Raw genomic sequence first — 60,948 nt, forward strand, 5'->3', positions numbered from 1 at the left:
CAATATGCTGTTTATAGTTATAGTTCCTCTCTCTTGCTTGATCTAGGAACCGTTGAAGTCTCTCAAGTGCAGATGGTGGTCCAACAACTACCGTGACTGTAGAACTCTGACAGGGCTTTAAATGCATCCATAACTCTGGACAGATTAAATTGTGTCTAGCCTGTTCATCAATGCACTGAACTAACTTCCATATAGGACTGTCGCCCTGGAACTTTGAATATGACTGTTGTTTTAGCGTGATCAAGGAGCTTATAGTGATACATCACTATTCAAATTAAAACCAATCAATTCGAATGCATACCTGTTCTCTTTATTGGTGTAGCTAATGGGGTTGCCATAGAAACAGTCAAGAGACCACAAACTAAGGAGCTAACCTGGCAAAAAGTAATCTAGCATCCTAACCAATTGGGAGAGAACATTCTCGATAACATTCTGTTCCCACGTCTGCCAGTACATTCACCAGAACTCCATATGCACACCCTAACTCAAGAGAGATGGGGGGATATAAATTACTTTGTTTCACACTTACCTAGAGGATACAACAAAGTGAATTTTCATGATTTAAAACAGTGAACAAGAACATAGCAAAATCCTTACAAACTGAAAGCACATAACATCATTGGCCCTAGGTTATCATCAAAGTGCTATTACTCCTTTATACAATTGCAAAGGTGTGTTTTCAGTTTTTCAATTGCATGTTTCGCACAAACTACACATGCTGCTTTGTAATTTGCAGACTGATACGCCCACATAAGTAACTGTGTGGTTGAGATACAGAAAGTAGCAACTCAAAGTTTAAAACGGTTAACTACAAATACGATTTTAGATGCTTTACTTACCTAGGCTATTCGTAGAACCATCCATGACTGATTGCCCAGAAGTTATTTACTGTCTTCTAGGAGTGGAGTTTGTTTTGGGGTGTATTTTCCATGCTGCTGCTCGACCCCGGAGGGTGTCAGAAATCACACACGGGAGCTCGCGCTGAAGTTGTTTCTTTAGAAAAGAGAGGAGACACGCATGGCAACGTGCGCAGTTGCTAGAGAGGATTGTGTGAACCTCCCCCCCCCCAAAAAAAGAATGCACTCAAATACTTTACACAAATCCAGGAAATGAGCTGAACATTGGGGGGGACAAGTGCAAATTCACCCAATAGATTCACATAGACTCCGCACCAGAATTTCCTAAAGTATGCTCGTGGAGACAAGTATGGTATAACTATCCCCGCGTTTTGCGATGGCTATGTGTGTATGTAATAATAAAATGCTCCTTACTGAAACGTTGTAGTACTACCTTTTGAGTTATACCTCCTGTCATCCAAAAGTTCTGTTCAACTGATATTTTTAATTTCAAAGATATTTCCTGCCACCTGGTGGCGTGTTTTTGTACTTATCTTCATCTACACCATGGCGGAACTAAAGCTCGGCGTCCTTGTTTTTGTTATGATGGGGGAACAAAAACCCGGTTGAACCAGGAAATGCATCCGGGGGTTCTACATGGAGATGCCCATGGAGTGACATGTCTGAAGGAGACTTGATACAATGGAGATTAATCTCACCACACTTTTACCTCTACGTATAACTTGCGAGCTTCTAAGGTCACTCACAAGTTGAATTGTCACATAGTCATAAATTGAACATGGCTACTTATAGCTAGGTAAAAGATACAGTATGTTTTCCTGTGTTTATGTCTGTTTCATGCTTCCATTAAAACCACAGAGATTGATCTGCATGTATGTTTTGCAAGCTGTCACAATATATTAATATTAGTGCAGATTCATAGTGTCCCTGTACTATTTGTCCCATCTGCTTATCTTGTTAATCATGTCAGCTTCACTCTTCTCTTTTGTAGGAGCCACATGATGCATGAACCATGAACAGTGCCCGCTGTCTACTCCGGTTCCAGAGTGTGTTGTTCCTGGCCCCCTCTGTCAGAGCAGCTGTCCAACGTGCTCCCCTGTGTCAGACAGCCACAGCATTTCCCCTAATTACACTACACAACACCTGTGGCCAGGTATGTCACACCCTAAATCCATAGGAATTTCCCCAGGTAATCACATCGACATGGTAGTTAAATTTGAGTGGATAGCGATGGATGATCGTTATCCTCAATCGTAGGGTTAGGAGCACTATGGCAGGGCTCCAACCATGTTCCAGGTGAGCTATCCTGTAGGTTTTCACTCCAACCCCAGTTGTAACTAACCTGATTCATCTTATAAACCAATTCATTATTAGAAATAAATGCACTAGATTAGGGTTGGAATGAAAACCTACAGGATAGTAGCTCTCCAGGAACAAGGTTGGAGAGCCCTGCACTACGGTGTATCAAGTTACCCTTTTATGCATTTTGTTGAACTATGTTGACTGCTTGTATCTCCTCGTCAATACATTTCCTCGTCTTCAACAGGCACTGAGGCGTTTCCATGGCAGCCCTGGATGTTAAAAGAGCCAGCTCGTACCCACAGACCTAAGAGGACGAGGGTAGTATAAATGACAAGTCACTGATAACTCATGATGACCTGTTTGAGAGGGTGGCCAGGAAGGCAAAGACTAAAGCCACCTTCAACGGAGTGGTGGATGTCTTCAGGAAGAGGGGCATATGGCATCGATGTCACGTAGAGTTCATTTACGCAGCCTTGAAGAAGGTGCCAGAGTTCGGTGTGGAACGGGACCTTACAGTTTACAACAAGCTGTTGGATGTTTTCCCCAAGGAGGTGTTTGTGCCCAGGAACTTTATCCAGTGCATGTTCAACCACTACCCCCGACAGCAGGAGTGTGGGGTGCACCTGCTAGAACAGATGGAGAACTATGGTGGTTGGGGGGGAGACAGTGGTGTGTTTGTGTTGTGTGTTTACTGTTTCCCCTACGATTTGTTTCAGCAACGGTGGCAAAGTTAGCGTAGGGGCGTGCTAGTGGGCGTGGCCAATTGCGTGGTCTCCGACCAAATATTTTAATGACCCTCCTCTTGGCCACAGACACAGTTTTGCTATTTTAAAGCTAATTTCCTGCAATACTACACATTTTGCCATGGCTTATGCTATCTGAGTGACTGAAATGTAACAAAATCAATGGGGGACCCATGCCATGACACTTTTGGAATTTTAGATTCTCTCTGACTCTAGTTTTTAGTGGTGGTTGTTAGTTGTCAAAGATTATCTTATTTAAAAAATATATAGGTCGATTAACTTTTCTACATACTTTACATCTGGTTTTAGTCGTTTATATTTATACTGACAACATTTTACCAAACCCCGCATTTGTATTGTTTAAAAAATATATATATTTCGTGGCGGCAACAATTTAGCAGCGGTTGCCTGTCCCTGCTAAATGAATATAGGGGTAACACTGGTGTGTGTGAGAGAGAGCACGATTTGGCCCACAGTTTTCAGAACAGTGGCTCTCAAACCATTAAAATATGAAGCTAGAGATTTCATTGACAGACCCTTTTTTTGTCATTCATTCATGTTCTGTATCATCAGGTATCATGCCAAATGTCGAGACTTAAGGTCCAGATCTTCAGGGACAAGATTCACCCTATGAGGAAGTACCAGCGCATCTTCTGATGGTTCCCCAAGTTCAAGCACGCCAACCCCTTTCCCGTCCCCCTGCAGCTCCCTGGGGACCTTGTTGACTTGGTCCGCCTCAGTCTCAACCGCATCATTAACAACCTATATTTAATTGATCAGTTATCATTGGCTAGGTGCAACTCCAGATGATGCACTGCAAACATACGGTTCTCAATGTTGTTACCAGTCAAAAGCTTGGACACACCTACTCATTCCAGGGTTTTCTTTATTTTTCATATTTTCTACATTTTAGAATAATAGTGAAGACATCAACACTATAAAATAACACATGGAAACATGTAGTAACCAAAAAAGTGTTAAACAAATCAAAATATATTTTATATTTGAGATTCTTCAAAGTAGCCACCCTTGATGACAGCTTTGCACACTCTTGGCATTCTCTCAACCAGCTTCACCTGGAATGCTTTTCCAACAGTCTTGAAGGAGTAACCACAGATGCTGAGCACTTGTTGGCTGCTTTTCCTTCAATCTGCGGTCCAACTCATCCCAAACCATCTCAATTGGGTTGATGTCGGGTGATTGTGGAGGCCAGGTCATCTGATGCAGCACTCCATCACTCTCCTTCCTGGTCAAATACCCCTTACACAGCCTGGAGGTGTGTTGTTTCAAATTATAGTTCCACTAAGCTCAAACCAGATGGGATGGTGTATTGTTGCAGAATGCTGTGGTAGCCATGCTAGTTAAGTGTGCCTTGAATTCTAAATAAATCATTGACAGTGTCACCAGCAAAAGCAAGTCTCTTAATCTTATTGGTGTCCTTTAGTAGTGGTTTCTTTGCAGCAATTTGACCATGAAGGCCTGATTCATGCAGTGTTCTCTGAACAGTTGATGTTGAAATGTGTCTGTTACTTGAACTCTGTGAAGCATTTATTTGGGCTGCAATCTGAGGTGCAGTTAACTCTAATGAACTTATCCTCAACAGCAGAGGTAACTCTGGGTCTTCCTTTCCTGTGGCGGTCCTCATGAGAGACAGTTTCATCATAGTGGCTGATGGTTTTTGCAACTGCAGGTGAAGAAACTTTAAAAGTTCTTGAAATTTTCCGGATTGACTGACCTTCATGTCTTAAAGTAATGATGGACTGTCGTTTCTCTTCGCTTATTTGAGCTGTTCTTGCCATAATATGGACTTGGTCTTCTACAAAAAAGGCTATCTTCTGTATACCACCCCTACCTTGTCACAGCACAACTGATTGGCTCAAATGCATTAAGGAAAATACATTTCACAAATGAAGTTTTAGCAAGGCACACCTATTAATTGAAATGCATTCCAGGTGCCAAAAGGCACCTCGACCATGAGAAACAAGATTCTCTGGTCTGATGAAACCAAGATTGAACTCTTTGGCCTGAATGCCAAGTGTCACGTCTGGAGGAAAACCTGGCACCATCCCTAAGGTGAAGCATGGTGGAGACAGCGTCATGCTGTGGGGATGTTTTTCAGCAGCAGGGAGACTAGTCAGGATCCTATATATCAGGAGAGGAAGAGACGGACCCCTACATTGTGGAGGAGGAACATCGCCGTAGCGTTTGAGAGGGAAGCAGTAAACAGCTACAGGACTGTGACAGAGCCCATTTCTCTACCAGAGAGAGTATTAGCTGAGAGATTTTATCATAACTAACTCTTCCTTGTCAGGTCACTCCTTGCCCTCATAAAAATCTGGTAATAGGATTTCATTAAATAAGTGGATTTAATACCGAAGTATACTGTACCCACCTATTGTCAACTTGTAGGTTTCAAGAAACCAAGCTTAGGTACTTATTTAACCCAACGCCCTCTAAACTCATTTAATGTTGTCTTAAATGTCTTTGACAAGGCTCTTGCGCTTACTTTTAATTAGCACCGTGTCAAGATTCAAGAAAGCCTCAAATCAGGAAAAATATACGACTGATGTACATAATCTCTTATGCGTACCATACTGTTTTCATAGTATTTTCATTATATTTGTTACTTTGTACCTGAGTGAAGGGTGACAACCTAAATCAGTGTTGAAACTAGTGTGCATTGACATTAACTCAGTCAGTTGCCTTAAATATGTATCACCTTTTCAAAAAATTTGGACAGTTGAAGTGAATTGTGATGCACATTGACTTATCTTTAAGTATTGTTGACAATGGGGATACAGTTATGGCCTCATATACACCCTCCTTGATAGTGCCAGCTAGCAATAAATCAGAACCACTTTTAAAAGATAGAAAAAAGGGTTTATTAGTACCGAAAAGGCATTTGAACATTCCCTTTTAAAACAGACAAAGGTAGGAACCAATTCAAAGAGGTACATTCTCAACAGGTATAATCATACAGCTTGGTCAGTGTCCCCTGTACATTTACAGTTTGCTACAGCTGTACAAGAAAAAGTTAAATCACAGTACAATCTGTTTTCAATGCATTTTCAGTCTGTTAAGACAACAGAAGACTGACTTCCAAAGCTTTGTGCTCTATAGGACATTATTGTCAGCATATTGGTGAACCAAAAACAATACAAATGGATGTCCATTCCACACATTTTCTGTTACATATAGGAAGTATATAAACATCCAAGCAGCAGGCCAATGGATCAATATTTTTTTGTTTGTTTAAAAAGTAATAAAAAATACATATGCTGATAATTGATTGTTAAAATCAGGGATACAATTAAATAAAAATGTAATAATAATCTATATCTGTGCCACTGACTGATTGTTCAGACTAAATAAAGGCATGAAGAATAATGTATACAGTATAAATAGACAAGGAAATATGAATCAGATCAGAAACAAAACGTGAGCAACAATTAAGTGATAGGCAATCAAATAATACATTAAAAGGGTTTTGACATTTCACCACCCCTTTAAACATAACGATTTTGTGTTGTATTTACAGTGCAGAAATACATTTGTCAAATCAGCATTACAAAAACAATGTTTACATTTATTAAAAGGAAGAACATTTTTATATTCCAGAACAACGATTTATGAAAACAATGTTGTTTTGTGTGTCAAATAAGTATTTTGAAGAGTCAGTCTTGTAGATACAGTATGCTGCAAGAAAAATAATTATACCAGTACATTTTAGGACATATTTAGAATACCCTCATGCAAGGATGTCCCTTGTGAAAAGGGAAGAAATAAAACTGATGGTCTTGGACCTGAATAACAAATTGTTAATACAGTACAAAACTTTATACAAAACTGATAGTATTTGTGAGAAATATTAAATAAACTTATCATTAAGTAAAATTATAAAATGTACTGTATGTACAGACAAATATCAATCATTGAACAATTGATCACCTGTAGACCATTTCAATGGACGCATGGTCTCTAAGTCAAATTCACAGGTCTGCTATTTACCCTTAAAAACCTGGATCATATAGATCCTGATACATTGAAGAGTAAGGACACATTCATTCAGATTGAAGAACATCACTGACCTGTTTGTCATGGACACATAATAGGGAGGTTAAGTTAACCCAGTGCTGTGGACTGAGGGAGAGCCCTGACTGTGCTTTAGTATGTTATAAAGCACAACGACATTATAGAGCCCAGTGACATCCCTCATTGACATACACTGATCAAAAAAATAAAGGGAACACTAAAATAACACATCCTAGATCTGAATGAATGAACTATTCTTATTAAATACTTTTTTCTTTACATAGTTGAATGTGCTGACAACAAAATCACACAAAAATTATCAATGGAAATCAAATTTGTCAACCCATGGAGGTCTGGATTTGGAGTCACACTCAAAATTAAAGTGGAAAACCACACTACAGGCTGATCCAACTTTGATGTAATGTCCTTAAAACAAGTCAAAATGAGGCTCAGTAGTGTGTGTGGCCTCCACGTGCCTGTATGACCTCCCTACAACGCCTGGGCATGCTCCTGATGAGGTGGCGGATGGTCTCCTGAGGGATCTCCTCCCAGACCTGGACTAAAGCATCCGCCAACTCCTGGACAGTCTGTGGTGCAACGTGGCGTTGGTGGATGGAGCGAGACATGATGTCCCAGATGTGCTCAATTGGATTCAGGTCTGGGGAACGGGCGGGCCAGTCCATAGCATCAATGCCTTCCTCTTGCAGGAACTGCTGACACACTCCAGCCACATGAGGTCTAGCATTGTCTTGCATTAGGAGGAACCCAGGGCCAACCGCACCAGCATATGGTCTCACAAGGGGTCTGAGGATCTCATCTCGGTACCTAATGGCAGTCAGGCTACCTCTGGCAAGCCCATGGAGGGCTGTGCGGCCCCCCAAAGAAATGCCACCCCACACCATGACTGACCCACCGCCAAACCGGTCATGCTGGAGGATGTTGCAGGCAGCAGAACGTTCTCCACGGCGTCTCCAGACTGTCACATGTGCTCAGTGTGAACCTGCTTTCATCTGTGAAGAGCACAGGGCGCCAGTGGCGAATTTGCCAATCTTGGTGTTCTCTGGCAAATGCCAAACGTCCTGCACGGTGTTGGGCTGTAAGCACAACCCCCACCTGTGGACGTCGGGCCCTCATACCACCCTCATGGAGTCTGTTTCTGACCGTTTGAGCAGACACATGCACATTTGTGGCCTGCTGGAGGTCATTTTGCAGGGCTCTGGCAGTGCTCCTCCTGCTCAAAGGCGGAGGTAGCGGTCCTGCTGCTGGGTTGTTGCCCTCCTACGGTCTCCTCCACGTCTCCTGATGTACTGGCCTGTCTCCTGGTAGCGCCTCCATGCTCTGGACACTACGCTGACAGACACAGCAAACCTTCTTGCCACAGCTCGCATTGATGTGCCATCCTGGATGAGCTGCACTACCTGAGCCACTTGTGTGGGTTGTAGACTCCGTCTCATGCTACCACTAGAGTGAAAGCACCGCCAGCATTCAAAAGTGACCAGAACATCAGCCAGGAAGCATAGGAACTGAGAAGTGGTCTGTGGTCACCACCTGCAGAACCACTCCTTTATTGGGGGTGTCTTGCTAATTGCCTATAATTTCCACCTGTTGTCTATTCCATTTGCACAACAGCATGTGAAATTTATTGTCAATCAGTGTTGCTTCCTAAGTGGACAGTTTGATTTCACAGAAGTGTGATTGACTTGGAGTTACATTGTGTTGTTTAAGTGTTCCCTTTATTTTTTTGAGCAGTGTATTATTTTGGTTTAGAGCACAGGAGACATTGTGTAGTAGTAGTAGTGAATGATGATCGCTACAAAATGGCGCTAAAACATCAAGAAGGCCTCCCGAGTGGCGCAGTGGTCTAAAGCACTGCATCGCAGTGCTAGCTGTGCCACTAGAGATTCTGGGTTCGAGTCCAGGCTCTGTCGCAGCCGGCCGCAACCGGGAGACCCATGGGGCAGCGCACAATTGGCCCAGTGTCGTCCGGGTTAGGGGAGGATTTGGCCGGCAGGGATGTCCTTGTCCCATCGCGCACTAGCGACTCCTGTGGCGGACCGGGAACAGTGCACGCTGACACGGTCGCCAGGTGTACGGTGTTTCCTCCGACACATTGGTGCAACTGGCTTCCGGGTTAAGTGGGCATTGTGTCAAAGAAGCAGTGTGGCTTGGTTGGGTTGTGTTTCGGAGGACGCATGGCTCTCGACCGTCACCTCTCCCGAGTCCGTACAGGAGTTGCAGCGATGGGACAAGATTGTAACTACCAATTGGATACCACGAAATTGGGGAGAAAAAGGGGTAAAAAAAACCCAGCAAGAAGATACATTAGTGCGTGTGGGTGTGTGTATATGTGTGGGTCTATCCCAAAGTTAATGAGGTAAAGCTTGCCTCTTGTCGTTCCATGTCCCCTATACAGTTATACAGTTCCAAGTTTAGTTCATCCTTTGTAGAGGAACTGCTCCGGAAAAGATAATACACAAAAGAAAACAGCAGAAATGTTTTCACTTCCTCTATTGTTTTATGCTGTCTGGAATTGAGCTATTTGTGCTTCTGTAAATTAGGACAAGTAGGTAGGACGTACGAGTTTGTCAAACAATGTGTCGGAAAAACGTATTCCTACAGACAGATAAGAATACACCCCTTGGTATACAGACAGCTACGGTCAACATTATGATATACAGACATGGATGGTGTCTGTGCAATGTACAGTTATGAAGGCTCAAATGCTCACCTTAGCCCTCAGAGTCTTTTAATCGTTCTAGAGCTTTTGCTGTTCGTCGGGTATGACGAGTCCTCTGTATCAACCATTACTTCTGCTGGGTGGTTGGCACTGTCCCCTGAAACAAAATGTGCTTGGATATAACAGAAATACTCAATACCAAATTTCCCCATCGCCAGGAACAGGAAGAACTCTGGGCCCTCTAATATAATATAGCCTAATTACCTCCCATCGTCCCACTGTGTTGCTGCAGCTGGCTGGTGAAGAAGCGTTCTCTCCTGGACACCTGCTCGTCCCAGGCCTCTAGGATGCGAAGGTGCTCCGGGGACTCCAGGCTCAGGGTATCTGGGTGGGCCTCGTCGATGTGGGCCCTCACCCCCTCCAGGCTGTGGGAGTACTGGAGCTCCCCGCACACCATGCACACCAGCAGCTGGTTCAGCGGGTCGTAGTCCATGAGGTAGCGATTCCTCCATACAGCATCCGAGATGGCGCCGTCGTAGTTGTCGCCAAGATCGTCGTGTAGGAAAAGGAGCTCTGATTCGTCTAGAGGAAAGATAGTGGTATTGTGAGACATGGAACTTTAGGATTTTGGGAACTGGTCAGTCGGGCCAGTAGACTGCAATTTCTAGTAGTCCATGATGACTTTCTACTAGCCAGGGGTCCAACATATTTGAATAAATATTTGGGCTAGTTAGCCACATTTTCTACTAAGGCAACAAGGTTACTCTAAGAAAGGCCTATAGCTAGATTTAGGCTGAAAATATCTAGAAGTATCAAATGTATTACCTTCTAAAGGTTCAGTTTGGCCAAAGTCAGGAAAGTAGCACATGTCTGTCTCTGTGGAAGTACTATGGAAAAAAGGACATCAGTTATGATTACTACCAAAACACACACTGAGGTAACAGAAACGTCAGAGAGAAGTCTGAAATCTTGTCTCACCTCAGAAGTAGTTCAGAGTCCTCGGAGGTGTTGAACCACCGGTCAGGATCCTGTTCCTTTGGTTGAGAAAAAAACGAAAGGAGTTACAGTCAGCCCTAAAAAAAAATGAACTGACCAAGAGGAATGAAAGTTACCCAAGGCTGAATCCTCAACCCTTGGTATCAATGCATGATTTAAGCAAAGTTACGGTTCAGTCAATGGTTAAACATACAATTCTGACTTATTACAATATTATATGGCCTTTTCTTTGAAATGTTGACTATTGAAAATGTTACCTGTGTCTCCATCTCCTCAAGCAGCTGTTGAGGATGATGAGTGTTAGGAAGGATGGGCTGCCAGTTGACCGAGGGCCTCTTCTCTGTCATATCCCCATCTCTCATTGCTTTCCTGGCTCTCTGCTCCTTCTTCCTCACCCTCCAGTACTCCCTCTTCTTCCTCAGAGTCTCCTCTTCCGACTCCCCCGGCACTGGCTTGGGCGGACCCATTGGGCTTATGTAGATAGGGCTTTTGGTGAGCCCCTGCAATGTAGGCGATCGTACATTTTGTACATTCCCACTTTGAGAAATCTGAGCACCTTGATATTTGAAAGGAGTCTGTGTTGGGGTGAAAGAGGATGTTTGACTGGGATGCTGAATGGGTAAGAGTTTTATGCTAGTCAAAGGGTTGGGAGGAGGTGTGAGAGTAGCGATGGGTGAGGTATCGGTGTCTGAGGTTTCCTGCACTCGCAGTCTCCATTTTAGAACGTGGGGCGAGTCAGCGCTGGATCCTGGGGCCGCTTCCTGTTGGTTCTCCACCAATAGCAGCCCGTCTTTCTTCCCCTCACTCAATGGGGGGACAGTGACACCACCTCCTATAGGGAGAGACACGGTACTGAAGCTATGAGATGTCTGTGGGGACCCTGTGTGACCAATGGGTGAATTGGAGATGCTGGTACAGTTGACAGGAGGGTTGAGCTGTGTTGTATCATATGGCTGTCCCATGTTGGAGGTGGTGGGGTCTACAACCAGAAGTGTAGGGATGTTGGTGACCATGCTGAGGCTAGCCTTGGGTCCAGAAGCAGGGGGAGATATAGGCTGGAGAAGTGGGGGGGACTGCAGTTCGAGCAATGGTGCTGTGTGTAGACCGAAGCTTCCGCTTCTCTGCACTGGCCTCTGTGTGTGTGTCTTCACAATGAGGAGATTCGAAACCTGAAACACAAATCGATGAATACGTTTACATTAGTTTTATGTCACAATATACAGAAACATTAATAACCAAGGTTATTTGATCTATTTGTTGATCTTTACAAAAATGTACTTGTTTATGTTTGTCAAGTTCTCAGAATATATATCCCCCTCTTCCTCAAATAGACTGAACAAAAATATAAACGCAACATGTAAAAGTGTTGGTCCCATGTTTCATGAGCTGAAAGAAAAAATCCCAGAAATGTTTAATACGCACAAAAGCTTTTCTCAAATTTTGCGCACAAATTTGTTTACATCCCTGTTAGTTAACATTTATCCTTCGCCAAGATAATCCATCCACCTGACAGGTGTGGCAGGTGCACCTTGTGCTGCGGACAGTAAAAGGCCACACTAAACCGAATGGCGTGGTGTGGATGAGCGGTGTGCTGATGCCAACGTTGTGAACAGAGTGCCCCATGGTGGCGTGAGGTTTTCGTATGGGCAGGCATAAGCTACAAACAACAAATACAATTACATTTTATTGTTGGCAATTTGAATGCCCAGAGATACTGTGACAAGATCTTGGAGGCCCATTGTCGTGCCATTCATCCATTGCCATCACCTCATGTTTCAGCATGATAATGCACGGCACCATGTTGCAAGGATCTGTACAAAAATCCTGGAAGCTGAAAATGACCCAGTTCTTCCATGGCCTGCACACTCACCAGACATGTCACCCATTGAGCATGTGTGGGATGCTCTGGATCGATGTGTATAACAGCGTGTTCCAGTTCCCGCCAATATTCAGCAACTTTGCACAGCCATTGAAGAGTGGTACAACATTCAGCAGCCTGATCAATTCTATGCAAAGGCGATGTCGCGCTGCTTGAGGCGAATGGTGGTCACACCAGATACTGACTGGATTTCCGATCCACACCCCTACTTTTTATTTAAAGGTTGTCTGTGACCAACAGATGCGTATCTGTATACCCAGTGATGTGAAATCCATAGATTACGGCCTAAAGAATTTAACTCAGTAAAATCTATTAAATTATTGCATTTATATTTCTGTTCAGTATAGGTTCATGGTATTTCAGTTGGACTTGACAGTGGGCCTGACCAGAAGACAACTCTACAGTTTATTCTGTAAGCACCTACAATGCTTTGCAAACTACATATCAGTTCCACACTCCAACTGACATAACCCCAAAACATACTTTTGCCTCAAATTTAATTGAAATGATAGGTATAGGGCTACCATTGTGAATGACGAAATCTGCAGTGATGAAATGTAATATCAAGATTACAAATGACATCCACCCACCTGTGCTGCTTTGAGGGCCAGTCGTCTGCCGTAGTCCCCCCGTCTCAGCCCCCCTCCTCCCTGCCTGGCAGTCCTAGCTCTCTGCTGCCTCTTTATCATCCTCCAGTACTCCCTCTTCTTCTCCAGAGTCACATTCTGGCCTGTCACCTCTGGGGCGTGCTGATGTTGCTGAAGTTGTTGTTGATTTTGAGGTTGTTGATGAGGTGGTTGATGTCGATGTTGATTTTCATGTTGTTGATGAGGTGGTTGATGTCGATGTTGATTTTCATGTTGTTGATGAGGTGGTTGTTGTTGTTGTTGAGGCTGATGGTGTAGCTTTGGGGGTTCTGGGGAGCAGCAGTGGTGGTGTCCTGCTTTTTTGGCACGCAGCCTCTGGGCTCTGCGAGGGAGGGGTGGTCCTCTGGAAGCTGCCGTGTAGGACCAAGAGTGTGTGGGTGTGTGAGAGGGGGGTTCAGAGGGAGGGGGAGCTGGGAAAGACAGACTTTCAGTGCAAGGACTTGACAGGGGAGAGTCCTTAGGATGAGGGCTCAATGGGCAAATGGTTACCTGGCAGGATGGCAGGGCGTCAGCATCCACCTTCCATCCTTTGACCTCCAACGATAGGTCACCAGATAGGGAGACCTTCTCCTCGTCTTCCAGGGTGAGCAGAGGTAGATTTGGCTTGACCTCCATCTGGACGGAAGCATCCTTGTAAGAACATGTCTGAGGATCACTTTTACAAGGCAGCTGTTCTGTAATACAGTCTGGCTGTTCCGTTTTCCAGTCAGCCACAGTGCTGAGGGATTCCTCCAGCAGCTTCTTCATAGAAGCCACCACCAAGAGAGTGGTGGCCTGGCTGTCAGCACTCGAGGCTGGGTCTGGTGGCTCGGTCTGTGGTGGCGGTGAACACCGGGACGGTTTGATATCAACACAGAGGGGTTGTTCCAGTAGAGGACATGGAGTGTCTGTTGAGGTTGATCCTCTCTCTTGTTTGATTTGGTCTCCCTGTGGAGACGTGGACACACTGGTGTTTGAGAGAGGCTTGATAGTCAGTGTGTTGTTGACATTGGGAATGGCGACAGCTAATCGTGCTAACCTTTGGTTCCGCCTCTTCTGTGAGGCGGTCTTTCCCCTAGCTTGAACTCCTTGCCTTAGTCGGGTGGCGCGTGCCGCCCTCTGCTCTCGTTTCTTTACCCTCCAGTACTCTCTCTTCTTAGCCATCTTTTCCTCCTCTGTTAGCTTTGGGTCCAATTTGATTGCTGCTGATGCTGTAGAAGCTTTGACAGCCATCTGCATGACCCAGCTAGCCGGCTTCGGTATCGCTGTAGGCAAACCAGGAAAGGTGTTTTGAATGTTTTGAGGGTGTGTGAGGGTGATACGACTCTGGGGCTGGACGACTGTGTGTGGATTAGGGAGGTTTTTCGGGGGGCTGCCTGAAACTAACCTGGGAGGCTTTCTGATTGATAGGCCGATGGGAGGACAGGAGACATTAACTTGAGCAGGACGGATTAGAGGTGGTGGGTTGACCCGTATTTGATGTACCATATTACTATATGTATCACCAGTGTGTTTGGGAAGCAGTTGGTGTTGGCGCTGTATGTTAGTGTTCGTAAATGAATTATTAACAGGCATCCCACCGATGCCACCAATTTCATCCCCTGTCTCTTTTGCTTCTGTAATGAGATAAATTTGGGGAATGGTATTGGTCAATGTACCGTCCTCCTTGATGAACCCTCCGATGGTCTCTGAGGCGCTGGTGTGGGTAGGCCCATTTCCTGTTGGTTGTGGCAGTGTGTTGCAGCCCGCCGCTCTCGCCTTCCTCATATCCTCCAATATGCTCTGGTACCGGTTGACTCTTCGCATCAGAGCATCCTTCTCCTTCATCTTAGCTCGGACTTCCACTGACAGCTTAGCTCGCTGTTCCCGCTTCTTGACACGCCAGTATTCCCGCTTCCGGGACACCCTCTGCTCGGGTGTCTCCGTTGGGTCCTCTCGGAGTGCGTTGCAGGTTTTGAAGGCTGTAGCATGACAGGGGGACTTTCTCATGTTTCTCTGACCCAGGAAATTCCTTTGGATTTCAATGAACCTCTGTCTCGGAGTCCTACAACGGACCATACCTTGGCTAGTGTTGGCAAACTGCCCTGGACCAGGGAGCCTTCTGCTTGGTTCCCCTGCAGGTTTAAAACCAATGACATTCGATGCCATGCCAGTCTGCATTGTTGGTTCAGCGTCCTGCGGATTCTCTACTTTTACCTGAACAGTCTGTTGATTAGCGTTGACTGCAGTTAGCTTAGCCAGGACTGAATCCTCAGACTCCCTTTTGACTACAACGCTAGCCACTGCTCTGGCGTTCTTCAGCAGGCGTCCGGCTGAGATGAACGGGACCCTGACTCTATTAATACACTGCCTATGGCCCTGTCCACTCAAAGCAGACGGAGGACGTTCAATGACCACGTTGGGTCCAGCTTTTTGCAACGTTATCTCCATGTTCGTGATTCTCTCTCTAGCCTTCGTTAACCTAACCGCCTGCTTCGCTCTCTGTTCTCGCTTCTTGATGCGCCAATTCTCTCTGCGCTTGGCGGCTTTGTCCTCCGCAGTCTCCAGTGTAGCTGATGTGTCGTTGATACAACTAACTTCTTGGCCTGTGACCGGGTCACGCTTTGTCCCACCTAGTTGTGTTACTTTCATCCCTATAGGCCTACCCTCTGGTTTGTGAATGAGGACAGGGGCAGGCTGATTGGTCACGATGGGCAACCCTGAGGTAATGTTAGCAGTTAGCGGTCCAGGCTGAACACGCACGGTAACTTGCGTCTCAGTTAACGCATCAGGCCTTGATGCATCTGGCCACCCAGAGTGTTTCTGTGTTGACACTACAGGAGAGCTGCCATTCAGAATAGTCATTCCGCTCTGTGGTTGGCGAGGTGCAGAACCTGAGGGTCTCACTGCCACTCTTCCCAGAGGCAAGGAGGAGCCACTGTTGAGCAGCACTCCGTTGGGTTTGGCTGAGGTAACCGTTCCGATCACAGTGCCCCCTGTTGGGGAACTTTTCACCGACATCTTGCAGACCATCGCACCTTCTCCTGGACCTGTACTGGATGTTGGGAACTGAGGCAAGACTTTGTCAAGTTTTATCCTCTGGAACCACTTCTCCTTTTGGTTTGCTGAGGAAGAGTTTTGGTCCTCTTCCCCAACACTATGGTTCAGATGATAGGAGATAGCAGAACCCTTTCCCTTTAATAAAACTACAGGTGCACCATCGACATTGGTTTGGTAGGAACCATCGCTATTCAACAAAGTGGGGGCAGACCCTGCCATTGAACAAGAGGCACTGGGATTCAACACCATAGAGGTTAGGGTCTTATGGACTGCATTTCTGCCCAAGGAGTTACATACTCTGTTTGTATCTTTTTCCCTCTTGACCTCTGACAGCTTGGCCCTCTGCTCTCGTTTCTTGGTCTTCCAGTACTCTCTCTTTTGGGCAAGTGTGGCATCGTCGAACTCTGAGGCTGGACGGTAGCGCTGACCCCGTGGGCTGCCAGCCCCTCCAGTTCCCTTGGTGGTTGGCATGCTAGTTTCTGATTGGTCACCTCTCGTGCTCTTCACCAAACTGTGCTGGCTGCAGAATCTTCACTCATCCCACTCTCCTTCGTCCAATGTTCACCTGATATGGATGCTGTCAGCCTTTAGCCTACATTGTCGTATGCTATTGAGTAACATTCTATAGGTCTTGTTATGTCCGTCTCCCATCTCTGGTGGTCACCCGCCACATCTTGACATTAACAGACAACAAATGGTCCTGAAAATGAGAATAAACAACACGCTTAGCGAGACAAATATACTAATCTAATAGGTCTTGGGAAATGTGATTGTTTGCTGACATATCACATCTTGAAGTTGTTTTAAACTGTTGCCAGTTTAGGAACCAAATTAATAAACATACGTCTTCAAACCACATGGTTGCACCCCATTTATCCATCCCAAAATTAAAGCTAAATATTCAATATAGTAAATTATATATTGATATCATTGTCAAGTATTGGCATTTATTAACACAATTTCTGGCTGGCTTAGATATTGACTTTTATAAAATAAAGGAAGCAAGAAATAACTTGTGCGCACCCTATTTAACTAATTAATATAGGCCTAATTAATCAAATATTTTGTAGTTCCTAATTTAGACTATACAAATGTAATATTTTTGGCATATGAATCCTGCAACGCATCCAAATGCAGGCTGTGTTCGCTCTCTGACAGCCAGAATCAAAGAACATGCACAACAACCAGGAAGAGAACAAATGGCACTGTCTCTTTAAACCAAGTCCTCCGTCTATCACAAATTATGTCTGTCGTGTGCCATTTTTTATTCTTTATTTATTCTCATACGAATACCAAACGCAGTGTGCCGACGAGTACTAAAGCATAGCCACAAATTCAAACGAAAACCCCCCGGAAAATGTAACACATTTGGTGATATTAATGTCTCTACCATCGTACAATGGACAATCTCTTCCTCCTCCCCTGTCCACACGGACTGGCGTCTGTCTGCGTGTGTTTCTTGTCTAAATGAATCGAAAAGCATATATCCAAGCTAGCGGTGAAAGAGTAGGATGGTTGAAAAGGTGTGAAAAAACATGCATATGCATTACCTGGTAGTTACACCTAACTTTCCGGGACAGTTTGTGAACGTTTGGACAGATATACTGTCAGGACACTGCAGCTACTTCCCTCGAGCCTTTCTCTCTATCGATGCCTTCCTTGACAACGTTGAAAAGTACCAGGATGTGGGACCTTGCTGCTTGTGTGTAAACTGCGTCGCGTGGACAGACACAAGCCTCTTAAAGCCGTACTACCACAACAGGACACATCATTTGGTTTATAGATGGTCAATGAAATTGAGCAATTTTTATCCATATACTGTGTCTCCAAGACGCCACACATGTCCACCCTATAACAAAGTTGTATTCTAGACTATTGGTAATAGAATTGTACCATGTTGGAAAACTCCACCAATCAATAAATTAGAATCCAATCAATTAAAGAATTGGTAATTTAATATCTGTTCTAGAACATTTGACAGATGCAACATTTCCACAAATATTTAAATTATAGACAATGTTGCTACCGGTGTTATATTTATCCATGGTTGCGAATTTGAGCATTTTGGCAAATGGGAATATAGAAGTATTTCTCTCAATACCTCAATAGTTCACTATAATGAACACGAAGTAATGACAGTGCAAGATACATTGTAATGATGTTCCCTGAGATTATGCAGAAGTCAGTGTACAGAAGGAATTATTCATAAATAGTGGAAAAGTAGGCTGACTATGGACACCAATTGGGGGGACATTTCAACAACCCCCCCCCATATATATATTTAATTAACCGTTGTCTTTTAAGTAAGAAAACAAAACCAAGGTAAAGTGTTACATGTTTGTCCAATTAATTTTGCAGTAGAACGTAACCTACACACATCTGGCCCCTGGGTGTGCGTGTCGCTGCGTGAATGCCGCTACTGTCTCTTTAAATTTACCCAGGAGCCCCTTAAGGAGCCCCAGGGGCCCCAAGCTCGGCTCCCCACCCTGAAGACAAGCAGAGCCTTAAAATACAAACAAGAGGCCGCTATAGCTCATCATGAACAGGAGAGGCTCACACCCGAAGAAGGATATAAAACCGACCAAATATCGTGGCGATATATGAAAAGTTAACTTTGCTCCAGGTTGAGTGCGTGGGGGACGAGGGGCACCCAAAAAGCAGCGATGTGTCCGTTCATGGTCTAGATAGCTTGCAAAACGCGTGCTGAACGATTCTCAAAAAATACAGTTCCTACCTGGTCTATCAGAGCGAATTGAAGGCATTAGGAAATAGTGTAACGTTGCAGAGTAATGGAAGAGAAAGAGACCGGGGAGAGCGAGCCTGTGGTCCTTCCGTGTGCTGAGCAGGCAGATTCTCTCTCATTAATAATAAGCGGAGAGGAGGAAGCGACGCAAGAGCAGAGTGACTTGGGACACTGTTCAGGAGGTAAAGATTGTAATGTTTTTGTTTCGAGAGTACGGAGACTCGACCCTTAGTCTGCTCGCCACCCTTTGTCACAGTTAATCTGTGTGACGGACAATGCCATCTAGCAGCATGGCCCTCTTGTCTCAGTGGCTCCACTATAAACAAAGGCAAAATACCATGCTGGTTGCTTGCTGTGATGCACAGTCGCCACCCAGCGGAAATTAGCGGCGGCTAACTCGTCTTAATGGAGTCGCTGCCCTGTTTCTGATGGCGGGGGTTCCGTGCGAAAATAGAATATTGTCCACAGATTAACGATTTTATTATGAACCCCAATTATTGTGTCTGCGTATTTCTAACGGAATACATATATTTGGTAATGTCGGGGTATGTGATACGAGCCATTCTGAGAAATATAATTAGAATTATACCTTATAGAGCTTTGAAATGTATTGCTTCATTACATCATTGCCAGGAATAACCTATACCTATTGCATGTGAATCTCTTAACTCTTTCTCTCACACGCTCTCTCTTTCCTAGAGAAGGACGGTCTGACCAATGGCCAGGTGGGCGATGATGACGAGGAAGAGATGGTGACCCCCCTTTGGTCCCCAGGCACCAGCTACTGGAGTGTCACCGAGGGTCCGGACTCCCCCTTCCTCCTTTCTCCCATCCCGGGCCCCTCTGGACGCAAAGAGAAGGTCCAATGCGCCTCCCGACCCGGCCTCAGCCGCATCCCGGGCAGGGATCATCGGCGCTATTACCACGAGTACTGGCGCAGCGAGTTCCTGATGGACTTTGACCCCCGTCGCCACGGCATGATCTGCATGGTGTGTGGGAGCTCGCTGGCCACGCTCAAACTCAGTACCATCAAGAGGCATATTAGACAGAAGCACCCGGACTCTCTGCTGTGGAGCGCGGCCGACAAGGAGGTGATCCGTTCGGGCTGGGAAAGCCACCTGAGTCTGGAGGGGGGCCAGAGGCTGTACTGTCCGGCCGGAGGGGTGGCCGCCATCTCCCAGGGACAGGAGGAGGAGCTGCTGGACTGTGCTCGCCACTCCACTGGTGGGTGGGGGTTTCTGGAGACTGGAGTGGAATAAAATATCATGGCCTAGTTTTATGATAAGAGTTTCAGGATCTTGCACTTGGTGGCAGTATGAGCATGTCTGTTAAGTGTTTATGTTGTACAGTCATGCTCATACTGCCAAGATCCACTTTTACAGTCGTGTAAGAGGGTGATGTCATTGTGCAGTGGCTTTATGTAGTCGTAAGAAAAAAGGCTGCTCTTGTACTAATGATCTTAACCAGAATTGTCTTTTTACAGATGGTTACATATTACATTTTTATGTGATTGTCAAACTATATTTTTTGATTTACATTAACATTTAAACTGCATATCCCCTCTCCACTTTACCTTTCATAGGAAAACCTGGTGGTATGGTGTCCCCCAAACTCCAGCCCCGGTCCACGACCCCATCACCCCCTCCCTCAGTCCCCCTCCAGCAGGAGGAGCTCCCCGGGCCCTCTGCCAAGACCCTGGAGCGCTACCTGAACGACTCGCTCCACGCCTGGTTCCGACAGGAGTTCCTCATGGAGTACCAGGCGGAGGCGGGCAGGCTGGTTTGCATGGTGTGCGGCCGCCCGCTGCCCTCGCTCCACCTGGACCACATCAAGAGCCACGTGCTTGACATCCACCCCCAGTCGCTGGTCTACAGCTCGGAGGAGAAGCACTGCATCCTGCAGACCTGGGCCCAGACACATGGTGAGACTGAGGGAGGTAGGACGTGGGGGTGGTAACAGGACAGGGAGGGAGTTATTCTGTAACTGTGGCTTCATCTTTGTCATTGTTATGATGAAGGGCATTGATGAAGGCCGAAACGTCAAGCTTTTAATAGTTGCTTGAATAAAATGTGTTTTTAATGGTGAGCTAGCATTGCAGCCTTTTCATTTCAGTCACTGTGGCTTCAGGAAGTTTTATCAGCTTTTGTATGTGTGTGTTTTGAAGTGAGCTGGACTGATTTATTTTTGTTACATTTGTATGTATCTGTGTACAAAGGTAAACCAGTTACATAGATCTTTTCTGCAGCACTGATCTAAAATGGCTTTTGTTCTGATAACAATTGATACGCTGGTTAATAGCCATTTATATCCTTGAATATACACTGAGCATACCAAACATTAGGAACATCTTCCTCGTACGGGGCGGCAGGTAGCCTAGTGGTTAAAGAGTTGGGCCGAAAAGTTGCAAGATCGAATCCCCAAGCTGACAAGATAAAAATCTGTCGTCCTGCCCATGAAAAAGGCAGTTAACCCGCTGTTCCTAGGCCGTCATTGAAAATAAGAATTTGTTCTCAACTGACTTGCCTAGTTTAAATAAAGGTCAAATAAATATTGAGTTGCCCCCCCCCACACCTTTTGCCCTCAGAACAGCCTCAATTCGTTGGGTCATGGACTCTACAAGTTGTCGAAAGCGTTCCACAGGGATGCTGGCCCATGTTGACTCCAATACTTCCCACAGTTGTGTCAAGTTGGCTGGATGTCCTTTGGGCGGTGGAGCATTATTGATACACACGGGAAACTGTTGAGCGTGAAAAACCCAGCAGCGTTGCAGTTCTTGACACAAACCGGTGCGCCTGGTACCTACTACCATACCTTGTTCAAAACCACCTAAATCTGTTGTCTTGCCCATTCACCCTCTGAATGGCACACATACACAAACCATGTCTCAACTGTCTCAAGGCTTAAAAATCCTTATTTAACCTGTCTCCTCCGCTTTATATACACTGATTTAAGTGGATTTAACAAGTGACATCAATAAGGGATCATAGCTTTCACCTGGATTTACCTGGTCTATGTCATGGAAAGAGCAGGTGTTCTTAATGTTTTGTATTCTCAGTGTTTATGTCCCTAACTAAACTCTCATTCCTCAACCCCACCCCATCCCCCATATCAGAATCCAACCCTCTAAACGACTTCATCAAATCTGAGCCCAACACCAAAGACGAGAGAGATGCTGGGGTGGACTTCTCTGATGACCTGGAGACCATTCAGATCGGCTCAGACACGTATGCAGAGGACAACGATGAGGCGTTATCAGAGATACAGGACATGATTGATGGCGTTGGTGGAGCTCCAGAGATGACCACTCCCATACCCCCTCTCCCTCTCCACCAACCCAGGAAGAGTCGTCTCCGTGGGGGCTTCCCCTGGCGGCTGCGCCTGGACTACATGGTGGCCTACGGACCCCAGGGTCGTGGCACCTTCTGCATGGTGTGCTCCCAGGCCCTGCCCATGGCCAAGGTGAGCAGCTTCCGCCGCCACATCCAGGAATGCCACCCTGAGACCACCAGCCTGGCCCGGGAGGAGAGGGATGCCATGGCCGAGGCCTGGACCAAAGTGGCTCCCACGGAAGACAACCCTGCCGTGCAGATGAAAGAAGGTAAATATTTTAAGTTCCAACCAATGTAAAAGACAGACTGTAGCTACTTTCAGAGAAAGAGGAAATGCTAAGTGATTCACCAATTGCCCTCTCACTGACTGACTCCCCCCCCCCCCCCTCTCTCTGACAGAAGTGAACCCCAGTGACATTGTCAGCCTCCCTGTGGCGGGAGAGATGGCCGACAACAACGACAACAACAGGACCACCAAGATGGCCACCCCCAAGGCCGTAAAGAAGGAGGAGGGGGTCGCCACCATGCCTGCCACTCCGGGGCGCCACGGCCACTACCCGGGCAAGGACCAGCGGCGGAACTACCAGGTGCGCTGGAGGATGGAGTTTCTGATGGACTATGACTGCCGGAGACACGGGTTGATCTGTATGGTGTGCGGGGCAACGTTAGCCACTCTCAAAGTCAGCACCATCAAGAGACACATCCAACAGGTTCACCCTCATTCTCTGGTGTATGGCCCCAACGAGAGACAGCAGGCCCTGCTCAGCTACAACCAGACTGCCCTGCACTTCGTCCACTCGGATGACTGTTTCTCCTCACAAGACCACGGACACACGGCACTCGGACAGACGACCGCTGGCCTCTTTGTCCGCTAGGACGAGGGGCGCCAGGCATGGTTGTTCTCTGTCCACCCCACTTTCCTTTCCAAGTCTCTCTTTCTCAGGAAGATAGAAACAAGGCTTGGTAGAGCTCTGTCATGAGTTGTGCAGTGACTGGCACAGTTGGTGATTGTTTCAGCGAGCATACAATATAGCACTTCCTGTCCCAAAAATGTACTAAAACCTAGATTTGGGTGTGTAGGTGATTGAATGAGAGGGTGTTTGAGGTGTATTGCTAAAGACAATGAACAACACTTAAAGATGTGATCATCTTTAGTGACTCAATTACATCCCGTTATTTAAAAAGGAAATTCCTTGTTTACAATGAGGTAAATAGGCGTCCTCCAGAGATTTGTCTCATTCTTGAATTAGAAGATCTCATCTTCCATGTCTTTTCCAGTGTCACAGCACTATTGTTACAATGGCCCACAGCTATTTCTGATTCTCTTATTAGCAAAAAAAAGCTGCACACACACAAAAATCTATGTAAATAGTGTTGAATATTTGAATTATTATGATTTACTTTTACAAGCACTTTTACACGTGGTTTTTACAAAAAGGTTTGTAATTACGGCCATTTTTTCTACTTCACTGATAAAATGAAACGATGCCACGTGAATGTCATTTTGCATGGGAATTCTGAAGTCATGCATGATTGTGGAGGGATTGCCTTCTACAGCTGAGGCACTTAGTTTATGAGAGCATTCTAGCTTTATTTATAGAAGATTTCACATGTACGGCTTCCATTTCAATAACTCACATATTACAAGGTTTATGCAACAATGAACAACAACTAACTACATTTTTAAAAAATGACAACAGCATCAGGAAATAAATCACCAAATTAACCACCTCTGAAATGACCCCCTCACTCGTCCTTATTTCAGTGACCTCTGAAATATCACTCCACCAGGAAAAATAACAACTCAGGGATTGTCTGTTTTTCATCTGTGCTCACTTGTTAGCTTGTCAAAATTAGCACATACATTGGTTGTCATTCATTTGAATTGTTTAACTGTCAACTGTAGTTAAAATGGTCCTATCGGATTCCAACAACAGTGAAAGGAAAGTTGTCCAGTGCACAGCTGGAACAAACGACATGCAACAAAAGAGAGTGAACGACAAACTACACTTACTATAACAACAGTTTACAACCCATGGACTTAACTGTCTCATTCAAAGAACCAAATGGCAGCATTTGTCCAGTTATGTGGAGAGGAAGGGACATCAGTGTTGAATATCACTTCCTCTAACCTAAGCTGCCTGTGTTGCTGACTTCGGTTGTGTGAAAACGTTACTAACTTTCAAATCTTTGCTTTCTCTGTCCTTGTTTCCTCAATTACTCTCAAAATGCATTGCAGGTCCAAGGGGGGGGGGGACCTTCGATCTTCTCTAATGCGCTTTGAGAGTTGAGGAAACAAGGACGGAGGAAGCAAGGATTTGACAGATGTTTTCAGACACTTCCCTAGTTGACGCAGTGGTCATTTTTGCATGCAGGGGATGGGCAAGGAGAGGTGAAATAATTCCATCTGGGCTTGGAGCGGCCACAGAATCAGGTTGTAATAAGCTTTGTGACTCAGCACTTAAAAATGTTTTTAAAAAATAGGACTTAAATATGGCAAAGTGATTGAATAAGAATACACCTTGTCTATTGCAATGATTTACATGTATGTTTGTGTCAGTGTGTGTACAGGGGGCACATTAAAAATACCCTTTGGTGGTACTTTGTTAGCTTGGGTGAGGACACGAGCAATTCTTTTTTTTTTTAAGGGACTGATTTCATTGTCTTCCCTCAATTATTTCTCAAGTACCCGCTCTGTATTCAACCTGTACATGGCAAAAGGTTGATATGCATTCTGTCCTCAATGAGCCTTGTAATTAAAAAAAAGGATGTGAATCATATTGTCTGACTGCTTGAGAAATGTAGAAAACATTTTGGTAAAACTGACTACTTCAACGGTCATTTGTAGACACAGCTGGTGAGAACCTAAAGCAATACTGTGAATGAATGCATGAATACCTGATTGGGTTTACCATGGCTATTAAAGGAGTAACTACTTTATGATTCTCTCAACATGCAGGTCTAAAATAAATAGCTACAGTATAATCCTCTGATCAAACCAGTCATATTACCTTCCATATGTACAGACTGGACCCAATCTTCTCTTTCAAAATTATTTTTAATCTTGACTCCATTTAATCCCAACGGTTCAGACATGCTGAAATGTTTACTCTTCAAAAAGTTGTAGAGCAGACCACAGATGGACAAACAAGTCACCCAAAATTTTGTCCTTGACATTTATTTATTCCACTTTGACATCAGTACAGGGATCACAATTTTTTATAGCTCAAATGTGAACTAGTCAATGATAACTACCAGATCTGAGATGTTGGTTACCAATACAGTCAAAAGCAAAACAAAAGAATGCCAAAGAGAAGGAAAAAAAACTCCTTCCAAACCCCCCCCCCCCCCAAAAAACACTCCTGCCACACCCCTCACCACTGCAAGAAAAAAAAGACCCCAAAAATAAATAAAGGCAAATGTGTCAAGGAAACCTTTTCAAATGTGCATGTAGATTTATTGTATTTTGCACTAAATAAATCAAGAGGTCTGCATTATAATCTATTGAAAACATAGGTAGCATTGCCTTCCTTCAATGAAAAAGCGCCCCATGAAAAGTCTAACTGTCTGGAACACCTATTCATCATGAGGTCCTCATCATGGCTACTGAAGGTTCCTTTAGTCCAGCGTCACAAGGACAGTGGTTTACAGACATTGGATACGTTCAACTGTGGGTGGGTGAACGTGTGTGTGTGAAAAAAAAACCATCTAGAACAAAAGTCCAATAGTGTGAGTTAATGAGTGGAGAGTAGAGTAAGACTTTACTCTACTGAAGCAAGTAGTGTGTCCAGTGACTTGGGATTAACTGTCACGGAGTTGGATACACACACATGCATGCACAAGGAGACCAAGAAACTTTGCTGCTCCAACTATGTGAGGCAGTGTGACCTCTGACAACATTGGGGCCCAATATGAAACAATGGTTTGCATGCATGAAGAGAAATGGTCCATCAATGTTGCAGGGTAACGTTCAGCAGTTAAGACATTTGAGTAGTGATGAGAGGCAATGTGAGAACGCTCATTGTAGAAGTTGTTACAACAGTAGTCGTTTAGCTTTAGTGCGAAATGTAGAGAGATTGCTCTGAAAATGACGTGCAAACTTAGTTTGGGCACAATGTCTGATTATTAACAATCACAGTAGGCGCTAGAACCGGCCATTATATTTTTCCATCTACAAATTGCTTTAAAAATCCCTTTCGAAGACACTTTGCCATCACAGAGACGTAACAGTAGCCTTAAAATAGTTGACCACGGTTTTTATTGAAATCCAAACTATTTTAACAATCACAAATAATTATCTGAACAAATAAAATTATATGATACAGCCTATATATAAAGTGTGAAAATGTGTTTCCAGCTTATGCAATGACATTCACTTCATGGCATTCAAATAAAAAAACAAATCCATTGCATTTGAGGCTGCTGAAGGGAAAATGGCACGGCACAAATGGAATGGCCTCAAACACCTGGAAACCATGTGTTTGATACCATTCCACTGATTCCGCTCCAGTCATTACTACAAGCCCGTTCTCCCCAATTAAGCTGTCACCAACCTCCTGTGACTACAACACCCACCAGACCTCTTCTTGAACCCATCGTTTCTTTGGGGTTATACTGCTAACTACCTTCCAAAAATCGAACAGTCTTTGAACCCATATCCAACCGTTTTCCAAGAGGTCTCACTGGAGAAGTCGAGCAGTTATGAAGCGCCATGAAGATACTATGGAGCCTTTTACAGAGCTAAAAAGGGAGTCAACAGCAGCAATCCTATAAGTAATAATCATATCACTAACAATAATAATAAACAGGTGAACGTGAGACTGACATTGGTGACTTGAACAGTTGCTTTAAAAAACGAGTTATGACTGCTGTAAGAGAGAGTTCCCCCTTTCTAAAAAGCAGCGCTAACTTGTTTCACACAGCAGAGAAAGACAGAGCCTGTTGGATGCACTTGGTAAAATGTGACTACAAATCAAAATGGCGTGAACTACACCAAAAGTGTCACAGCTGGTTCAGTGTTCCAATCCTTTTATTTCAACCTGCTCATGGGATTTGAAAAGAAAGTTCAGTGCATTGCAGAAACGTTATACATACGAGCCTTTAAGGGGAAGAAAACAACTCCATAACAGGCCAAATCAGTAACAGTGAAATCCCAGTACCAGGTTCAAAACAACTATTTTCTTTTGTTTATCCATACAACTGCTACACAGAGAAAGAAGGAAAAAGACTAGCCACAAATTACACCCAAAAAGGTTATTTATCAGTTAGCTCTTTTTTTTACTTATTTTTTTTTTTTTTAACTTATGTTCAGTGAAAGGCATAGTTAAAAAGTACAGACATCTGCTTTTTTGCGAAACAAACACTGGTCCTAACTCGTCAATGATACTCCCTACACCTTCCCAACTTTACACTACAATACCAGGTCATTGATTCAGTCTAGTTCACTTGACCCCTGCATCAAAGACATGTGTTATGCCGAAGCGTTACATCACTTCCTCCCGTTAGAGACGCCTTTCCTGCCGGCGCAATAGGCACCATTCTTTTCCTAAATTCTTGTAGTTAAGCTGAGCGGTTTACATTGAATATTGAGTAGCATTTGAGATTTTTTTTTCTACCTAGCTGGTTCAGTGCAGATGGTAGGCGGGAGGGAGACAGTAGGGAAAGAGAAGGGAGAGGTGGAGGTCAGGGGGTTTAAGATGGGATAAATGTGATGAGGAGGATGGTGATTAAGATGTATGAGGGTCAATCATTCAGCTTTTGTACGCTTGATGGCTCCAGGGAGTTTCTCTTGCAGCCTGGAGGAGAAAAGATAGACAAATGAAAACCATCAGAATATACCAATGATCACAACAGCACTGACAATGTACACTGTTAGGTTAGGTAGATTGAACTCTGACATCCTGTTGACAGAAAAGAGCACATTGAAACAGTCTTGGTTGGGACCGCTTACTTGGCCATTGTCGTGTTGACTTGAGTACGTGCGATTTCCATGTAGTGATCAATCTGGGTCTGGGGAAGAACGAGAGGAAGGCAACTGAGTTTTATAGTCATTTACAGTCAAACTCAAAACAGACCTGATCTATAAAACAATGTCTCGTTGTGCAAACAAAATTATAAACTGGTTCGAGCCCAAAATGCTAATTTTCTGACAGCCGTGTTATTTCAGACAGTATACCACAGGTATGACAAAACATGTATTTATACTGCTCTAATTACATTGGTAACCAGTTTATAATAGCAATAAGGCACCTCGGAGGTTTGTGGTATATGGCCAATATACCACGGATCAGGGCTGTAAGCAGACACTCCACGTTGCGTCGTGCATAACAGCCCTTAGCCGTGGTATATTGGCAATATACCACACCTCCTTGTGCCTTATTGCGTAATTAGAAGTCGGGAGCTAACAAACACGTAGTCAGATACCATGACTTACGGTATTACGGTTGTTATGGTTACTTTGCACACTGTGTTTGTTTAGAAGAATAAAATGCTGTCCTTAAATGTTATTTGTCACATACACCGAATACAACCTTAGTGAAATGCTTACTTACAAGCCCTTAACCAACAATGCAGTTAAGAAAATCCCCCCATGCTTGGACCATGTTAGTTTATTGCTGATGTGGGCTTCAAGGAACTTGAAGCGCTCAACCAGCTCCACTACAGCCCCGTCGGAGAAAATGGGGGCGTGCTCGATCCTCCTTTTCCTGTAGTCCACAATCATCTCATTTGTCTTGATCACATTGAGTGAGAAGTTGTTGTCCTGGCACCACACTGCCAAGTCTCTGACTATCTCCCAATAGGCTGTCCGGCGTTGTCGGTGATCAGGCCTACCCCTGTTGTGTCGTCAGCAAACTTAATGACTGTGTTGGATCGTGCAGTCATGATAAGAAGAGAGTACAGGAGGGGACTGATCACGCACCCCTGAGGGGCCCCCGTGTTGAGGATCAGCATGGCAGATGTGTTGTTACCGACCCTTACCACCTGGGGGCGGCTCGTCAGGAAGTCCAGGATCCAGTTGCAGAGGGAGGTGTTTAGTCCCAGGGTCCTTAGCTTAGTGGTGAGCTTTGAGGGTACTATGGTGCTGAACGCTGAGCTGTAGTCAATGAAAAGCATTCTCACATAGGTGTTCCCTTTGTCCAGGTGGGAAAGGGCAGTGTGGAGTGCAATAGAGATTGCATCATGTTTGGGCGGTATGCAAATTGGAGTTGGTCTAGGGTTTCTGGGATAATGGTGTGGATGTGAGCCATGACCAGCCTTTCAAAGCATTTTATGGATACAGACATGAGTGCTACGGGTCGGTAGTCATTTAGTCAGGTTACCTTAACTGTTCTTGGGCACAGGGACTATGGTGGTCTACTTAAAATATGTAGGCATTACAGATTCGGACAGGGAGAGTTTGAAAATGTCAGTGAAGACACTTGCCAGTTGGTCAGCGCATGCTCGGAGTACAAGTCCTGGTAATCCGTCTAGCCCAGTGGCCTTGTGAATGTTGCCCTGTTTGAAGGTCTTACTCACGTCGGATGCGGAGAGCGTGATCAGTCGTCCGGAACAGCTGATGCTCTCATGCATGTTTCAGTGTTATTTGCCTCGAAGCGATTTAGCTCGTGTCACTGGGCAGCTCTCGCCTGTGCGTCTCTTTGTAGTCTGTAATAGTTTGCAATCCCTGCCACATCCGACAAGCGTCGGAGCCGGTGTAGTACGATTCGATCTTAGTCTTGTATTGATGCTTTGCCTGTTTGATGGTCCGTCAGAGGGCATAGTGGGATTTCTTATAAGCTTGCGGGTTAGAGTCCCACTCCTTGAAAGTGGCAGCTCTACCCTGCAGCTCAGTGCGAATGTTGCCTGTAATCCATGGCTTCTGGTTGGGTTATGTACATACAGTCACTGTTGGGACGACGTCCTCGATGCACTTATTGATAAAGCCAGTGACTGATGTGGTGTACTCCTCAATGCCATCGGAAGAATCCCGGAACATATTCCAGTCTGTGCTAGCAAAACAGTCCTGAAGTTTAGCATCTGCTTCATCTGACCCCTTTTAAAAAAATATGTATATAGACCAAGTCACCGGTGCTTACTGATTTAATTTTTGCTTGTAAACAGCTATCAGGAAGATAGAGTTATGGTCAGATTTGCCAAATGGAGGGTGAGGGAGAGCTTTGTACGCATCTCTGTGTGAAGTAAAGGGGGTCTAGAATTTTTCTCCCTCTGGTTGCACATTTAAGCTGATAGAAATTAGGTAAAACTGATTTAAGTTTCCCTGCATTTATGTCCCCGTGCACTAGAAGTGCAGTCTCTGGATGAGCGTTTTCCTGTTTGTTTATGGCGGAATACAACTCATTGAGTATCGGTTTTAGTGCCCGCCTCGGTCTATGGTGGTATGTAGACAACTACGAAAAATCTAGGCCTCAATTATGGAAATACAGGTTCATTATGTAAAGGGAATAACTTTATTTAACCGGACACTGAAAGCCACCTTGTCACTGACAGTAAACTGACTTTGAATGTCGAATCAGCCTTGTGCTATGACGCTGATAAGGACACAAATAGCCCCCAACAACTCGTAAAGAGCCTGGTCATCCGGTGAGGTCACACCCAGTGGAACTAGTTGGTGCCAGCCAAAGGATGACGCCGTCATAATTGTCAATGCTCATGGGACAATCCTGAACCAGGTCAAGCTCAAGGTACATTGATTCACCAGCATGACTCCAGTCTACATAGCTCTAAGGAATGGAATAATAAAAATAAATAAAAAGTTCTACTTCTATGATGTCACAAGACAAAAAGGTCAAGGGTCAGACTCACCTTGTTCTTCTCATAGAAGGGGGGTACGGCAAAGAGGAGGATGTCAGCTGGAGGAGAGCAAAAAAATTATATTGAAATGACAGTGAAATAACACAGGAAACCAGCAGCTGACCTCTAAAGGCACACAGGCCTTTATAAAAAATTTTTTTTACTGTCTATCACAATAATAGTGTTGCTTTCAGGGATGTAGACAGTGCAAACCATTTTACTAGTAAGACATCCCCTGACAAAAACAACCAATTAGGCTTTACCACCCAGTAAACTGGGATGGTGTCAGATACCATTAACCGAGTTTAGAGCAATATTCCTGACATTTGGTGTTGTTTGAAAAAGCAGCAGGCCATTTGGGTAGTGCTGATCTAATGAGCCAAATCGTATGAAGCCACAGTCTGTGCCGCCAGTGACCTCAGACCGTATCATCCATTTTGTCAATCTAGGAAAAGGTCACGGTGTCGCTGGACTTAAGGAGCGTGACATGCTCACAACACTCCAGCAAGACCCACAGGGAGTTCTAAAACGCTAAGCATTTTAGTGACAGAATTGCACAGTAAAAAAAGTGTGTGGACTTGGTCTTAAATGGGTCCAGTGAGACTGAACTAACCTTTTAAAAAACAAAACTTTTTTTATATATGTTTATATTTTGTTAAATGGAAAATGTTTGATACATTTTCTAGCACATTCTATGACATTTGACCCCATTTACAGTGTGTCCAGTTGCCCCAGTTGGTTTAAACATAGGATACTAAACAACCTTAGTACTACACCTAGCGACCTCACCAAGAGCGTTTGGCTACAATACCAAAAGGCTAACGGCGGATGCAGGGAATAGAGCCCGGGGTCGCTGGCGTGAAAAGAAAAACACCGTACACGTCGCACCAGTAGGGTTAAACCACTTGGTGGGAAATGTAACGTGGCTCATAGCGAGGATGGCTACACCGTCCCCTCCGAATGGAAAGTTCCCTAATGCTTAGGCTACTCAGCTTCCTGGCGTGAAAGACAAACACCCTATGCACCGTGCCACTTGCTGGGAATTCTAACGTGGCCCCTATTTTTATTTATTAGGATCCCCATTAGCCGACACCAACGGCAACAGCTAGTCATACTGGGGTCTGACAACGGGGGAAAAAACACAGAAAAGACTTTTACAAGTTACATACATTAACATGCAGTGTTTGTGCATTTAGCAGTTACACAGTGCATGTGGAAAGTATTCAGACCCCTCAACTTTCTCCACTTTGTTACGTTAGCCTTATTCTAAAATGGATTAAATATCACACTTACAGTTGAAGTCGGAAGTTTTCATACACCTTAGCCAAATACATTAAAACTCAGTTTCACAATTCCTGACATTTAATCCTAGTAAAAATTCCCTGTCTCAGGTCAGTTAGAATCACCACTTTATTTTAAGAATGTGAAATGTCAGAATAAGAGAGAATGATTTATTTCAGCTTTTATTTCTTTCATCACATTCCCAGTGGGTCAGAAGATTACATCCACTCAATTAGTATTTGGTAGCATTGCCTTTAAATTGTTTAACTTGGGTCAAACTTTTTGGGTAGCCTTCCACAAGTTGGGTCAATTTTGGCCCATTCCTCCTGACAGAGCTTGTGTAACTGAGTCAGGTTTGTAGGCCTCCTTGCTTGCACACGCTTTTTCAGTTCTACGCACACATTTCCTATAGGATTGAGGACAGGGTTTGTGATGGCCACTCCAATACCTTGGCTTTGTTGTCCTTAAGCCATTTTGCCACAACTTTGGAAGTATGCTTGGGGTCATTGTCCATTTTGAAGACCCATTTGCGACCATGCTTTAACTTCCTGACTGACTTGAGATGTGGATATATATATATATAGCAACAATTTTCCTTCCTCATGATGCAATCTATTTTGTGAAGTGCACCAGTCCCTCCTGCAGCAAAGCACCCCCACCACATGATGCTGCTCGTTGGCTAGCAAGCCTCCCCATTTTCCCTCCAAACATAACAATGGTCATTATGGCCAAACAATTTTATTTTTGTTTCATCAGACCAGAGGACATTTCTCCAAAAAGTACGATCTTTGTCCCCACGTGCAGTTGCAAACCATAGTCTGGCTTTTCTATGGCGGTTTTGGAGCAGTGGCTTCTTCCTTGCTGAGCGGCCTTTCAGGGTATGTTGATATAGGACTCGTTTTACTGTGGCTATAGATACTTTTGTACCTGTTTCCTCCAGCATCTTCACAAGGTCCTTTGCTGTTGTTCTGGTATTTATTTGCACTTTGCGCACAAAAGTACGTTCATCTCTAGGAGACAGAACGCGTCTCCTTCCTGAGCGGTATGACGGCTGCGTGGTCCCATGGTGTTTATACTTGCGTACTATTGTTCTTACAGATGAACATGGTACCTTCAGGCTTTTGGAAATTGCTCCCAAGGATGAAAGATTTGTGGAGGTCTACAATTTTTTCTTCTGAGGTCATGGCTGATTTCTTTTGATTTTCCTATGATATCAAGCAAAGAGGCACTGAGTTTAAAGGTAGGCCTTGAAATACATCCACAGGTACACCTCCAATTGATTCAAATGATGTAAATTAGCCTATCAGAAGCTTCTAAAGCCATGACATCATGTTATGGAATTTTCCAAGCTGTTTAAAGGCACAGTCAACTTAGTGTATGTAAACTTCTGACCCACTGGAATTGTGATACAGTGAATTATAAGTGAAATAATCTGTCTGTAAACAATTGTTGGAAAAATTCCTTGTGTCATGCAGAAAGTAGATGTCCTAACCGACTTGCCAAAACTATAGTTGGTTAACAAGAAATTTGTGGAGTGGTTGAAAAACAAGTTTTATTGACTCCAACATAAGTGTATGTAAACTTCTGACTTCAACTGTACATGAGTATTTCAGGCCCTTTACTCTGTAGTTGGTTGAAGCATATTTGGTAGCAATTACAACATTGCGTCTTCTTGGGTATGACGCTACAAGCTTGGCACACCTGTATTTGGAGAGTTTCTCCCATTCTTCTCTGCAGATCCTCTCAAGCTCTGTCAGGTTGTATGGGGAGCATCGCAGCACAGCTATTTTCAGGTCTCTCCTGAAATGTTCAAGCGGGTTCAAGTCCGGGCTCTGGCTGGGCCACTCAATGACATTCATAGACTTGTCCCGATGCGCCTCCTGCATTGTCTTGGCTGTGTGTTAAGGGCTGTTGCCTGTTGGAAGGTGAACCGTCACACCTGTCTGAGGTCCCGAGTGCTCTGGAGCAGGTTTTCATCAAGGATCTCTGTACTTTGCCTCGATCCTGACTAGTCTCCCAGTCCCTGCCGCTGAAAAACATCCCCACAACATGATGCTGCCACCACCGTGCTTCACTGTAGGGATGGTGCTAGGTTTCCTCCAGACGTGACGCTTGACATTCAGGCCAATGAGTTCAATCTTGGTTTCATCAGACCAGAGAATCTTGTTTCATGGTTTGAGAGTCCTTTAGGCAAACTCCAAGCGGGCTGTCATGTGCCTTTTACTGAGGAGTGGCTTTTGTCTGGCCACTCTACCATAAAGGCCAGGTTGGTGGAGTGCTGAAGAGATGGTTGTCCTTCTGGAAGGTTCTCCCATCTCCACAAGGGAAGTCTGACAGAGTGACCATTATATAAATGTCCAACAATTTTGAAAAACCTGTTTTCACTTTGTCATTATGGGTTATTGTGTGTAGATTGTTTTCCTCATCAATGTAATCCATTTTAGAATAGGCTGTAACGTAACAAAATGTGGAAAAAACTTAAGTGGTCTGAATACACTGTACAGGTCATTACATACACACAAGAAGTAGCTCAGGATAGCAACAGTATAATAGTTTGTGTCAGGGTACGGCTAAATCCAATACATTGGAGTTAAGCATTTTTCAGGAGGCATAGAGCTACCCTTTTTCATAACTGAAATAAAATATATAGCAGTCTACTAAAGTATATCAGACCTACATTAACTTAAAGTCTACATCTCCCACACACATATTTTTAGACAGCTGAAGTAGAAACATTCATTTTTCAAGGTTTTGGATTTTTTCACTGAAATTCACACTTTATTTTTACACACACACAATATTTAAACAATATTAAAACGCAATATGAAATAAAACAGACATTTTCCATACGCACAAAAAGGTTGTTTCTCTCAAATTTACATCCATTAGTGCTCATTTCTCCTCTGCCATGATAATCCATCCACCTGACAGGTGGGGCATATCACCTTGTGCTGGGGACAATAAAAGGCCACTAAAACGTGCAGTTGTCACAACACAATGCCGCAGAGTTTTGAGCGAGCGTGCAATTGGCATGCTGACTGCAGGAATATCCACCAGCTCTGTTACCAGACATTAGAATGTTAATTTCTCTACCATAAGCCGCCTCCAACGCCATTTTAGAGAATTTGGCAGTACATCCAACCAGCCTCACAACTGCAGACCACGTGTATGGCGTTGTGTGGGAGAGCGGTTTGCTGATGTCAACGTTGTGAACAGAGTGCCCCATGGTGGTGGTGGGGTTATGGTATTGGCAGGCACAAGCTACAGACAAACACAATTGCATTTTATTGCTGGCAATTTGAATGCACAGAGATCCTGGAGGTCCATTGTTGTGCCATTCATCCGCCGCCATCACCTAATGTTTCAGCAAGATAATGCACGGCCTAATAATGCATACTCGGACATGTCACCCATTGAGCATGTTTGGGATGCTCTTGATCGACAGAGTGTTCCAGTTCCCGCCAATATCCAACAACTTCGAACAGTCATTGAAGAGGAGCGGGACAACATTCCACAATCAACAGCCTGATCAGCTCTAAGCGAAAGTCATGTGTCGCACTGCAGGAGGCAAATGGTGGTCACACCAGATACTGGTTTCCTGATCCACGCGCTAAAACTATTTTTGTTAAGGTATCCATAGATTAGGGCTGAGTGAGTTTATTTCAATTGACTGATTTCCTTATATGAACTGTAACTCAGTAAAATCGTAGAAATTGTTGCGTTTATATTTCTGTTCAGTATAGAACAAAAATTGGATGTTCTAAGTCCACAACAATCCTTTAACCACATCAGAAGACAATTATTATTCTTTTTTATGTTAAAAAAATTATAATTTGAGTGTGTAGTCAATTTGCCTTACATGTCTTTCACAGGTTGGCAAAGCCCCGAACAGCTGTGACATTTGCAAACTGTCGATTCTACAAAACATCAAAGGAATGTATGAACTCCCGCTATGCATTTCTCCGGCATCAGCGAGAACAATCTGTGTGCCCCACATCCATATAAACATAAATCCATCAAGATTATTCAATACGTGTGTTGGCCGTAGACCAGGTCAGATGGAAATATAGGTCACTAAGTAAAATAGACAGCCCCCTTTCATTCTCATAGGTTTCATGCATGTTCAAACCAGCCGACATGAAAAAGTTCCCAAACGCCATAGATATCTATTATATTTCAAAGTGTTTAACGCTGCACACCACACATACACACGACCTCTGTGCAGTGCTGCAATAGCCTCTTACCCAGGATGAGGATGGTGATGCCGTTGAAGACGGCTCCCACGTAGGTCAGCAGCCACATCACAACAGCCAGCTGGGAGGAAAACAAGCCGGGTTACAGCCAATGATGTCATTAAATCATTGGTTAGAACACTGGTTGCCTGGGGCCTGTTCAAGAGGGGTTAAGTAGTTCAAACCTTGCAGACAGAAATGTAGAACAGGCATAGTTCTGTCATGTAGAATAGCATTACATTTCTATGTGAACGTTCTCTAAAAGTCCCACCCCCTACGGAATACATCCACGGTTCATCACCATGACATGCAATATGTATGAATGACTAGGGAGAATTTGCCCCTAACAACTGTTGTTGGGTCAAATATCTTTCTAATCCCCATGTTGGCTAAGGTTAGGTTATGGAGATATGGTAATCTGATCCTATATCTAAGGTTAAGGACAGCTTCTACCTCCAGCTAAGGAGAGGGTTTGAAGGTTGATTTAATAAGCTGGAAGTGAAGTTAGGAGCATCATCTCTGCCATAGCGGCGGTGGAATGGACCAGCGACGGTCGTCTTGGTCTGATAGGTTGGTATGTCGGGTCTCTAATGAGCTGGCACACTGGAAGTAGCCCCGCCCCCTCCATCCATCTCCGCAGCATAGCTAACCATGAGCTGAGTTCTAGATCCACTAGCTTGCTGCCATCTGATGGCTGCGGTACTAACCTAGGGCTTATTTAGCACCTATCCTGTGTGATTGATGCACACAGCCATAACATGGAGCTCTCCCTCCCTCTCCCATAGTCACATGAACAACTCGACTATAGATCCCTGTCACACTAACACTGCAGGATACAATAGGGTTGAGTTGCTAGAGAGGTTTATTAAAAGACACATACAGCAGGAAGTGTTCAGAGTGTGTGCGAGTTATAAAAAGATTGTGCGCCAGGAGAAGAGAGTTAAAGGGGGAAGAGACCTAGGAATATGAGAAGTCGTCAGTCAGTTTAGGACTGTCAAGCATGATACTTTGTTTAGGGTCCCGTACATATTTACACACAAGGGTGTGTAAGCACAAGACGCTAAACGAGGTAAGATGCAAGACGATGCACACAAACACGCAAGGGCTACTATGGAAGGAGTCACTGGTCTAACACTATCAATCATGAACCGAGGGTCAGATACCCGAAGGGGGGATGACAACTGACTGACAGGCAGGCAGAAGGACAGACCCCTAAACTCACCTTCAGGGAGTCGATGAGGTCCTCAACTAGGAAGAGTTTGCGCAGCTGTTTTAGGAGTCGGTTGATGTGGGTCAGACTGGAGTCCACGTGCTTGCGGAAGGTCTCAGGGGGAACGCTGACATCCTTCTCCATCAGAGCTCTGAGGAGAACCAACCACAGCATGGTAGATGAAGCTGTGAACTCAGACTAAGCTGCTAAATGATAATCTAACAAATTGCTTTCATTGGACCATTTCAGGCTAACCTGCTATGAGCTAATTAGATCATCGCTAAACCAACCAAGCCCCTTTAAATTTCACGCGATTGCTAGTTACTCTTTTTTTCTATTACAACAATTGTTTTCAGGCATAATAAAGAGTATTAGGCCCCGTTCGCGTTATCAGAACTCTGCAAATGCCGAGGTAGTGTTCAACATTGAAGGAACCCCATCCAAATGACTTCATCTGATACGAGTGCTATGTAGGCAGCCTGGAACGCAGCCATTGTATTAGTCATCAGTCGGTACGGCTGGGCTGTGATGCTCAACTGAAATAAGCCCTCTCCAGTATAAAATAATTAACTCAGGCAAAGGTTATGACAACAAGCACAAATATGCTGCTGGAGCTTTGCTTTTTTTTTTATTATTCCCCATTTGGAGAGTTTTCAGCAGATAGTATTTTTGGTCGCCAATGGGAAATTACTACGATGAAGATGTATACTCATCATACTAAAAACGGCAATAACTTATAAAATGGGGCATAGCATTTCTCCTGGTCATGTGGTGAATTAAATTCCTGGCCCTTCTTAGGCTAGTCTGATAGACATTTTGCCAACCACAGCCGTGTGTGTCCTATCAAGCAACCTCTACTACCACCACCACTGTCTTTTTCATGTTCTAACAACCAAACCAATACAAGAGTTGGTAGTTAAGCATCACAAGGTTCCCCATGAAGTATGCTGCTTTACTTGAAGGGGTGTCCGTCGTCGGACTTCTGCACGGCCTGGACGACAGCCTTGTAGATGCGGAAGGAGATGGTGACACAGAGCAGGGCAAGGAGCAGGTAGGAGACAACGCTGATGACGCTGAACGCCGCCAGGGACAAGAGTGTCAGCAGGGACAGGCCGAACACCACGCCAGACTTCTTGGGGTCTCGCCAGTGCACCAAGTCCTTGACTAGAGTGGGTGAGAGATAGGGGTGTGTAGGGGGAAAAGGGGTGTGTGTGTGTGTATTTATTGTTTATGAGCATATGTGGAGTAGAGAGATTAGGAGGGAGAAGAGGAAATAATTAAAGTTACTCATTGCACAGCACGTACGGACCACACAACTAACAAATTGTGATCTCCAACCTCAGGCCTATATATAAAAAAAAGTGTGTGTGTATGTGTGTGTGTGTGTGTGTGTGTGTGGACAGAGTCATGCATGCAGAATGTATTCTCTATACAGAGCTGTTATGCAACCCTGTTATGGCCTCCCTTCTTCATCTGCATGAAAAGGAGGCATTTAAAGAAACCTTGGGTAAATGGCTGACTCCCACGTGCCTCTGGGGGCTCCAGGCTTGGGCTGCTGTGTGTTTCAGCTGATTAAGGGGGAGAGCAGAGTAGCGCAGACACACACAACCCCTCCCACTCCCCTCGAGAGGATCCATAATGCAACCACAGAGGAAATTCTGTTGGCGTTTTGGTTTCACTCATTCACTACACCCCCCCCCCTGGCCCTACATACCGACACTCAGATCTAGCATGTCACGTCCACAGGCCTACCGTGGGAAATACATGTCAAAATAGGGCAGCTAAGATTAATATCGTCATATGTTATCAGCTTGTAAGCAGCTGCGTCGTGGGGCAGTGTTACAGATGGGTAATAGGAATTTATCCAGGGCTGCACATAGTAAAGGCACAAATTTACACAAGATTGAGTGGAGGAGAAAAACACAATCACTTATCTATATCCTGTTACTGAAACAGGATATAGATGTGTTGTGAAATTAGGCTACACTGCAGATGGTATTTTATTAATGTAAAACTCACTCATATTGGATGCAGTGTGTCAATGTTAACTGGCAATTCTAGACAACTGTGTGGGTGTTTATTGAACGAGGGAGGATTAAGATACTTGGTTCTCATAGTGCTCTTTTACCCTTCCTCTAATTTAGTATTGTTTTCTCACAACTAATGTAATAAAACACTGCTCCTCTGCAGGCCTATTTATCAAAAATCGAAATCTCCATTATTAAATAACATTGTTCCAAATATACTACAATATGTTGTGTATCAGTTCAAATGTGAAGCCCGGCTGCATGACGGTGAAAAATAAAAACTTGTTTACAGACTGACAGAGCAGCAGCGCCCCTGTTGTAGGACAGACAGCACTCTAATGTTCCTGATGCCGCCTGACTGTCTGCTGAGCAGCGCCAAGTGAACAAGTGGGGTTTCCTCACCCAGCACTGCAGGGGTCCGAGTCCCTCCCAGCATGCTTGCTGGTACCCACAGGTAGGCAGCCTGGGCTGACGGCCCTCGTTCATTATCGTCCCCCCTCCGTGTTACAGGCTCAAGCAACGTTCCCAGTGTCAACAGAGCTGCAGTGGGCTGCTTTCTACCTCACTGGACAGCAACCAGCTCTTAAAGGTACAGGCACCACACCACCTCCTGCTTGGCAGTATGTGTGTTTGACCTAATACAACAGCCTGGACACAGACTGGAATTCTTTACTCCTGTGAAGCTAAACCAGCTGATAAAGCTTCATTATGCAATTCAAATACCATAGGTGATTACACACATTGGCATGGGTGGGTAAGTTTGATTCAAGTCTTCACATGATCTGTTGGAGAGAATGCGGTCTATTGAGAGCAGACCACTCTCATATCTTTTGGTCCTGCCCCGCAATCGAAACTTACTGGGGAGAAATAAGATCTAACATTGGAAAAATAATGGGATTTGACATAGAACAAACATTCATTTCTTTGTACTTGGGTGAAATACCAGATAACTTACACAATAGAGAAAAGTACCTCTTGAAGGTCCTACTGGCAGCCAGTAAAAAGGCTATCACTAGGAAATGGCTACAAAAAGACCCTCCCACAGTGACACAATGGATAGACATTGTAGAAGAAATACACCACATGGAGCGTATGACCTTTGCTTTAAGAACAGGAGAGAGGTCAGGAATACCGGGAGAAATGGGTTTCATACTTGGAAAAGGTCTAATTCAAAGATGCTAATGTAACTAATATGATGATATGATGATGAAGGTATGAAGTGCACTGTAACTGCCAGATCATTTTTGTTCTTTTGTTTTACTTTATTTGTACTTTCTTTGTGTTCCTACAATAAAAACAAAGTATAAAAAAAAAAAGTCTTCACATGATCCACTTCCTTCCGACTGACTGGCTGGCCCTATCCCTCACAGTCCACATAAACACAGGATTAAAACAAATCTTACTCAAATTGGACTGCCTGATTTGAACTAATCTTTAAAGGCCTGGCAGCAAGTCAAGATTTTCTTACTAACCCAAGATACCGATGTCCAAATGTGTACCCTATTTGGGAAGATGACTGATTCATATCAGCAGGAGTATATCCATTTCTTTTTGAGGCCCATTGATGGAAAACTGGTATACCCACGCTGAAATTATCAACAATGGAGCCAATCCAACTAAAACAGGTAGTTAAAAACGCACTAAAATAAAAACTTAACTCACCTAGCCAGGCATTCCACACCTAACAACCTGGGAAGTTGAGGCAGCAACACTGTGGAAGCTGAGGGACAGGACAAGGTTCAAATGGGAAAATGGGCACTTAAAAAAAGAAATCCTTTTGTAGCATGTAGCAGATTGCGAGAAAAATAGGCCCAAATATTTAAGCTATGCTTTTTGAATTTTGGTCTTTAAGTATACAGTAACCACTAGTCAACATTATGAACACCTGCTCCTTCCATTAAACAGCTTTCACCTGGTCAATCGATCATCCCTTATGGATGTTACTTGTTGAATCCACTTCAATCAGTGTAGATGAAAGGGAGGAGACAGGTTAACTTCTTATGGCTGCAGGGGCAGTATTGAGTAGCTTGAATGAAAAGGTGCCCAGAGTAAACTGCCTGCTCCCCAGTCCCAGTTGCTAATATATGCATATTATTAGTAGTATTGGATAGAAAACACTTCTGAAGTTTCTAAAGCTGTTTGAATGTTGTCTGTGAGTATAACAGAACTCATATGGCAGGCAAAAACCTGAGAAAAATTCAACCAGGAAGTGGGAAATCTGAGGTTTGTAGGTTTTCAACTCATCGCCTATCGAATATACAGTGTGATATGGGTCATTTTGCACATCCTACGGCTTCCACTAGATGTCAGTCTTTAGAACCTTGTCTGATGCTTCTACTGTGAAGTGGGGCCGAAGGAGAGGGGATTGAGTAAGGTCTATCATGAGCTGAACATGCGCGTTCATGTGAGAGCGAGCTCTGTAATATCGCATTTCTGAAGACAAAGGAGTTCTCCGGTTGGAACATTATTGAAGATTTGTTAAAAACATCCTAAAGATTGATTTAATACATCGTTTGACATGTTTCTACTGACTGTTACGGAACTTTTTTACATTGTCTGCTTTTAGTGAACGCGCTTCGTGACTTTGGATTTGTTTACCAAACGTGCTAACTAAAGTAGCTATTTGGACATAAATGATGGACATTACCGAACAAAACAAACATTTGTGGAACTGGGATTCCCGGGAGTGCTTTCTGATGAAGATCAAAGGTAAGTGAATATTTATAATGTTATTTCTGACTTCTGCACAATATGGCGGATATATTTTTGTCTTGATTGGGATTATTGCATGGTTTGCTTTTTCCATAAAGATTTTTTGAAATCTGACACAGCGGTTGCATTAAGGAAAAGTGGATCTAAAATTCCATGTATAACACTTGATCTTTGATCATCGTTTATTATGAGTATTTCTGGAAATTGATGTGGCTCTGCAAAATCAAAGGATGTTTTTGGAACTACTGAACATAACGCGTCAATCTTTGATCAACGTGAGATTTGATATAAATATGAACTTTACCGAACAAAACATACATGTATTGTGTAACATGAAGTCCTATGAGTGTCATCTGATGAAGATCAAAGGTTAGTGATTCATTTTATCTATATTTCTGCTTTTTGTGACTCCTGTCTTTGGCTGGAAAAATGGCTGTTTCGGCGGTGACCTAACAATCCTTTGTTGTGCTTTTGCTGTAAAGCCTTTTTGAAAATCAGACACTGTGGTGGGATTAACAACAAGATTACCTTTAAAATGGTACAAGATAGTTGTATGTTTGAGGGATTTTAATTATGAGATTTGTTGTTTGAATTTGGCGCCCTGCACTTTCACTGGCTGTTGTCATATCGATCCCGTTAACGGGATTGCAGCCCTAAAAGTGTAAAGAAGGATTTTTAAGCCTTGAGACATGGCTTGTGTATGTGTGCCAATCAGAGGGTGAATGGGCAAGATAAAATATTTAAGTGCCTTTGAATGAGGTATGGTACTAGGTGCCAGGCTCCCCGGTTTGGTGTCAAGAACTGCAACGCTGCTGGGTTTTTCACACTCAACAGTTTCCCATGTATCAAGAATTGTCCACCACCCAAAGGACATCCAACCAACTTGACAAATCTGTGGGAAGCATTGGAGTCAACATGGGCCAGCATCCTTGTGGAACGCTTTTGACCCCTTGTAGAGTCCATGTCCTGACAAATTGAGGCTGTTGAGGGCAAAAGGGGTGGGGCACTCAATGAGGAAGGCGTTGCCAAAGTTGGGTCAACTCCGTATATATAGTGCATTATTGATCAATATGTTAGAATAGAAATGCAACCTTCATCCTTCACTATATACACATTGTGCTAAAGCATCTTTCAAACAGTACTTCACTGTAATAGTTCTTTATCATTCCCTCCGCGACTGCATAGCATACACCTTCCCCTAGTTACTGGTTGCCTCAGTGATGACCTACCGCTCCATAGCATGCCCGTGGTGTAGGTTAAGCTCACAGCGACTGTACGGGTTTGAGTGCATCCTGCATTCACTCGTCTGCATACCAGTCAATGTGTGCCAGGTTTGGATTTCCTTTTTGCACTGAGCAGGAAGAGGTCCCCTATTTGCTTTAACTCTACACTGTGAAGTAGAGGGCTATCCTGCCACTGGGTAAATCAAAAGCAGACGACCATTACACTAAATGTATATAAATAGAATAGACTTGACAGCTTGTTAGACGGTATGTAACAATGACAGCCGTGATAATGTATGCAATATTGGAGGATCATATGGTCAAAACATTTTTTTACTTCAGTTTATTTTTGTAAATACTTTCTGAAACTGCATTGTTGGTTAAGGGCTTGTAAGTAAGCATTTCACTGTAAGGTGCATGTGACAAATAACATTTGATTTGAGATATTGAGCAGAAGTTCATTTACTGCATCCTTTGTACCATTAAAACCAAATTGGTCACACACACACACGGCGTATAATTTTCCAGATAAGGGAAGGAGGGGGGGGGGTGCTGTACCATGATTCAAGAGGAGAGGACAAGATTAATTAGAGCGATTGGTACCCTGCATCTCAGCCTACTGTGACAATTTTCACGCAAAAAAACAAAGAGGGCCAATGCCCCCTAGCCTGGTCCCATCTGTATAGCCTTTTGCCAACTCACACTTAGGCACATGCAGACCTGAGAGCAGCCCACAATGACCCATGAATATCGGAGTATTTTTCACATAATTCTCTCTACTTAGTCTGGTCATGCTTTGTAACATCCAATCCAGCAGGATCATAATAATGAATGATGTCATCACAAAAAAAGTTGAGTAAAGTCCACTCCTTCAAAATGACCATCAGTCTCTGGAATGATCGTCTCCCGTCCTGTTCCAAGTGCACTGTAGCGTGGAACGTCGCCCAAAGCAGAAACCCAACACTGGTGGATCGACTATTCCGCCTTACTTCCAGGGACATTGCAAGCAGACACCAGGAAGCCACGTTTGAACTGCCCACCACCCACTGTCCGACCATGATTACTGCCAAGCTTAAGGACATGGGGGGGGGGGGGGGGGGGGGGTCATTTTGAAAATACACACACAGCACAATATATAGTTTGACCCTTTTGACTTTTGTAATAACTGCACTCTGAACGTGGAGACCTTCAGAAGGCTTGACTAAAAGAAATATTTCAGTAATACACGCAAAGGCACCTGTATCAGAATAAAAAAAGAAAATCAACATGGTGATTATATACCATATGTTATATAGTTAGTGTGCTCCTATTTTGAATAGGAAGACCAAGAAGGGAGAAAGGTGCAAGTGAGAGAGAGAGGGGAAGAGTGATCATTGTGCTTTGCTTGTGTGAGGTTAGCAGGCAAAGATCCCAGAGGGAAGACGTGTTACCTGACAAGTGCGTTAGTATTGCTGCCAAGACATGCTCTGCAAGGTGGTAGGCCTCTGCCACCCACACGTCGATGGCTTCTACCTCTTTGGAATATACACCGTCGGAAGCAGGTTTGTTTTGGGGAGAAGGAGGGTCGGAGGTTGTCGATATAAAGGAAGACTGGGATTTCTCAGAAGCCTCGATACTAGACTGGAGGTCAGCCTCCTCCTCTTGGCTGCTGCCCAACTCTTTGAGTGCATTGATAGTGAGGCGTTCCTGCTCCAGATCCATGACCATGGTTGGTGTGGACTGAGAGGGAGGGGCGCCTGTTTTAGGACACTCATCCTTGGCTGTGAGATCTTGACGGAGGTCTTCTGGATCTTCGTCCTGTCGTGACTTCAGGCACTCCCTCATGAACTCGACGAAGCTGTCCGTGGCACCAGAGACTGAGCAGTCCGGCTCAATGCTTTCTGGGTCACTGGTATTGTCTGGTGACTGGTGTCCTGCTTCAGCTTCCTGAGGTGGATGTGTCTTGCTGTTGACAATGCTATCTGTAATGAGGATTTCATCATTCAATTTCTTCTCAGTCTTGGGCTCCAGGGTGCTGCTGGGCAGTTCGCTCTGGAAAGAGGTGAATGGATCTTTGGGAAACTCCCTGGGAGATGGCTGGCCTCCAACAGGCTTGGGGAAGGAGTCCACTTCAGCCATCGAGGGGATATCCTGCTCCACAGTGGTTGCATTGTTTTGAGGGAGTAGTGCTCCAATATGGATCTGTGAGGTTGGATCGGAGGAAGGCTCACATACAGTGTTAAAGTTCAGCTCTTTATCATCAATGGTGTCATTCATGGATATAAGTGAGTCTTCATCTTCAAAAGACTGTCTGTCGTATTTACGGATTGTGTCATCCTCCATGTAGTTGGATTTTGAAAGCTCAACTGTCTGCATATAATCCTCTTTAATATCAGACTCTTGCTTCTCTTCAAACTTGGATGAGGGGCAAAGTGGAAGATCCTGAGCTTCAACATTAGCAGAGCTCGATTTAATTAAGATATCTTGCGAGCCAGTTGACCAGTCATCGTCATCATATTCTGGAAAGTCTGAAAGGTTCTCTGCGGTTTTCTCAGGAGGTTTGGCAGTGGAAGGTGAAGACTTTCCATTAGACTCATTGGGAGTCTGTGAGTGGTCAGACTCCACTTTCTGTGCTTGTGAAACGTCAGCACTTGAGCCCTTTGACTCATCATTAGGTACTGTGGTCTTCATATTATCTGTATCCAATTCAGATTTCAGGATGTTGTGTTTAGGTGAGAATTCATCAGAGTCGACAGGAGAGGAGGGAGGAGAATAACCCTCATATTCTAAGGGAGGAATTTGGGTAAATTCCTTTTTAGTCACATCTGGTTGTGGCTCAGGCGTTTTTGGTGCCTCTTTCACAGGGTCTTCTACAACTTCATAACTTTCGTCCTCTATTTCAATCTCCATCTCCTCATCGCTGTAATTCGGCTCGTCCGTCTCAATAACATTGATGGTAGGGACCCGCATTGGCTGCTTTGCTGGCGGGGTTTCCTTTTCTTCAGTAGGGAGAGAAGGAACAGAGGGGTTGTGGGCAGGTGTAGCATCACTTGACGAAGAGGGGCCAGGAATGGAGGCTGTGTCCTCGATGACGGTGTCCTCAGAGTCTCCTGAGCTGTCGACTACCTCTGGGAGCACCAGGTCACCACCCCATGGGGCCTGCTTGGTCTTCAAATCCTTCTCTTTAGAGTCAGAGGAGGGATAGGGAGAGTCCAAACCAGCAGGAGGGGCAGGCGAAGCAGTGAGCTCAGAATGAAGGTCAGGAGGGCCTTGGGTGTCTGTTATGTAAGCTTTAGGTAGGAAGCTCAGGTCAAATTCTTCCTCGACGCTAGACTGCTGCGCTGGGTCTTTGAAGACATTTTTCAGTTCAGGCCTTTCAATGGGAGAGTCCATGAAAGCGTCAGGGACACAGGCAAACGCCTCTGGATCATCAGGCACCACTTTATCTGCCACTTTTATCTCTTGGGATTTGCCATCCTCGTCTGATACAAGAGCATCTTCAAAGTCAGGCACAGGGGGTAAGTGAGCTTTCATCCAGTCTGCAGTATCTTCAAACTCACTCCCTTGTCGGGCTTCTCCCATGACCTCAAAGGGGGATTCTGGCGATTCCTGATCAATGGAGGCTCCTTTTTTCTGGAAGGGTGAGGTGCTCTCTGTTGGCGCCTCAGTAGGAGACGTCTCATAGTGGCGCTCTTTGAAGTGAGGGAAGCCGCCATCGTTCTTGGGCTCCTCCTTTGCTGCCAGGGCCTCCAGTGCCTTAATCCTCTCAGACACGGGGGACGTCACAGTCAGTGAATCATCTTGCTTTCCGTCAGGCTGACCTGATGATGGGTCGCTCCCGTAGTTAACGGAAGAAGATGAGCCGGTTTGAGAAGAACTGGCGAAGCGAAGGGAGGTGGCCACCCCTTCTGAGGGTGGGTCAGAGCCCAGCACCACCCTTTTGTCTGTCGGCCATGCACGGAGGCAGGGAAGGGAAGAAGGAGGGCATAAAAATCACACACTCAAACTCCCATGCACTTCCAGTTATAGTCGGTGGAGGCCATTTTGTTGCAGCCCAAGCAATCATGCATAGCATGAGACGGTTTAAAGTCAGTAATGGATGAGGGCGTCAGTCAGCATGCATTGCTGACTTAACGTCTCAAGTTGTTGCCATTGAAGAGCCTTTTCAATGAGGCAACATTGGAAATGACTTGTATGGTCGAAATGAAGCAGCTCCAAACGAAATAAGAAAATTGTATCTATAAACAAAACTGTTATACTGTGTGACCTGTGGTAGCATATGCATTGTGGTCTACATCACAATCACATCTTTTGCTATGAATATATTTTTTAAGTACAGCTGCATAGACTATGGCCTGGAGTTTTGTTAAATCGGGTACTCCGTGTCTGGTATGTCTTACAAAATACTTGTGATGGAGAAAGGGTTGGTACACTCAATCTATCCTTCCTTCCTCTATCTGGGTAATATCAAGGACCTTACTGAGAACCGTTGAGCAGTCACTTCACATCTCCCGAAGACCAACATCATAGAACTGAATGTGACAACAGGGACCAGATATAAAATGTGCCTAGAAGCAAAGGTCACATAGGATAAATGCTCCCCATTTGAACTTGCAATGCCTTTTAAAATGGCCCAGAGACTAAGGTCAAGCGACTGTAGCCTAGTATAAACAGGAGTTAAATTAAAAAGGTGTTATTTCTATAATGACCTAATTAACAAATAATTTGATTACCAAATGAGCTACCATCTGAAAACAACCTATAGGCCTACATACGAAGGGCGATACTCTGAAGGGGAATACTCTTCTTCGTGTCTTCAATACTGCAGATGTCTGTAAGTAACGCAATGTCAACATAATTATAATTATGTTTAAGCGTCATACCATAATCTTGTAAATTAGGTACAATATTAATCAAACAGAAGAACGACAATCCAATATCTTTAATGTACTGAGATGACTCATCCCAGGAATGAATACAGTGCACTACCTCAGACTCAAAAATATAACCGGAGTGAAATTAAAACATCATTGATTTACAGGACTAGTCTCATCCTCAGATGACCTACGGACCAATTTGCAAGCATGACTACGTCGCACTATTCTGGCCTTGTCCTACCCGACCATCGGTGTAATCAATAAGAACACCCAGCTAACACAGCACACATAACAAGCTGGACAATAGTCCTGGTGTTGAGGCTTCCTAAATCATGTCCCCCCTGTGCTGCAGTCTGCCAATACACCACTAAGCACGCTAACCTGCTGCTATTGCCACACGCCACAGCTGAAGTGACAGAGTCAGACTGGGACAAGGATCCCCTCAATGGCACAGTGCCACGGGTATCCTGGGTCATTTGGGGGGGGTACATACATAATCCGCAAGATGTTCCAAGCTGCTCCAATAATCACATGATCCCTTTTCAGCTTAATGGTCCCCCCCTGTACTTTTCCAACACCCAGAGACAAGCAATCATAGTGGAGAATTGGCAGCTATATTGGGAGGTACACATCAGCTGTCTGCTTGCCTCTGCCATCCCCAGGCAAACAGAGACCAAGGTTTGACCTCTGCTTTGAGGCAATATCTCCGGAAGGAACAGGTCAAATATGCAGCTGGTACTTTTTCCAAATGCAACAAGTTCCACTTCTCCTTCTATATGGTTATTTACTATAAATTGAGTCAAGAGATCCTAATCTAAGAGGAACAAATCAATGGCGCCGTTTCTTTTCAAATCCAATGTTATAGTACATTTCATAAACTACCCAACAGCTTACGTCAACGAGTTAATAGTATTGTGTTATTGTAGCTTGGTGCTCTGTATGGGCATTGTGGCCAGTCAGCTTGACCCTGCAGCCATCCTAAACCCACAGCACCGTGGACATGTTGTTCATCAGTACACAACTCAAGGGTGGGCTGTCTTGGTTTGGACCTTCCCCTCCCATTGAGGTCCATTATGCATTGTTCAAACTAGGCCACATACACGAATGGACTTTCCATCTAGCCGAAAACAATGTAGCATTTTGGCTCGACGCAAGTAAACAAATGACAAAACAGCTACTGCACCGTGAACAGGAATCAGAGCCACTGGCAACAGGGAGCCGACACTCCCTGATTGGAATCACAAATAACACGACCCAAAAACATATAAGAAACTGTCAAACACAGTTTAGTAATACTCATTCAACCTCTGATGAGAACATCACTTCCTGTGGTCCTCAGTTGTTAGAGATAGAGGTTATTATATTATGTCATCTACTCCCCACAGTAATTGGAGTTGAGTGCTAAAGTGTGTGGGACTTTAAAAGGGACACTCGTTACTAATCCCCGTTTTAAATGGTCTATTGAACATGGTCCAACAAACGTCTCACATCCCAAAATATGTCTAGCAGGAAGACTCAAAAAGGGACGCATTTCTTCAAGATGAGAAAGTGTAAATCAGCTCAATCATTTTGGCACTATGCGGATGAGACAAATAGTTTACTTGATAAGACACAGCCTTCCAGTAGGGATCACAGCTTAGCTAAATCAAGAAAAGGTTTGCCTCTAGACAAGAAAAAGCTAGACATCTTTAAAAAAGGACTAGAACTGCATATTAGGTACACTTGAAGGTATGAGGATATTGCGCGTTGTGGTAAGCCTACAATCTGTTATTGTTAAAAATGATACAAGTACTACTATTCACAAAAGCATGAACACAGTGGAATATTTTTGCTGCAGAGAAAAGGAGTCACTGTATGATAAGAGATCAAATTCCATTGGGTACAGCAGTGTCATTTCCAATTAGTGATGGATGGAATAGCTCCCAGGCCCATCTCCCTCACCGTGTGATTAGCTGTTTGACTTAATATCCTAGCACTACATAGGACAGATTCAGTTTCTGGCCATCTAGTCCAGAGGTCGACCGATTAATCAGAATGGCCGATTAATTAGGGCCGATTTCAAGTTTTCATAACAATCGGAAATCGTTATTTTTGGGCGCCGATTTGCCGATTTTTAAAAAATATATATTTTTTTTTACACCTTTATTTAATCTTTATTTAACTAGGCAAGTCAGTTAAGAACACATTCTTATTTTCAATGACGGCCTAGGAACGGGGCAGAACGACAGTTTTTTAACCTTGTCAGCTCGGGGGATCCAATCTTGCAACCTTACAGTTAACTAGTCCAATGCTCTAACACCTGATTACATTGCACTCCACGAGGAACCTGCCTGTTACGCGAATGCAGTAAGCTAAGGTAAGTTGCTAGCTAGCATTAAACTTACCTTATAAAAAACAATCAATGACTGTCATTGCCTTTCTTAAAATCAATACACAAGTATATATTTTTAAACCTGCATATTTAGCTAAAAGAAATCCAGGTTAGCAGGCAATATTGAAGACCCATGAAAGCTGGTGGTTCGTTTTAACATATGTTCCCATGTTATTTGAGACTAAATAGATTTTATTTATGTATTATATTAAGTTAAAATAAAAGTGTTCATTGTTCATTCAGTATTGTTGCAATTGTCATTATTACAAAAATGTGTGTGTATGATATATATAAATATAAATGTTTTTTTTCTTTTTATAAATCGGCATCGGCTTTTTTTGTCCTCCAATAATCGGTATCGGTGTTGAAAAATCATAATCGGTCGACCTCTAATCTAGTCTGGCTTAAGTTTAATACTCTTGCTATACTGTCCAGGTCTACACATTGTAGGCTACTTTTATAAAAACTAACGAAATTGTGTTTCAGAAAACAAACCAAGCCAAAAAAGCTACATCAAGAAAACAAAATACATACATTTTACCCTAAAATAAAAACTAATTTTTGGCTCCAGCAGTGGTGACATGCAAAAAGCTTAAGAAGCTATAAGCAGAGGTGCAGAGCGCATCCAGGGAGGAGGGCTCCGACCCCAGCCTTATGCGGGCATAGAGCAGCGAGTGGAGTGGGTCCCTCCCCAGTGCCTCTCATCCTCCAGTGCCGGTGAAGGGACTGGGGTGGGAGGCTCTTCGAGATGGGGCATAAGGCCTGGATGAAGGGGCCATCTATCCAAGGACAGCTAGGGCCCTTCTGGGACAACCAACTGAGCCATTTTTAGAGTTTTTCCTCATCGTGAACTTGAACTTCTCTCAGCTTTCTTAAAATAAGGTGGCAATCTTGGGATTATCTTGGACCTACAGTGCCGTTGACCTAAATAATGCGACAGAGTGGAGCAGGCAGTAAAGACTAGAAATAGATCCGCTTGCTGTCATTTGTAGGTCTTGTCAGTTTTCTGATAGGGGTAAGATCAGGGAGCAGGGGGGGTTCTGGGGGAGGTTAGAGGGAGCTTTGGGGAATTACTCAACTAATTCCAAACATGCAATATTCCTCATCACTGTGCTGCTAGTTTGATGCCTCCTTGATGCCAATTTATTCCATCAATTTCAACCTATTCCACTGGGAAAGTCAGTGCATTCCATTGGGAATCAATCTACTGTATCACTACACCATCAATAGATGGCTTGATCCATTACTGTACATCTCAATTAGCTCTGTGGATTAATCAATTCATCACGTGTCAGGCTGTGTGTCTAGCATATATGCTGTATCCAGTATGGTACATCACATGCATGCCTGAAGACATCTTCACTTAAAAACAGGCTTTAAACCTGAACTCTGTGCAAACTTCCCTTAAATATATATATTTTTTTTTTTAAACACGTGATTCTCCCTTGCCATGCACCATGGGCGTCAGTCAGGGGCTTCGGGGTTGGGCCTGTTGGTCCTAGTAATTGAACAGGTCTGGCCTCCAGTTGGGGGGGGTTGAAAATTCCAAGTCAGACACTGTTGAGAGGGAGGAGCCTCGCTGCCCAGCTAAATTGCAATTAGTGCAGGCGGTCAGCAGGAAACAGATGGGATACAGTTACAGGGCTTCTAGGGGTGGGCTCTGATGAAGATTGCGTAGTGGGGGTGGAATTAAATGTTTCCAGGCCTCTAGTATGAAGTTCTTGGTCTGGACTAGAGTAGGAGAAGGGCACTAGAGAGGAATGGAAGGCATTACAGCGGCAGCCGAGCAAGAGAGAATGACAGGGAAAGAGAGCGTGAAGGTCGTGAAAGGGAGGATAGCAGACGAGCAGCGTAACAGAACCATACACTTGCCTTGAGGAGACTGAATGAGAGATACAGGCGAAGAGGACTGAAAGGAATCTGAAAAAATTTAAAAAGGACAGAAGAATGAACATCCTACAGTGGCAGAAAATAACTCCCATCCCCATAACAACCACCCACCATTTTATACATTAACGTCAACTGGATGCCTGGTGGGACTCCCACTAATCCAACCTTATATCAACTATACAATACTGTATGCTTTACAACGTCAGAATGACAATGTCAGAAGCTACGGTAAAATAACTACTAACATGCAAGCCCCATGCAACTGGTAGTGTCTACCAGTTTACTACCAATATACACCTATGATCAACTTAATCCATGCACTTTAACATTTCTTATGCAAGCAAAGACAATAACAAATATGACAAACGCAAATTCTTCACGACGCACAAATAACGATGCTTCCAACAACGTCACACTTCATAACATTGTATGGTACTTTCCATAATTTTTATGCAATTTGTACATATTTCTCCTTTGGTTTATGATACCCGTTGCCAATCAGACACCCACATTGCACCTGCTTGATGGTAATTCATTATGTAACCCAAGTGATCACAAGAACAGTTTTTGTAGAGCAATAGTCCCATCTAACAGCCTCCATGAATATCGAAGGAGGAACAAGGTTTTGCTTTTCCTTCCTTACACATTTAACAGCTGGGAAACACCAGAGGAGACATGTAGGGGAATTTATTCAGCTGTGAGTGAGATGGGATGGCAACAATGATGTATATAAACCAAGGACTACTAATGCCATGTATTGACCATTGAGAGGCTTTGAAGCCACCGGTCGGCCATATTGACAACCCTAGTAGGAGCAGTCCTCCATAGGAATTCTACAGTAGTTTAATTAAATGGATTCAAGGACAAAATTATGTGTATTTAAGTATTTTAGTTTTAGTGCAGACAGTGACATTAGTAATCTCTACAGATTGTACATTAAGGAAATCTTTGTATTTTCATTTAGCTCACGTACAATTTAAAAAGTATGCATTAAGGTGTCTAATATAAGTGGGGCAAAAATGAATGTAGACATTAATACATTTTACAATGGCGGGAGAGTACCAAGATGGAGGAACAGTGGCTTCAACACAGAGCCACCTATCAGTCATCTAGTGTATGCATGCAGCCACTACAGTTGAAGTCAGAAGTTGACATACACCTTAGACAGTTTCACAATTCCTGACATTTAATCCTAGTAAAAACTCCCTGTCTTAGGTCAGTTAGGATCAGCAATTTATTTTAAGAATGGGAAATGTCAGAATAATAGTAGAGAATGATTTATTTCAGCTTTTATTTCTTTCATCACATTCCCAGTCGGTCAGAAGTTTACATACACTCAATTAGTATTTGGTAGCATTACCTTTAAATGGTTTAACTTGGGTCAAACCAAGCGTTTCGGTTGTCCTTCCACAAGCGTCCCACAATAAGTTGGGTGAATGTTGGCCCATTCCTCCTGACAGAGCTGGTGTAACTGAGTCAGGTTTGTAGGCCTCCTTGCTCAGACACTTTTTCAGTTCTACCCACAAATTATCTATAGGATTGAGGTCAGGGCTTTGTGATGGCCACTCCAATACCTTGACTTCATTGTCCTTAAGCCATTTTGCACAACTTTAGAAATATGCTTGGGGTCATTGTCCATTTGGAAGACCCATTTGCGACCAAGCTTTAACTTCCTGACTGATGTCTTGCTTCAATATATCCACATAATTTTCCTTCCTCATGATGCCATCTATTTTGTGAAGTGCACCAGTCCCTCCTGCAGCAAAGCACCCCCACAACATGATGCTGCCAGCCCCGTGCTTCACGGTTGGGATGGTGTTCTTCGGTTTGCAAGCCTCCCCCTTTTTCCTCCAAACATAACGATGGTCATTACGATCAAACAGTTCTGTTTTTGTTTCATCAGACCAGAGGACATTTCTCCAAAAAGTACAATCTTTGTACCCATGTGCAGTTGCAAACCATAGTCTGGCTTTTCTATGGCGGTTTTGGAGCAGTGGCTTCTTCCTTGCTGAGCAGCCTTTCAGGTTATGTCGATATAGGACTCGTTTTACTGTGGATATAGATACTTTTGTACCGGTTTCCTCCAGAATCTTCACAAGGTCCTTTGCTGTTGTTCTGGGATTGATTTGCACTTTTCGCACCAAAGTATGTTCATCTCTAGGAGACAGACTACATCTCCTTCCTGAGCGGTATGACGGCTGCATGGTCCCATGGTGTTTATACTTGGGTACTATTGTTTGTACAGGTGAACGTGGTACCTTCAGGTGTTTAGAAATTGCTCCCAAGGATGAACCAGACTTAGAGGTCTACAATTTTTTTCTGAGGTCTTGGCTGATTGCTTTTGATTTTTCCATGATGTCAAGCAAAGAGGCACTGAGTTTGAAGGTAGGCCTTGAAATACATCCACAGGTACACCTCTAATTGACTCAAATGATGTAAATTAGCTTATCAGAAGCTTCTAAAGCCATGACATCATTTTCTGGAATTTTCCAACCTGTTTACAGGCACAGTCAACGTAAACTTCCGACTTCAACTGTATAATCTTGTCTTGTCCATTCACCCTCTGAATAGCACACAAACACAATCCATTTCTCAAGGCTTAACATTCCTTCTTTAACCTGTCTCCTCCCCTTAATCTACACCGATTGAAGTGGATTTAACAAGTGACCATAGCTTTCACCTGGATTTACCTCGTCTGTGTCATGGAAAGAGCAGTTGTTCTTAATGTTTTGTAGACTCAGTATGTGTGTATGATATATATGGTAAAGTTCAAGAGCCGGTTAATCAATTAGAGTCATCGTCACCCCAAAACGATTCACGTAGGAGACTGGCTGATCAGGTCGACGAGCCCTTGCTATGTAACATTCCTCTTTAAGAGCCTGGGCGAGTCTTAATCTACCTATGCCACACCTGCAATAAGAAAATTAGTCAACGTTACGCTTCTGTCGCTGACAATTCCAAATAGCCTGAAACCATTGGTGGTAGCGTGCAAGTACACGAAGCATTTCAGAAGGAAACGTATCCTCCCAGTGTCCACAAAAACAACCTCTAGAGTCACTTATCTAAGAAGATCTATGCAAGAGAACCACTCCCTTTTAGCAGACTGACAAAGATGAAAAATGTGCATTTTTACAGACTTTAACCATTCCTCTTGTTAAGGTTGTCTATGACAAGGGTTAAACATGGCTTCATATAGCTCATGTTTCCAACACTTCCAGCCTTGATACAACATTCTCATGACCGGCAGACATGAGTAGGAAGTGAACCTGCTTTGGCACCATGCCGCCCTATTCTCTAATACTGGATCTGGATGTAGGCTCATCTATGGGGGAGCCCTTGAGGGCCAATGGCACACAACTGAACGAGGGCCTAACATTGCATTCCCAGTCCTACCAGCCATTTCTGTCCCATCCCGAGGAAAGTCAAGTCAAGACACTCAAACCCCCGGGGGGGCCAGTTTGCTGCCTCAGCCAGATTTACTGACCTTAGACTATATAGTCTGCCAGAACAGAGCGCCAGCCAGAGAGGGGGAGAAAATAAGAGGCAGATAGGAGAGGGAGCCAAAAGTACCCCATGTTCTCTCACAAACTACAGCCATGGTCTTATCTGCAGGCTCCTCATTGCACTGGCCTAGATTCTGGATCATTCCTCAGCCTGTATCTGTTTCACTGCATCTTAACGCTCAAGCTAAAACCAGCCGAATGTTGATTCCCACTCTGCAAAATGCAGCATTTCAAATAATAACATTTCTAGTCTAAAGTAATCCTTAGTCACTACTGTAGCTTGAACTAGCACACATCTTTCAAACTAAAAACATCTTGCTGTTTGATGACCTCGACCGTCGTTCTAACTGAAAACGGGTGGAAATCCAGATCAAAATGTCCATAGCCTATGAAACAGGAGAGTCGGTAGAGCACCGGATTTAGCTCTGATAACACAGTAAAATTACCGAGTTTGAATAATGCATCTCCAGTCCAGTAGTTGTTTTGGTTTTACAGGCAGTGTTTTAACTTCCTATTAAAACAGATGCAGGAAGAAAGAAAATAGCACTGAATCAAACACTGACAACTTGAACAGCATTTCTGAGATATTCAGAAATCATTGTAACAAATTCTCCTGTACAGTCCAACAAAACAGTAGACCCATGGACATTCTGGCACCTTAGATAAATGGTTCCATTGACGGAGCTTGCACAATCACCTCGTAAAAGCAGCATCGAAAAGAATAGGGGGTGCTTTTCATGAACTAAATAACCCTGACAATCAACTGGCTCAATGCACTTTTAGATGTGAGACCTCTTAGGTTGATCTCTATGGTCACTTCCTTAGTGTTGTCACTCAAGTGTGTTGAGAATGAAGTAGGCATGAAAGAGACTGGCCAACACCGGCCTCAGAGAGCAAGATAGGCCAAGTGTGCAAAGCGGTCATCAAGGCAAAGGGTGGCTACTTTAAAGAATCTCAAATATAACAAATATTTTGATTCGCTTAACCCTTTTTTGGTCACTACATTATTCCATGTGTGTTATTTAATAGTCTTGATGTCTTCACTATTATTCTACAACGTAGAAAATAGTAAAAAAAATAAAATAAAGAAAAACCCTGGAATGAGTAAGTCTTTCCAAACTTTTGACTGGTACTGTAAGTCCATTTGGTTTCCTCCAGACTGGGTGCTACATTACCTTTGCCACGGGACATTGATACTGTACGACAGTAGCGCCAAGGGTCCAACAAGGACTGTAGTGTCATCATTAAATCATACAGCCGACGTAAGGGGGGAAAAAATAGTAATGACAAGGCAGCAAGTTACTGGCATCTGGTCTGTGTGACCAAGGCCAAATGAAAGAATGGTAGACGGACAACTGACAATGTAGCATGGACTTCAGAAAAATGCAAAGGCAATCCCAATATATTGGAGATCAGTTAAAAAACATTTAAATTTACACTTTTAAAAAAAACGGAAAAAGTTATCACACTGGGCTAACGCGTCGAGCACACTGACAGCGTCGTTGCGCAAAATAGTAAACAGTATCATCTGAATATGTATTCAACTAAAGTTCAACATTCACCTTCTGCTACCATTTCTGTCACGCCGTCTACGCATACAGTTTGACGCATACGTTCGATAACTCCAACGTATGCACCACACCGAACGCACTGCAACACAATGCTGCAAGGCAAACACAGCATTTGATTGGAAATTAACGTAATTCTGGTGTACCAAAATGCAACGACGCTGTCGGTGTGATCGAAGCATAAATATGAATCCCCTTTGAAACATGTACCAGTTAGTAAATGACTTTGTGACACACCCACTTGAGGCAATATAACTGGTATTCAGCCTTGAACAGATTACAGAAGCATTCCCCGTTTGCAATATGAGCTGGGTCCCTTTTTAGCATGCCTTTGAAATGATATACAGTAAACTACATTTAAAGGGGTTGGTTGTTAACATATGGTAAAGTAAGCCTGTAACACACAACCTGTATGTCAACCAATAAAGTAATGATTTTCTATTTAAGAGCAGTTTGTACATTAATCATCTGATTAGGCTACTTTTATTTTTATTTTTTATACAATATACATGCAGTGAAGCCGCTCAACAACTACGTCACATTGGTCATCGAACAGCCTCCCATCCAGAGCGACACAGAAGCAACCAGGGTCAACGGCCTGCTCAAGGGAAAGATCCCCCCCACAGTTCCCAAAGAGCTGCCCCTCAACCATCCAAGACCTCCCCCAGTCCCCCCGAAGAAAAAAATTATAATTCCATTCCCCACCCAACGCACCAACAAATTGAACAAAAGAGAAAAAGATTAAAGACAAAGGAAAACGCAAAAAAACAACAAAGACAAAAATCATAACAGCAAGGCCAACTGAATATGTTTGAGTGCATGTATGGCAGTGTAACATTTATTTTACTATCATTGCCCCATTAGTATTTGCCAATATAGCATAATATACAGGAAGTTATAGCCTAATACACAGCTCCAAATGTACTCCCAACAGATGCTTGTTTCAAGTTTTATAAGTGAGACATGGTTTGCTGAATAGATGGATTATACTATTTGAAATGCCCTTCCCTAATGGACAAAATACTGTCAGTTTGAAGACTGTTGCAGAGACAAGTGTCCTTTCCTCCCCCCAATCATATAGCTTACAGGACACATGCATCTAAAGACAAAATAGAAATGAAAAACAGACCATAGAATCAATGCATCATAGCGAACAAATGAGAGGGATTGGACTGTGAAGCACTAATATTCTTGCATGGCTTTGTTAACCAATGTGAAGGTGATTTGGCAACAGGAAAAACAGCAGCCTTTAAGAGGTCTTCCCTTAAAATTTGCAGTTGCCCAATAACAATCAACAATGTATATAAACCCTGGATTGTTGATGCCATCCATGTATTGAGGGGAGGCAGGTAGCCTAGTGTTTAGAGTGTTGGACTAGTAACTGAAAGGTTGCAAGATCAAATCCCCGAGCTGACAAAGTAAAAATCTGTCGTTCTGCGCCTGAATAAGGCAGGGACACTGTTCCTCGGCCATCAGTGAAAATAAGAATTTGTTCTTAAATGACTTGCCTAGTTAAATATATTTTTACAATGGGGGAGTGCCAAGATGGAGGAACGGTGACTTCATAACAGCGCCCCCTGTCAGTCAACTAGTGTATTTACAAATCATTGGTAACAATGAATCTGCAGTGCAGATCACAGTCCCTGCAACATGTAGCCATTTCACCGTGGCCCAAATAGAGAATAAAATGTGTCATCGCGTTCTGTTTCCTTGTCTGGTAAATACAAAGTTCGGGATTGCAGAGATTGAGAAAACTTTGGCAGAGCAAGTAGACTAGTTTGGTGTTCCATCAAATCGTGGTGCGCGTTTCTCGAACCAACGACGGGTAACCGTGTTCTAAAACAATTTCTCGTCAGTAGAGTATCGTTCGATCCCATAAAGGGTGGTGGGTGTTTGTTGGTCAAGTAAAACGTCTAATATTAGGATATTTAGCACCCTTTGACGCTCACAAAAATGCAAAATCAGCTTACAAGGTATGGACTACTTGTTCAACAACTTGACTATGTCAAGTGCTTACAGAGACAAGGACAATATACTGGTTAACCTAACCAACGAACAAATAAGTGTAGAGCTAAGCATTTTAAATGTACCTGCCTTTCACGGTCCTAAAACATTGTTTTTTGACGGTCTTACATTAGAGCAACGGGCTACTTTATTTCAAAGCACCCGTGTTACTAAACGTTTAAACAGAATTTCTATGTTGACTATTGCAACATAGAATGACATCCATCTTACCCGACATTTTTGAGTCTTTGGTCGCAACAGAGTTCTGTCCATCGGCAAGCCCGTGCGACGATGATATCTGGGCGGACTGGGTCATTGAATCTGCCATTTTCCTGTAATTTCACAATATTCTGCACAGTAACGGCGAGAATAAATTTTGTTTTGTCTGTTATTGCTGTCCTTAAAATAACCTCTTCTTCCGACTTTCCTCCTATTCCCAAAGAGCTGGGTGCAAGTGTCACCGAGCCTGTGCACCTTCACGCGCACGTACTGAAGCGCTGTGAGTGCAGGATAGAAAGAGCGAAACAAGGCGGACATTTGACGTTAGCTCATTTAAAGGGCTATACCCAACATTTTCCCATTGTGTTTATAAATGTATAGCCTATTTATGGAAAAATACCTACCACATTTTATTATGCAAACATGACCCTATGTTTTCTAATTTGAGAATGTAAATGGGCCTTATAAAGTGCTTAGGCTATAAAAAAAAAAAAGCTAAGCCCAGTGTAGGCCTATTCACAGAGATGGGCAGTATTTGTGTTACATGTATTGGAAATATGTATACTGAACATAAATGTAAAGCAAAATGCAATAATTTCATAGATTTTTACTGTTACAGTTCATATGAGGAAATCAGTCAATTGAAATAAATTCATTAGGCCCTAATCTATGGATTTCACATGACTGGGAATACAGATATGCATCTATTGGTCACAGATACCTTAAAACAAAATTGGCCTCACAATGGGCCCAATGGATCTCATCAAAGTATTTTTGTGCATTCAAATTGGCATCGATAAAATGCAATTGGGGCTGCAGTGGTTAACTAGTGGTTAGCG

General features: G+C 43.8%; 4 protein-coding genes and 1 pseudogene across 6 annotated transcripts in view; 2 read left to right on the forward strand and 3 right to left on the reverse strand.

The window, feature by feature from the left end:
- Positions 1-1,171, reverse strand: part of eml3 (EMAP like 3) — a 42,057-nt gene extending 40,886 nt beyond the window's left edge. The window contains exon 1 of the mRNA XM_038995873.1: positions 840-1,171. Within this exon, the coding sequence (XP_038851801.1) occupies positions 840-864 (25 nt within the window). The 5' untranslated portion in view covers positions 865-1,171. The remainder of the gene's footprint in view (positions 1-839) is intronic.
- A 1,296-nt stretch (positions 1,172-2,467) lies between these two features.
- Positions 2,468-3,833, forward strand: LOC120049211 (annotated as a pseudogene).
- Positions 3,834-9,167: 5,334 nt separating this feature from the next.
- si:dkey-28a3.2 lies at positions 9,168-14,757 on the reverse strand. Its single transcript, XM_038995444.1, has 6 exons — positions 13,077-14,757; positions 10,865-11,776; positions 10,590-10,645; positions 10,437-10,498; positions 9,876-10,193; positions 9,168-9,768 (listed from the first exon to the last, which is right to left on the reverse strand). Exons 1-6 carry the CDS (start codon positions 14,685-14,687, stop codon positions 9,671-9,673), a joined length of 3,057 nt encoding a protein of 1,018 aa, XP_038851372.1. The 5' UTR covers positions 14,688-14,757; the 3' UTR covers positions 9,168-9,670.
- Positions 14,758-18,650: 3,893 nt separating this feature from the next.
- si:dkey-106g10.7 (uncharacterized protein C11orf95) lies at positions 18,651-24,992 on the forward strand. Its single transcript, XM_038995874.1, has 5 exons — positions 18,651-19,076; positions 19,594-20,118; positions 20,477-20,815; positions 22,007-22,492; positions 22,623-24,992. The coding sequence occupies exons 1-5, from the start codon at positions 18,941-18,943 to the stop codon at positions 23,096-23,098; spliced, it is 1,962 nt and encodes a 653-aa protein (XP_038851802.1). The 5' UTR covers positions 18,651-18,940; the 3' UTR covers positions 23,099-24,992.
- Positions 24,993-26,470: 1,478 nt separating this feature from the next.
- Positions 26,471-60,388, reverse strand: rtn3 (reticulon 3). Of its 3 annotated transcripts, XM_038995875.1 has the most exons (8): positions 60,122-60,388; positions 52,798-52,845; positions 38,693-38,900; positions 37,749-37,887; positions 36,539-36,608; positions 31,026-31,072; positions 28,174-28,232; positions 26,471-28,018 (listed from the first exon to the last, which is right to left on the reverse strand). In XM_038995875.1, the coding sequence occupies exons 1-8, from the start codon at positions 60,216-60,218 to the stop codon at positions 27,970-27,972; spliced, it is 717 nt and encodes a 238-aa protein (XP_038851803.1). In that variant the 5' UTR covers positions 60,219-60,388; the 3' UTR covers positions 26,471-27,969. The 3 variants fall into 3 exon arrangements, with proteins under 3 accessions (XP_038851803.1, XP_038851804.1, XP_038851805.1); XM_038995876.1 differs by lacking the exon at positions 52,798-52,845; XM_038995877.1 differs by lacking the exons at positions 52,798-52,845; positions 60,122-60,388 and adding an exon at positions 40,166-40,299.
- Between the last annotated feature and the right edge of the window lie 560 nt (positions 60,389-60,948).

This window comes from Salvelinus namaycush, chromosome 6, assembly GCF_016432855.1.
Source record: "Salvelinus namaycush isolate Seneca chromosome 6, SaNama_1.0, whole genome shotgun sequence".
Classification (NCBI taxonomy): Eukaryota; Metazoa; Chordata; class Actinopteri; order Salmoniformes; family Salmonidae; genus Salvelinus; species Salvelinus namaycush.

Excerpts from the sequence above, each read along its gene's own strand:
- si:dkey-28a3.2 (XM_038995444.1), bottom strand. The coding sequence starts at position 14,687 with ATGCCTGTTAATAATTCATTTACGAACACTAACATACAGCGCCAACAC. Across the intron at positions 10,194-10,436 it reads CCAAACTGAACCTTTAGAAG|ACGAATCAGAGCTCCTTTTC; the intron begins GTAATACATTTG and ends TCTTTCCTCTAG. Across the intron at positions 9,769-9,875 it reads ACACAGTGGGACGATGGGAG|GGGACAGTGCCAACCACCCA; the intron begins GTAATTAGGCTA and ends ATTTTGTTTCAG.
- si:dkey-106g10.7 (XM_038995874.1), top strand. The coding sequence starts at position 18,941 with ATGGAAGAGAAAGAGACCGGGGAGAGCGAGCCTGTGGTCCTTCCGTGT. Across the intron at positions 20,119-20,476 it reads CTGTGCTCGCCACTCCACTG|GAAAACCTGGTGGTATGGTG; the intron begins GTGGGTGGGGGT and ends TACCTTTCATAG. Across the intron at positions 20,816-22,006 it reads GACCTGGGCCCAGACACATG|AATCCAACCCTCTAAACGAC; the intron begins GTGAGACTGAGG and ends CCCCCATATCAG.
- rtn3 (XM_038995875.1), bottom strand. The coding sequence starts at position 60,218 with ATGGCAGATTCAATGACCCAGTCCGCCCAGATATCATCGTCGCACGGG. Across the intron at positions 28,233-31,025 it reads CCTTCTATGAGAAGAACAAG|ACCCAGATTGATCACTACAT; the intron begins GTGAGTCTGACC and ends GTTCTTCCCCAG. Across the intron at positions 28,019-28,173 it reads GTCAACACGACAATGGCCAA|GCTGCAAGAGAAACTCCCTG; the intron begins GTAAGCGGTCCC and ends TTTCTCCTCCAG.